The following is a 68,296-nucleotide window of genomic DNA, read 5'->3' as shown; positions in this document are numbered from 1 at the left end:
CTGAAGTGCTGTCTGGTGTCCCAAGTGCAGGGAATTGTGATGTGCCTTACGGAGAAGACATATGTTAGAGGCTGTACGTTTTCCACGAATCAATAATATACATCAAATAAGATGTCTTTAAGCAAAAATGTACATAAAACAAGATGTGTATTGATTGGTTGAAGCAAATGTTGTAACCAGAGGCTCTCAGAAAACTAACTGTATTTTCCCTGGGAACAGTAGCTCAGTATTCACTAATTCAGTGTTTGTTGTGACATTATAGAAAATAACTATGGTAGATAACTAAAATAGACTGCACTTTGTCCATGTTTCTGTTAGGATATGTGTTTTTCGGCCGGGTGCAGTGGCTCATGCCTGTAATACCAACACTTTGGGAGGCCAAGGCGGGTGGATCACCTGAGGTCAAGAGTTCGAGACCAGCCTGGCCAACATCGTGAAACCCCGTCTCTACTAAAAATATAAAAATTAGCTGGGCATGGTGGCACATGCCTGTAATTCCAGCTACTTGGGAGGTGGAGACAGGAGAATTGCTTGAACCTGGGAGGCGGAGGTTGCAGTGAGCCAAGATCATGCCACTTCACTCCAGCCTGGGCGACAGAGCAATACTTAGTCTCGAAAAAAAGAAAGAATATATGTTTTTCTTGCTTTATAAGAGTTTCAAAATAATTTCTAGATACATGCCTTTACATAGTTATTACTCCATCTAGAATTTATTTTTTGCTGGTATAAGCTAGTATTCTACTATAATGTTTTTCTCTATAGATGACCTGGAGTCTTGGCATCATCTAATGAATTACCTAATCTGTAATCATTAAATTTAATATCACCCCTGTCCTGTGTGAAATTTCTATAGATGTGAGTCTGCTTATAGGCTGTTTTGTCCCTACAGCTTCTGTTCATGGACTAATTCCACAGTATTCTAACAGTACAGCTTTGTAATATATCTTGCCATATGTAGGGGAAACATGCCCTCCTCTACTGCTATGGACTGAAGTGTGTTTCCCACCAAATTCATGTGGTGACAGAGCCTGTAGTGGAGACAGGACCTTTAAAAAGGTGATTAAGGTTAAATAAGGTCATAAGGGTGAAACCCTGATCCAAGAGAACTGGTGTCTTTATACAAGAGGAAGAGATACAGAGATCTCAGGTGCCATCTGGAAGGCAGGAGGAGAACCCCCACCAGGAGCCAAATTGGCCGGCACCTTGGTGTTGGACTTCCAGCTTCCAGAGTGTGAGAAAATACATTCTGTTGCTTAAGCCACCATCTATGGTATTAGTTATGGCAGCCTAAACTGATGACTGACCCACCTTATTACCATACGATTTTTCTAGATTATCTTTCCTGTTATTTGCCTTGTTCTTTTCCTTGTGAATTTTATGTCTTTGTATTAGAATTGAAGTTTGATTGATTAGGGGAGAACTGATGCTGCTGTTTCTCGTTTGTAGTTTGATATTTCTTTAAGTTGTCTGTGCGCTTTTTTTTCTTTTGTTTCTTTGGAGACGCAGTTTCGCTCTTGTTGCCCAGGCTGCAGTGCAGTGGCACGATATTGGCTCACTGCAGCCTCCGCCTCGCAGGTTCAAGTGATTCTCTGCCTCAGCCTCCTGAGTAGCTGGGATTACAGGCGCCTGCCACCACGCCTGGCTAATTTTTGTATTTTTAGTAGAGACAGGGTTCCACCATGTTGGTCAGGCTGGTCTCCTGACCTCAGGTGATCCACACGCCTCAGCCTCCCAAAGTGCTGGGATTGCAGGCGGGAGCCACCAGGCCCGGCCTCTGTCCCCTTTGCAATATAGTTTTATAATTTTCTCTATGACGACCCGGCACACCTTTCTTAAGTATGTTTCCAGGTGGTTCATTGATTCTACTAATGATACTGATATCTTTCTCTCCCAAATTTTATTTTTAAATTGTGTGCTAGTGGTGGTTGAGAAAGGCATTAAATTTTAAATATAAACCCTATACCCATAACTTTGTTGAACTTTTTCATTATTTTTTCCTGAAGTATCTTTTGGATTTTTTTCTATGGGGGAATTGAAGTTTTCTACAAATACTTTTTTCTATTCCCACCTTTATGTATTCAGTAAAAATTATCTATATTCCAGTGTACACCATGATGTTTTAATATATGTATACATTGTGGAATGGCTAAATCAAATTAATGGACATATGTCTCACTTGACATACTCATCATTTTCTTGTAGTGAAAACACTTAAAGTCTATTCTCTTTAGCAATTTTTTTTTTTTTTTTTTTTTGAGACAGTGTCTCACTTTTTCGCCCAGGCTGGAGTGCAGCAGTGGCACAATCTTGGCTCACTGAAGCCTCTGCCTCCCGGGTTCAAGCAATTCTTCTGCCTCAGTCTCCCGAGGAGCTGGGATTACAGGCGTGCACCGCCATGCCTGGCTAATTTTTTTGTTTGTTTGTTTTTTAGTAAAGACAGGGTTTCATCATATTGGCCAGGCTGGTCTCAAACTCCTGACCCCAGGTGATCTGCCAAATACATTGTTATTCACTATAGTCATGTTGTAAAACCGATCTCTTGACCTTAGTCCTCCTTTTAACTGTAATTTTGTATCCTTTGACTAACATCTCCCCAGTTCCATAGTCCCAGCCTCTGGTAACCACCACTGTGCTTTCTGGCAGAGGACATTCTTTGACTTTGTAGTGCGTAGTAGCAGCCCACTGGCTGTCATCTTTCTGCAGCCGTGAGTTTCTTTTCCCCAGTGACCCTGACTGTGTTTCAGTAGACTGACTCTTCCCCCGCACCACCATAATGATGTGCTTATGATATCTCTGGACCTTAACCAAATGAAGACAGAAGGAGAAAATCAGTGAGCTTAAAACCATAATCCACAGGTTCTCTGATTCTTTTGCTCGACAAGTTTATCAATCAGTGACACCTCTTTTGGGCCACTTCCATAGAAAATGCACAACAGTTCGCGTTCTTTCATTGTTGGTCAAGAGGTGTGTCCTGTCTGTATAAATGGAGAGTTGAACAGCAAACAGTAGTATCGCCTTGGCTTAGCCCTGCGTGCAGTGTGACAGCAAGACTCGGTACCATGGATTCTTAGCCATGAACTCTGATGGTTGCTAACTCAGGCCTTTGACTCATGGCTCTTCCTTGGGTGCTGCCGTGGCCCGTCCACACGCGTGGACGCTGTGGTGTGTGGGACTAAAGCTTGTGCATGTTGAGGGAGGTGGATATCCTTGAAGGTTAAAGGATTTACCACAGTAAGACATTGCTTTCCCTTCTATCCCTGTTTAATTGGGGGTGAGGAGGGTGTGTATATGGAGAACAAAGCTTGAAGAAAAGGCGGTGCCTCCACAGATGGAGCTTCCGAGGCCCAGGTTATCCAAGCTGACTCAGCAGCAGTGTTGGTCATGCTTGGAGATTAATGCTAGGCTGCCTGTCTCATATTTCATATGTGGGTTTTGTTTTTCCTGCTCTGCTGAAAAGTGGCACATTTAGATGAGTACAGGCCCATACACAGGTCCTGCTTGTAGGGGGAGGGAGGTGGTGGGGTGGGGTGTGCTGCCTTCCTGAAGCCAGTGCACCAGAGCCCTTGGCTGGCGTGTGTTGCTGTCCTGGACCCACCCCATGGCCCGCAAATGTGTGCATGCATATTGTGCTACCTACACACACACACACACACACACACACACACACACACCCCTGCTCAAGGAAAGTGTGTTATTCTTTTGAATAATGAAAAGTTATGTTAATTATTGGCCTCTGGGAAATCACCTTCCTGGGGCCATGGCCCTGTTATTTTCTTATGGGAACAAGAATCAGTTAATTCCAAGACTTCAGCCGTTCTCCATCCAGATGCTTGTGACCCGGGACTCCTTGTTTCCAAGTCTGACTTATCTCCCCAGCTCCAGCCCCATATGTTTCACCCACATAATGAGCCTCTCCAAGCGGATGATTCGAAGGCACCTCTCGCCGAGTGTGTCTACATGGAATTCGGCCAGCTGCCAGCCCAGACTCCTTCCATTGCTATTTTGGGGGAGTTTTCATAAGTCTAGTTCAGGGTTTATCCTAATTACAGGAAAACAGCACTATAAAACAAAGTGCCAAGTAAGAAGCCGGTAATTAGAAATGACGTGAGCAGAAACCAAGCCAGGCCAGGCATGGTGGCTCAGGCCTGTAATCCCAGCACTTTGGGAGGCCAAGGCGGGCTGATCACTTGAAGTCAGGAGATGGAGACCAGCCTGGCCAACTTGGTGAAACCCCCTTGCTACTAAAAATACAAACATTAGCTAGGAGTGGTGGTGCGTGCCTGTAATCCCAGGTACTAGGGAGGCTGATGCCCGAGAATTGCTTGAACCTGGGAGGTGGAGGTTACCGTGAGCCGAGATCACACCACTGCACTCCAGCCTGGGCAACAGAGCGAGACTCCATGTTTTAAAAAATAAATAAATAAATAAATAAACAAACAAAAAACCCAAGCCACCTTATTGCTGACAAACTCAGGCAAAAGGCTGACATTTGGCATTTGATATTAAAGCCCTCAGACCACCAACCTAATCAAGTTCATCTTAATTCAGACAGAACTTGAAGGAAGGAAGCCAGTCTAATTTTTTTCTCAGTGACATATTTTTATGGTAAGTTCTGTTTTCTAGAAAATGCAACTTTCCTTAAATCCCATAGTACAGAACCAGAATAAAAGCTAGAAACTGAATTTGTTTTAAGGTTATGTGATACGAGCAGTAGGTGACTAAATAGACAATCATCAGTAAGGTAATTCGAGAATAGATACACACATCTAAATGCAGACTATAGGCTGGGCACAGTGGCTCAACGCCTGTAATCCCAACACTTTGGGAGGCCGAGGTGGGCAGATCACCTGAGGTCAGGAGTTCAAGACCAGTCTGGCCAACATGGTGAAACCCCATCTCTACTAAAAATACAAAAATTAGCCGGGTGTGGTGGCACACATCTGTAATCCCAGCTACTTGGGAGTCTGAGGCAGGAGAACTGCTTGAACCAGGGAGGTGGAGGTTGCAGTGAGCCGAGAGCACGCCATTGCACTCCAGCCTGGGCAACGAGTGAAATTCCATCTCAAAAAAAAAAAAAAAAAAAAGTAGGCTGGGCACGGTGGCTCATGCCTGTAATCCCATCATCTGAGGTCGGGAGTTTGAGACCAGCCTGACCAACATGGAGAAACCCCGTCTCTACTAAAAATACAAAATTAGTCCGGTATGGTGGCAGATGTCTGTGATCCCAGCTACTCGGGAAACTGAGGCAGGAGAATTGCTTGAACCCAGGAGGTGGAGGTTGCAGTGAGCTGAGATCACGCCACAGCATTCTAGCCTGGGCAAAAAGAGCGAGACTTCGTCTCAAAATATATATATATATATAATATAATTAATAAATAATAAATGAGACCGTATGGTGACACAGGATATTTGCATTTCAGCAATAATGAAAATGCACACACTTGATGTGCACTCATACATGGAATGCGGCTTTAGGTCGTTTTGTTTCCACCCGAGCCCCTGCCATATTATGCACAGTGAGAGCCTTTTACCAACTGACTTCAGGGTTTTTCAAGGATATAGCAACCTTCCAAGGGGGAAAGTGTTTGGCTTACCTGGGAGGGACTAGCCACCTGAACAGTGTAGGGGAAAATAACATTTACTTCCCAGGGAACTGGCACCCTCAGAGCCATTGTCTTCTCTGCCTCTGGCCACCTTATGTGATCCTGGCCTTAGAGGTGGCCATTGCAAAAGCCAGTATTTCCAAGGTTCTGCTGACTTGGATTTTTATGATATCAAACATTGGTGTTGGGCATGTTCAGTTGGATCAAGTGGACGTTTTTGCCACATCCAATATGTTAACAGTATAGTCAGATATTCAGAGTATTTCATTTTGGAAGCAGAGAGTAATAAATATACAGTGTCTAATTCTAAAGGAAATCATTCATTCAGTTAACAAATTTCAGCTTCACCCGGGTGTGGTGGCTTACACCTGTAATCCCAGCACTTTGGGAGGCTGAGGTGGGCTTATCACCTGAGGTCCGGAGTTTGAGACCAGCCTGGCCAACATATAATGAAACCCCATCTCTACTAAAAAATACAAAAATTAGCTGGGTGTGGTGGTGAATGCCTGTAGTCCCAGCTACTTGGGAAGCGGGGCAAGAGAATCAACCTCCAGGAGGTGGAGGTTGCAGTGAGCCAAGATCGTGATACTGCACTCCAGCCTGGGCGAGCGACAGCAATACTCCGTCTCTCAAAAAAAAAAAAAAAAAAATTAACAAATTTCTATGGGGGGTCAACTATGCTCCAGGTCCTGTTCAAGACATTGAGGATACAACAATGAATGCAACAGATAAAAACTAAAAATTCCTGCCTTGTGCTGTTGACATTTTGTTTGGAGACTCTTATGTCTGGCCTCTTTCATTAAATGTAATGTCTGAAAGATTTATTCTGGTTACATATACAGCACTTCATTCCTGTTTACTGATGAGAAGTATTCTGTTGTATGAATGTACTACAATGTGTTTATTCACCTATTGCTGAGCATTTGGGGGCAATTATAAATAAAGCCATGAACATTCGTGTTCACATATTTTTGTAAACATCTTTTCATTTCAACATTGTGATTTTTGAAGTTTGAAGTGTGGAGGCCTTGGACATCTTTTGTTAGGTTTATTCCCAAGTATTTTAACCATTTTCAAATATAGAGTGCAGTGGCATTAAATTAACCCCAGTTGGTCCATGGGCCTCTTTAGTATTGTCTGTGTTTATTTTGCTGGATTCAGTTTGCTAACGTTTTGAGGAGGACATTGCCCCTTTTGATGGTAGGCATTTTGGTTTGTAATGCTCTTGTGGTGTCCTTGTTAGATACTCTTGTGATGTCCTTATTGTATTTTTCTTTTCTTTTCTTTTTCTTTTTTTTTTTTTGAGACAGAATCCTACTCTGTCGCGCAGACTGTAGTGCAATGGCATGATCTTGGCTCACGGCAACTTCTACCTTCCAGGTTCAAGCGATTGTCCTGCCTCAGCCTCCTGAGTAACTGGGATTACAGGCACGCATCACCACTCCTGGCTAATTTTGTATTTTTAGTAGAGATGACATTTCACCATGTTGGCCAGGCTGGTCTTGAACTCCTGACCTCAAATGATTCACCTGCCTCGGCCTCCCAAAATGCTGGGATTACAGATGTGAGCCACTGCACCGGCCCTTATCATATTTTTTCTGAAGTCCTTGTTAGATATTTGTATCAAGAGTTGTCAATCTTTTTGTCTCTTTGCTTCAGTTTGGAAATCTCCTGTTGACCTGTCTTCAGGTTCGTAGGTTTTTTTCTTCTGCTGTATCCACTGTGTTATACAGTCATGCATCATGTAACAATGGAGATATGTTGTGAGAAATGCATTAGTGATTTTCTCCTTGTAGGGACATCATAGAGTGTACTCACACAAACCTAGATGATTTCCCCTACTGCACAACTAGGCTATATGGTACAGCCTGTTGCTCCTAGACTACAGACTTGTACAGCATATGACTATACTGAATACTGTAGACAACTGTAACATAATGGTATCTGTATATCTAAACACAGCAAAGGTACAGTAAAAATATGGTATAAAAATTAAGAAATGGTACACTTATATAGGGCACTTACCATGAATGGAGCTTGCAGGACTGGAAGCTGTTCTAGGTGAGTCGGTGAGTGAGTGGTGAGTGAATGTGAAGGTGAGTCGGTGAGTGAGTGGTGAGTGAATGTGTACATTAGGTGAATGTGAAGAAGCACCTAATGTACACATTACTGTACACTACTGTAGACTGTATACACGCTGTACATTTAGGCTACAGTGAGTTTATTAAAAATCGAGTAATTGCACTACAGTGTTATGACAGCTCTGACGTCACTAGGCAATGAGGATTTTTCAGCTCCATTATAATCTTAGGGGACCACCATTGTGTATGCGGTCTGCTGTTAACCAAAAACATTGTTAGGTAGTGCGTGGCTGCACCATCCAATGAATCTTTTATTGTAGACTTTTATGTTTCAGTTCTAGGCTTCCTGTTTAGTTCTTCTTTTACAGTTTCCATCCCTCCTGAAATACCCCACATCTTCACTACACCTTCTTCTGTTCTGTGTTTCCCACATCTATTACTTTAAAGCCCTGTGATATGGTTTGGCTGTGTCCCCACCCAAATCTCAACTTGAATTGTATCTCCCAGAATTCCCACATGTTGCGGGAAGGATCCAGGGGGAGGTAATTGAATCACCCACATGTTGAGGGAGGGACCCATGGGGAGGTAATTGAATCATGGGGGTCGGTCTTTCCTGTGCTATTCTCATCACAGTAAGTCTCATGAGATCTGATGGGTTTATCAGGGGTTTCCACTTTTGCTTCTTCCTCATTTTTCTCTTGCCGCTGCCATGTAAGAAGTGTCTTTTGCCTCCCATCATGATTCTGAGGCCTCCACAGCCATGTGGAACTGTAAGTCCAATTAAACTCCTTTTTGTTCACAGTCACAGGTATGTCTTTATCAGCGGTGTGAAAATGGCCTAATCCACCTGCTCTGCTGATTCTAACATCTGGGTTATCTTCGTGTTTGTTTCTCTTGATCACGGGTTATATTTTCCTGTTTCTTTGCATGTCTGGTAATTTTATTGTACAGTGGACATCATGGTTTGTACACTAGGTTTTGCATTCAAAGTAAAGAGTATTGAGTTTTGATACGGCTGCACATTAGATTACTGTCAGAGCACCTAATGCTTAGGGAGTTTTCGCTTTGTGAATGTGGCTGGTCTGCTCTGTCTCCTGGTGAGTCACAGATTGGGCTTCTTCTGCTTCACCTAGGCAGGCAGCCCATTTAGGACAGTCAGCCTCTCTCATAATAAGATAAACAATTATGAGAATGGGTTACTACTTTGTAACAAAACAATTAGGGAAAAATGTTAACTTCCTATGCAATATGTAGCTACATTTGAATTTTGACATGGATTCCTTTTCAACCTTAAAAAAGCCTTAGTTTCCTTTAAATTTCCTTCATTATTAATACCCATGAATTTTTATTCTCAGCATGTGTCATCTAGGGGAAGGCTGTGGATCCCCACCATCTTGCCAGTCTTGGTGGAGAAGCACCTGCCATCACAGTCTGCTGGCTCCTGCCTCTGTTTCTCCCCGATCTCCTACCCCTCTCCTGTTGCTTTTCTTACCCAGGGTTGTCATTATTTTATTATTATTATTATTATTATTATTATTATTATTATTATTATTATTATTATTTGAGACAGAGTCTCGCTCTGTCACCAGGCTGGAGTGCAGTGGCACAATCTCTGTTCACTGCAACCTCTGCCTTCTGGGTTCAAGCGATTCCCCTGCCTCAGCCTCCCGAGTAGCTGGGACTACAGGCATGCACCACCACACCCGGCTAATTGTTTGTATTTTAGTAGAGATGGAGTTTCATCATGTTGGCCAGGATGGTCTCGATCGCCTGACCTTATGATCCACCCACCTCGGCTTCCCAAAGTTCTGGGATTACAGGTGTGAGCCACCGCGCCCGGCCGGGTTGTCATTATTTAGCACCCTCTCTCCTCCTTGACAATCACTTCTTGGTGTAGAAGTTTCTTCTTCATCCATGTCCCGTCAGGCCTTGGATCAGTGCCTGGCAGCATGAGGGGCAGGGGAATTCCACACTTCATTTCTGCAACGTGGATGCTCCACCAGCTGGTGAGCGTGTTTACTGCACTTATGTTGCTGAAGGAATTTTATAGCTGCCAAATTCCATCTCAGTCCTTTCCTTGCTTTCCCGGGGATCCACTTAACAGACTTCTCTCCAGCTCTGTTCCTCTTCCAAGGCCCCAAATGTGCCAGATAAAGATAAAATATGATTGTTTGAAAATAGAAAGCATTTCCCACTAGTTTTCTCAGACAATTCAAAAGCAAAGATGCCATTTTCCAAGCACTTCTATCTGGCTTTTTGGAGATACGTATATATATATATATATATATATTTTTTTTTTTTTTTTTCTCCCCCCCGAGACAGAGTCTTGCTCTGTCGCCCAGGCTGGAGTGCAGTGGCGTATTCTCGGCTCACTGCAAGCTCCACCTCCTGGGTTCACGCCATTCTCCTGCCTCAGCCTCCCGAGTAGTTGGGACTACAGGTGCCCACCGGTACGCCTGGCTAATTTTGTTTTTGTATTTTTAGTAAAGATGGGGTTTCATCGTGTTAGCCAGGATGGTCTCGATCTTCTGACCTTGTGACCCTCCTGCCTTGGCCTCCCAAAGTGCTGGAATTACAGGTTTGAGCCACCACGCCCAGCCTGGACATTGTCTATTCAGATTGAAAGCCTGCTTCGGTGAGGGAAGTGTGAGCGGGATGTGATGGCGGGAGCACCCTCCACCCCAGCACCCCCTTGTCATCTTCCTTACATCGCTTGCTCTCTCCATCCTGTGGGCACCTGACCAGCGGCCAGGGAGAAGCCTGCAACTGGGGGAACAACCTTCTCTTCCTTGACTCTTGCAAGGTAGAAAAGAAATTGCTCACACTTGTGGGGGCATCCCAAGGGACTGGTCTGAATCTCATAGCTTAGGCATAGCTGACATTAATCTGATCAGGCAGGTCTTAATGATTTTTCTAGCAGAGTGGACAAAGCACCCTGAGCCCGCTTCCAGACAGGGACATGTCCAGCACATACCTGGGCAGAGGTGACCTCCATTTATGTTGGTAGTGTGGCCAGTGTCTAATCAGCAGTTAACTCCAGCGCAAAAAGAGTGAAAGCTGGGCAGGCAGGCTCGCATTGTTAACACATTTGCTGCCTATTTAAACTACCTTTAAAGAACCCTTAAACCAAGGAAACAGTGGCTGGTGAGCTGGAGTGAACACCAAAATCTCTTTCTTGAATTACTTATGGCTCCAGGTTCTGTTCTTTGAGAAAAGGGTTTTCTGCAGAAGCTTGAGAAGGTCTTCACTGTTGCAAGGGTTCAGCCTCTGCCTTAGCAAGAGAGTTCAGATAGGGATTTTAAATCCATTTGGTTAAACTGAACACATTCTTTTTTTTTTTTTTTTTTTAAAGACAGCGTCTTGCTCTTGTCACCCAGGCTGGAGTCCAGTAGTTTGATCTCGGCTCGCTGCAGCCTCTGTCTCCCAGTTCAAGTGATCCTCCCACTTCAGCCTCCTGAGTAGCTGAGACTACAGACACACGACACCACGCCCAGCTAGTTTTTGTATTTTTTGCAGAGATGGGGTTTCACCATGTTGCCCAGACTGGTCTCGATCTCCTGGGCTCAAGTGATTCACCAGCCTTGGCCTCCCAAAGTGCTGGGATTACAGGCACGAGCCACTGTGCCTGGCCTTAAATTGAACAGAATTCAGATTTCATTTGGGGATGGTCTACTCTAAATGGATGTAGAATGGAAAGCCGAGTGCTCTCAGGCTTATGGAGTAGGTTCCAGATTTTCTGGAAAACAAGCTACAGGCTTGAGGTGCTCATGCGAGGCTTGTCCTGGCATCTTCAGTCCCCTCTTCTTCCAGCAGTGGCAGCCCCCTGATGTGTCTGCTGTGGCTCATTGGCGTCACTGGACCTTTGGAGGGTCCTGAGCACCACTTTAAAATCCTCTAGGATACTTATCATGATGGCTTTCATTGGCTGAAGCCAGACCAACAGTTTCTGCAGAAAATAATTCAGCACAAACTCCAACCTGGGGACCTGGGAAAGGATTACACCATCTTCCCATCCATGCAGGCTGTCCCTGTGGGGACCAGGAGGAGCAGGAGGGACAACAGCCTGCCCGTGTCTCCCCCTCTTCTGACCTCCTGCGCCTGTGACATGCAGTCTGTGCTGTCCATGCAGCAGTGGCCAGGTCGCACTTCTGTGTAGAGTAGGCATGCGTGTATGTCATTCTGTGAGTTCTTTGAGGCTTGAACTGTTGGAGTCCCTACCATCACCTTTGAACATAGTAGAGAATACATTTGTGTATTGCTTTTCTCCTTTTCAAATATTTCTGCTGTTTACCTTCTGCATTGTCATCGTTATCATAAAAGCCTTGTTTGCAAACAAGGGAAGTTTGCAGGGGCATTGCCATAATGTCCCTGATGTATTAAATAGTTCAAGGGTAAGGTGAAACATGTGCCTGATGTTCTGGGTGTGTGGACGTATACACAAACACGTACCCATCCCCATGTACCCTTCACCTCAAGAACCATCCTCACCCTTAACCAGTCCTCCCATTCTTGTTCCATACTCCCTTAAAGATGTGGAATTTTTTGAAATTAATAGGCATTTTTTAGAACAGTTTTAGGTTTACAGAAAAATTGAACAGAAAATCCAGAGTCTTCCCGCCCTCCTTCTCATAGTTTCCCTTATTTTAATGTCTTGCATTCATGTGATACATTTATTGCCGCTGAGCCAATATTGATACATTATTATTAACTAAAATCAGTAGTTTACATTAGGGCTTATTCTTTATGCTTTACCTTTTATGGGTTTTGCCCAATGTATAGTGACGTGTGCTCACCATTACAGTATCATACAGAATATTTCACTGCCCTAAAACTCCAGTGTGTCTCTTGGAATCCATCCCTCCCTCCTTCATAACCCCTGGCATCCACTGACATTTCTCCATAATCAGTCTCTATAGTTTTGCTGTCCATGGTTTTGCACTTTCTAGAATGTCATATGGTTGGAATCATACAGTATGTAGCCTTCAGATTGGCTCATTTCACCTAGTAATATGCATTTAAGTTTCCTCTCTGTCTTTTTGTGGTTTGATAGCTCATTTTTTTTAGCACTAAATAATACCAGTGTCTGGATGTACCACAGTTTGTTTATCCATTCACCTACAGAAAGACATCTTATTGCTTCCAAGTTTTGACAATTATGAATAAAGCTGCCATAAACATTTATGTATAGGTTTTTGTGTGACTTATGTGTTTTACTTATTTGGATAAATACCAAGTAACAAAATTGCTGGATCGCAAGATGCTGGATCATAAAATAAGTCATTGGCGGGATCTGGCACCTCCCAGAGCTCTAACAGACTTTGTGTGTTTTTTACCAGGGATGATTACCACGAGGATGGGTTCTGCCAGCCTTACCGGGGAATTGCCTGTGCACGCTTCATTGGCAACCGGACCATTTATGTGGACTCGCTCCAGATGCAGGGGGAGATTGAAAACCGAATCACAGGTAGGAGCTGCAGACCTTTCTCACAGGATGATAAGCATGCACACAGCCACCTGTCGCACAGATGGTGGCCACTGTGTTTCATCAGTTAATGGCGTGGTCAGTGGGTGCCTCTTCCATCTCATTTGTGGTAGAAACCAGAGATCTTTTTTAGACGTAGTTGCAATTGCTAACATGATTTGCCCTAAAAATGTTCCTGGCCTGTATGTTTAAATTAGCAAGGGTGGGTTGCTTGGAATATGCTTCTGCACTTTTAACTCAGCCAAACTGTGTGGGTCCAAAGCACTGTCCTCACTGCATCGCCAGGGCCTCCTGCCCCGGGCCTGCCACACTGGTGCAGATAGCCTCAGCGCCCCCACACTCACTCTGCTTGACTTCTCATTCTGTACTTCCTGACTCTTCTATCCTCTCTGAGCCACGTTTGGTCCAAAGGCACCCAGGCCTGATTGCAGCTGTTTGGGGGAAAGAGTCGCGGGTCATCAGTGGTAGGGATGCTGCAGTGAACACACACTTTGTCAGTCCTGGGTTTCCAGAGAACAAAGCCACGTCTTTGGGTACCTGGTTCAGGGTCTGAGAAAGTGGCAGGTCAATTAGGAACTGCAGCTGCTCATCCTTGGTCTCATTAGGACCTAACTTCTCTGATTGGCTGTCCCAGTTCCCAGCATACAACTCGAACACATTGATGGGGTCCAGGGTCCTTCTTAGGGGAAAGGCCTTGGAAAGCAAGAAAATTAATTAGACAAAAGTCCTACAGAGCCCTCCTCCTGCTGTGCCTACTCTCCCCACAAACACATACACATTTTCTCTCCAGACCCCATAAGGAGCAAGACACATCCTGTGCAGATGGCAGGTGCCCCAGCACCTCAGTTTAGTTGGATCCTCTCCATGGGAGCGGGAGGCTCTGCTGCAGATTAGAATCAGTGGGTGATCTCTGATGCCTGCGCTCCTGGGAGAGTGTGGTGGGGCAAAGGGGATACAGGGCACTGACCTGGTAAGGGGTGACAATGAGGATCCAAGGCAGAAACTCACCTCATGTCACTGACAAGCCCTTCTAAGTTCAGGTCACCCTCAGACTAGAGAGTTGAACATCACATTCACGGTCACAGAAGAGACTGCCTGCCCATGTGCTGGTACAGAGACCTCTGAGGTCAGGGCCAGGGGGTCCTGTGCAAAGTGAAAGAGCCATCATGAGACAGAGAGGAACCTGGAGATGCCATCCTGTTCCAGCGGGAGATGGTTTTGAAAATATGGCTACCTCTCACTGCAAAAGCTTTCTTTGCCCTTAAAGTAGGACTTCTCAAAGGTTTTTACCAAAACACACAGTGGAAAATAGAGAATATACTTTACGCCATGACTTAGTATACACATACGTGTATTTCACACAACTGACATAGGTTATAGGGAATAACTTTCACCCTTCGTAAAAGCGGTGCACTTGGATTTTTCTCTTCGGTTTTACTTCATTAAAGACAAAAGTGGCTAGGCGCGGTGGCTCACGCCTGTAATCCTAGCACTTTGGGAGGCTGAGGCGGGCAAATCACAAGGTCAGGAGTTCAAGACCAGCCTGACCAACATGGGGAAACCCCGTCTCTACTAAAAACACAAAAAATTAGCTGGGCGTGGTGGCGGGTGCCTGTAATCCCAGCTACTCGGGAGGCTGAGGCAGAAGAATCACTTAAACCCGAGAGGTGGAAGTTGCAGATTGCGCCACTGCACTCCAGCCCCAGCGACAGAGCGAGACTCTGTCTCAAAAAAAAAAAAAAAAAAAAAAAAAAAGAGCCCTTATTAGGAACCATGCATTCTGACGTCCTCTAGTCTGTTCTTATCATCTTTTAAAATCCTAGCTGCAGACTCTCAGAATTAATTAGACAACCCACTAATTGGCAAGCACTGATCCAGGGCACAAGATTGTCTCTCAGTTATCTCTTCAGGAGTTGTTTAAGGAATCAGCTTGCATCCAAGCAGCCTGGTTTTACAGCAGCTTTTAGAGAAGAGTTTAGAATGAAGATTTTCTAGGTGGGTGGCTTTTCGAAAACAGTAAATTTGAAGTTGCTCTCAACAGACTTGTGGTTTTGAAATAAGCATAGTAATGACTGCGTTGTGTGCAGTGTTGTGTTGGAAAGTGTTGTGTGACATTCGGGGTGTGGACAGATAACAGGATGTGAGTTGTTGGATCTCTTTGTGCCTAGAATTGCACTTTCAGAAATAAGCAGTGCATTCTCAGGGTGAGGAGAAGGAAAAAGAGAAATCCTATAAAGATCAGCAGAGACATCGTATCAATGGATTAGCCCAAGAGAAGTGACAGCTTTGGCATTCTTAGACAATCCTTCCCTGCCTGGAGGTCAAGGGCTACCTACATTTTTGACAGCCGTCCATATAATCCCAAATCCGTAATGATGGGATTGAACAGGGTTGAAGCCTCAGTTCTCCCTCCAAATCCAAGACATCCTGTACTGTAACTGCTTGCCCTCTCTGTTCCTCCATTTAAATATCGGCCACAGGAGCCCGGAGGAGGGGAGGTGATGTGATGAGCACAGTGGTGCCTGCACACAATCAGGACAATGCGGCTGCTCCCGCCCACTGACGCCGCCTTTTACCAGACCCCTGGGCCCATTCACGCTGAGGGCCACTTTATAGGCTCTGTGTGCACTCTCATTCCCCAGTGTGGGGTCTCAAATCACTCCTCAGGTACAGAAACAGGCCCGGAAAGGCGTGAGTGATACCACAAAGTGATCACGCACAAGGCTGTTCCCACACAGCTGCCCATCCCATCCCGTTCCTGGGTGGGTTCCCAGGGAATGACTGACAGCGGCACTGCCACCTGCTGGCCAAACCTGGCACAGCATGCATACGCTTTCCTTGCCTGGAGGTCAAGGCCAGCATTCTTGACAGCCCTCTGTATAATCACCAAATAATCGCCGAATCTGGAATGATGGGATTGAACTGCATTCATGGGTGGAGCTAGGGCTCCTCAGGGACTAAATGCCATCTTCTGGGTTTTCTCCCACGCTGGAGGACACAGCCTCAGCTGGGTGTGCAGGCAAAGGGGCCTGTCTGCCTCCACTGTCCCCAAGCTCAATTGTTGTAAGCCAGCCTTTCACAGGTGAAAGTGGGATAGTGAGCCCAGGGCAGGCTGATGCATTCCTTAGAGTCCTGCCTTGGCCAGCTTCTTCACCCTTACCAGTGTCCAGCCATGCACCCCAGGTGCAGCAGATCTCTCCCCAACGCCCCCACTTTGTTCCTGAACTCACCCCATCTTCTCACCAGCAACCTACATCCTCTGACATCTTGCCCTTAAAAAACAAACCGCCCTACCAAAGGGGGCTCTGGATCTTTGGGTTTTTCTGCTCCCCCTTATCACAGAACCTTCCAGAGTTGTAACGCGGCTCTCCTCCCACTTTGCTGCTCCCACCCTCTTGGCTTTCCGCATTTTACCAACTGCCTCCTCCAGCTGCAGTTCACGGAGCTGAGCTGACTCCCTCTTCCGGGACAGCCTTCTCCCCAGACAGAGCTGGGACATTGGGAAGCCTGGGGCTCGGTACTGCACCTCTTGGCCTGCGCTCTCCTTAGGATCTGCTTTTGCATCTGAAGTCTGAACCCTCTTGTCCTGGAAGAAGCACCTAGCGGAGTGAGCTAGGGGGCCGAGTTTTCCTTCTGTCTTGTTCTGCTTCTGATGTTTCTAAGTGAGGCCCTGGGACCAGGGACTTTTCTGTGTCTGCTGCAAATCAGAGCAGGTGATGGGCAGGCTGGCCTGCTGGTGGGGAGCCTCTCTAGGGTGGTGTGCGGGGCTCGGGGTTGGGGAGTCTGGGGCGGGGCGGGGCATCAGGGGGCTGAGTGGGCAATCTGGGATGCCGGGCTGGGGGTGGGGACTGGATGAATGTCAGGGGCGCGAGGTGGGTCCACCGCTAACGCGAGTCTCGCGGGCTCTGCAGCGGCCTTCACCATGATCGGCACCTCTACGCACCTGTCGGACCAGTGCTCACAGTTCGCCATCCCATCCTTCTGCCACTTCGTGTTTCCTCTGTGCGACGCGCGCTCCCGGGCACCCAAGCCGCGTGAGCTGTGCCGCGACGAGTGCGAGGTGCTGGAGAGCGACCTGTGCCGCCAGGAGTACACCATCGCCCGCTCCAACCCGCTCATCCTCATGCGGCTTCAGCTGCCCAAGTGTGAGGCGCTGCCCATGCCCGAGAGCCCCGACGCTGCCAACTGCATGCGCATTGGCATCCCAGCCGAGAGGCTGGGCCGCTGTGAGTGCCCGAGGGCCCGGGGCGGGACCGGCGGGCGCAGGGAGTGTAGGGCCCTTGAAATGTGTATGGGGTGTTGGTGAAGCCCAGGGAGCCCCATCTGCCCGGGCCCCGCAGAAGCCCGTTAGCAGCCGAGGGCCCCACAGCCTAGGCCTCCATTCCAGCAGGGCAGCAGGTGGGGCCTCGGATCAGGGGCTTTGGAGCCATTCAGCCCCAGGCTCGCATCTGGGTTTGCACCGTGTCCAGCTGTGGGACTCAGGTGAAGTCCCTCCACCTGCTTGAGCCTGGGATTTCCCTTCTCTGAAATGGGAGTGATCTCACTTCCTGTGGAAATGGCTGTTGCGGGCATGAGAGGAGACAGGGCCAGCTTTCTAACTTGCCCAACGGTCAGCACTCACTCGGGCACCGGGGGAAAATGCAGACTCTCAACTCCTGCCCCAACCTCCTGAAACCTGGAGGATCAGTCCCCAGAAACCTGTAGGATCCTTAGCCTTGGACGAATGTGAGGCCCACGGAGATGCTGCAGGACTGGCCTAGGGGGGCACCTGAGAAGAACCTGTGATGATCAGGCATCACTAGGGAAGGAAATACGGGGAAGCACCCTGCACCTTTGCAGGCATCTTTCTACGGGTCCCTGCATCGTGGGGCCTAAGGGATGAGCGTGGCGGAGGGGAACAGTTCTGAGCCCGGAGCCTGGGTGTGGCCTGTTTGGGGTCTGCACAGGAAGAGGAGCATGGTCCCCACTGCCCCTCTTGCTGGCAGCAGAGCAGCCCCTGCCCTCTGGAGGCTTAGTAAACCCCAAGTTGTGAGCCCCAGCAGGGTGGCCATGGCCAGTCAGGATGGCAGACACAGGACAGGGAGCGCTGCTTATGTCCCCGAGGAAAACCATTGCCTCACATCGCTGCATCCATAAGGGTTGTTGCCTCCCTGAGGAGTGAGACCCAGGGAACGGGCCACCTCCGCCACAGCTCCAGGGCTGTATTTAGCATCGTTGGCTAATCTGGGGGTCCAGGAATGGCCAGGACTCTTTACCAGGACAGCCAGGGCCTGGTCCCTGGGCCCGTTGCCTGCATTCAGACCCTCACTGTGACTCTGGGCAAGTTGCTAAGCTCTCATATCCTTATATTCCGTGGGGATGACACCAGTACTAACCCGTGGGGCTGGAATGAAGGTCAAATGAGGCAATATTTAGGAAGGTGGTTTTTTGTTTGTTTTTTTGAGACAGTGTCTCACTCTGTCACCCAGGCTGGAGTGCAGTGGCATAATCTCGGCTCACTGCAAGCTCCACCTCTCAGGTTCAAGCGATTCCCCTGCCTCAGCCTCCTGAGTAGCTGGGACTACAGGCGTGCGTTACCACACCTGGCTAATTTTTGTATTTTTAGCAGAGATGGGGTTTCACCATGTTGGCCAGGTTGGTCTTGAACTCCTGACCTCAAGTGATCCACCCGCCTTGTTAGTCATGGTGCCCCAGCCAGGAGGGTTTAGAGCAGTGCCCCACACATGGTAAACACTACAGAAATGTTCACCAAATGCACACCCCAACCCCAGGGTGCCTCCATGGAGGTGGTGTGGCCTGCACTGTTCTCACCCATGGCTGAGCAGGGTGTCCTGAGATGGAGGGGCCAGGCCCTTCTTGCCTGCACAGTTGGCTTTCTTCGTAGAGCAAGTTGATCCTGAGGCTGGGGAGACATCCGCATTCTGGTGGGGTGGTGGTGTGCAGGTGCCTCGTGGGTCCTAAGAGATGGTTTTGGGGCTGTGGAATAACTTCAGACAAGTTTCCTTCCCCATATCTATCCCTGATGTGCCCTGCATTTAATTTGTGGACTTGGGACTTCATTAAGCCATTACTTTTAATGCCTCTTTTCTGGTAAGTTATGTAAAATCCTTGGATCTTTTGGAAATTCTAGTTTGGGCATGTGTAGGCAGAATGGTTTTGTTGTACCCCGGAGGTTTTCCTAACGTGTTTTCCTTGTTCAGACCATCAGTGCTATAACGGCTCAGGCATGGATTACAGAGGAACGGCAAGCACCACCAAGTCAGGCCACCAGTGCCAGCCGTGGGCCCTGCAGCACCCCCACAGCCACCACCTGTCCAGCGCAGACTTCCCTGAGCTTGGAGGGGGGCACGCCTACTGCCGGAACCCCGGAGGCCAGATGGAAGGCCCCTGGTGCTTTACGCAGAATAAAAACGTACGCATGGAACTGTGTGACGTACCCTCGTGTAGTATGTATTCTCTCTCTCTTTTTTTAATGTGTTGATTGTTGAGTGAACCTTGTGATGAGGGAGTTCTGTCCTGACCTGGGTTGGGGTGTGCCTCTGTACAGTGGCGACCAGAGACCCCTGATCTTACCACAGTGACCATTTTAAATAACGCTGTTGGGCCAAGCACAGTGGCTGATGCCTGTAATCCCAGCACTTTGGGAGGCCGAGGTGGGCAGATCACTTGAGGTCAGGAGTTCAAGACCAGCCTGGTCAACATGGTGAAACCCCATAAAAATACAAAAATTAGCCGGGTGCGGTGGCATATGCCTATAATCCCAGCTACTCAAGAGACAGAGGCAGGAGAATCACTTGAGCCCGGGAAGCAGAGGTTGCAGTGAGCCAAGATTGTGACACTGCACTCCAGCATGGGCAACAGAGTGAGACCCTGTCTCAAAAATAAATAAATAAATAAATAAATAAATAAATAAATAAATAAATAAACAAACACAATTTATTGGTTGTTATAAAAGTAACATCTGACCATTACAAGACATTTTAAAATATAGAAAAGTCTGAAGAGTAATGTGCAGATCACCCCTAATGTTACCACCCAGTAGTGACTTGTTTGCATTTTGGCCCACCCCCTTCCATCAGCCCTTTTCCCATGTATGGATGGTCCTGGGATATTCACTTTGACATTTTGTTTCTCCATTAACATTATCTCCCAGTGCGGTGGCTCACAACCTGTAATCCCAGTACTTTGGGAGGCCAAGACGGGTGGATCTCTTGAACCCAGGAGTTTGAAACCAGCCTGAGCAACATGGCAAAAACCCGTCTCTACAAAAAATACAAAAATTGCCCAGGCGTGGTGGCATGCCTACTTGGGTGGTGGAGGTGGGAGGATTGCTTGAGCCCAGTAGTTCAAGGCTGCAGTGAGCCATGATGGTGCCACTACACTCCAGTCTGGGCAACAAAACAAGACCTTTTCTCAAAAACAAAAAACACCATTATTGCTCAGTATTTCCTAATATTCGTAAAAATATTTCCCTCCCACCCACCAGCTTTTGAGCTTTTCACTGCTTCTCAGATTTTACATTTAGGTTTGGTGGAGTGAGGCGAAAACGGAATTCATTGCTTGTCCTCATTCCTTGCAACTGTGTCTGTAATGTCATGAATATGGAAGCGCATGTAGTTGACGGTTGACAGCTTCACCAGTTCTCACCTCTGTCTTAGTCGTGCCCAGTTCACCAGTTCCAGGCAGCAGGGTGACCGAGGCTGGGCTAGGAGCTGCAAGCAGCAGTTGGTGAATGAGTGGGCACCCGCGGATAAAGAGAGAGCAGCTGGTGAAGCAGGGCTGGGTTCACCATGCACCTGGAGACCTCCTTTTGGGGCGCAGGCCTGCATGTCTCTACCCCGAAGTGCAGGAAGTAAACACTGGCACTAATGACCTTCCTGATGTGTGATTCAGCAGCTCCAGATTTGGCATTGCCTCTGGCTGAGCAGATCAGACACGAATCTTCAAGAATGTGTTCATTATGGGAGAACAAATTTTAAGAATGAAATTATCAGTCATTCAAATTGCAGTCTAGGCACTCTGGAGCACTCCAGACCTTAAAGGTTTCCTGCAGTGAAGGATGGCCCTGTGCCCTGTAAGGAACAAAAGCAGGTTGTAGGACAGAGCTGTGTTAGAGGTGCTTTTTTGCTCATTGTTTTGTTTCTGGCAAAAAGAAAAGGAGTGGGAGTTTGTGTGTGAGCACACACAGACTCCTGACTTTTACGAGGTTTTGGAAAGATGGATATCAAACTTTTAGCAGTGATTTCCCCAGACCTACAAAAGTGTTCAAATATAAAACTTTTTTTTTTTTACAGTGAGTAGGAATTACTTTTGTAATTAAAAAGAAATTAAAACATGAAAAAAATGTATGATTTTGGACCAGTCAATTCTTAGAATCTTGTATTGCATGTTTGTACTTACAGGGCATAAATGGAAGGATATTTATTGCAGAATCACTTGTGAGAGCTAAACACAAAATAGACTGTTTATCAGTAGGGCTGGATGGGGCAGTTGGAGACGCCTGTGCCGTGGAGTGGCATGCAGCTGTGGGAGAACACGTATCTCTATCTGCTCCAACATGAGCTGCTGTCCAAGAGATTTTATTCTGCCAAAAAACCAGGAGCAGGAAAATATGGATGACATGATTCTATTTAAAATCAAGTTCATTTAGGCTGGGAGTGGTGGCTTACGCCTGTAATCCCAGCACTTTGGGAGGCCAAGGCAGGCGGATCACCTGAGGTCAGGAGTTCAAGACCAGGCTGGCCAACGGTGCAAAACCCTGTCCATACTAAACATACAAAAATTAGCCAGGCATGGTGGCGGGCGCCTGTAATCCCAGCTAGTCGGGAGGCTGAGGCAGGAGAATCACTTGAACCCGGGGGGCAGAGGTTGCAGTGAGCTGAGATCCCACCACTGCCCTCCAGCCTAGGAGATAGAGCGAGACTCCGCCTCAAAAGTAAATAAATAAACACTCTGTCTCAAATAAAATAAAGTTCATTCAACACTCGAATTAAGAAAACCATATAAAACTACTGTGTCTATATGTCAGGATAGTTGAATATCGGTTGTTCCATGTGGTTCAACCTAAAATATACATAAAGTTAGAACACGAAACTTAACCATTTATAGCCTTTGGGAAAAGGACTGTTAGAAATATTATCTTTTGAAAGGCCACATTTCTATAATACTACAGTTTTTCCCAGTAAGCATGAGTCATGTTGGTAATGTTAAGTAGACAATAAAAGTAGGTGATGGTGTCAGTGTGAGCTCACACCTCTGGTCTTGGCGTGAGAGTGGCCTGGACTCTCCTGCTAACCTTAATATGAAAAATGAACGAAACCCTAGTAAGAAAGAATGAATCGGCATCCCCAGTGCCCCGAAGATTTCTGGGACACCTGCCTTGGAACCCTTTCAGAGGGGAAGCTGCTAGGTGGGGCCAGAAGAAAGTTTTGTTTGTGGTTTTACTTGATTTCATCTTATTTGGGGGAGCAGGGGTGGGGCAAGGCTGGGTTTGGGACAAGGTGCTTTTTTCCTAAGGTGGCAACAGCATGTTCACTTTTAGAACTGAGTTAGCTCTTTTAGGCCTCACACTGACCAGGAATCACTTGTTTGCTTCCAGATGAGGAGCGCTTTGCCCCCTGGCCATGGGGCCTTCTAAGTCTGATACAGTTATTTGCAGGGTTAAGGAGAAAACAGAACACCGTGGTTTCCTGGGGATGTGGGAAAGTGGCTCTCTAGAGAACTTACCTTCCACCAGGCTTAGGGTCAGCGTCCTGAAACGGCACCACTTTGTCTTACATTCAATTGCTTTGATGTGTGGGGTGCTTGGGGGCCACGCAGCCTGGGAGGAGCCAGCCCTGCCTGGAGGCCTGCTCAGAGTCTGAGGTCACCTCAGCCTGCCTGGTGTGCCCTCTGTACCTTTCTGTAAATCCTGTAGAGGGAGACAAAGAGTTACTTTTCCCTGTGATTTAAAAAAAAAAAAAAAAAATGCAGGGAAGGTAGCTGGTGGCCTTGACTCTTGGTACTCCGTGCTTTCCAAGAATTCTTGTGCCCCTGTTGCATATTGTATTGGGTCAAGTGCATGGACTACCAGTGCTCTTTTAAATCTAGTGCATGTTTAATTGTTATCCTAAAAGAATCTGTCACCATGAGTTAAAAATGTGAAGAAAACATTAAAATGTTGAATGAGGAAAAGGACCGTGTCGAATCCCAGTACCAAGTTTCACTCACCTTGGACAAGGGTCTCCAGTGCATTTCATGAACTTGTCAGTAGCTAGGGAGACCTTGATAAAAGTGCAATTGGGCAGAGCACCTATCTCTGATGGTATTCAAACATCAGGAACAGAAAGCGGATGTGGTCGTTATTAATATTAAGATCATTAGAATTCATTTACTTTTTACTCTGCGTATTCCCACTTGTTTCCAGGTTGGGCAGTTTTGGGTTTTGTTTCCCCAGGATGCAGCCGGGTGTGCATTTTTTGGTGCATCACGTTTTTTAAGGTGCGGTGTGCCCTTTAACCCCGTTGTGTAACTTAGGTGATGACACATGTGCACATGAAGATTTTGGCTGGAGGCGGAGAGTGGGTTGGTAGAGAACTTAGAGTTAAAAAGGGATGTTTTCTGAAGAATCACGAAAGCCTTATTGTTCACAGGTCCCCGAGACAGCAGCAAGATGGGGATTCTGTACATCTTGGTCCCCAGCATCGCAATTCCACTGGTCATCGCTTGCCTTTTCTTCTTGGTTTGCATGTGCCGGAATAAGCAGAAGGCATCTGCGTCCACACCGCAGCGGCGACAGCTGATGGCCTCGCCCAGCCAAGACATGGAAATGCCCCTCATTAACCAGCACAAACAGGTCTCCGTGCGTACATATTCTACCCGGGTGGCTCTTCAAGGTTTAATCCTCAGGGGTTGTTTCCCCCGACATTAAATGTCTTAATTTACTTGATACGTAACACATAATTATTTTAAACTCCGCTTCATTTTGCAATTTTTTCCTGTAAACTAGATCAGGACATGTGTGCTTTAGAAAATAAATGGCAGGCGTGTTGGGAATTCACTGCCCCAGAGTCCATGGGCCTCCCTCTGCCTGGACTTTGCTGCCCCTGTGGGCCCCAGGGAGTGTCCTCATTGTCCAGGTGCCTCAGCTCTGCCCAGAAGACACACAAGATCAAGAGGGCTCCAATGCCCCCCATAATTTTTCTTGTCACTTTTGGGTTGGGTTGGGTTGGTTTTGCTTTATTTTGTTTACAGGGAAGGATAGAAGAATAGCTCTTAAATGGGAGTAGGCGGACAGGCTACCATTAAAAAGCCACCCCTCATCCCAGAGCAGCCTTAGATGGGGGTGGGGCACTGAAATACAACAGATGAGAACATGTGCTGCAGCCTCTCCAGGTTGTGTTGTAAAAGGGCATTCAAACTCATTGCAAGCCGTAGGGAACATCATCTCAGCCAGCTTTGCAGGGGCTCTTCAAGGTGGCCAGGAGGGAGCTGATGCACTTGGCTCTTCAGCCCCAGAGTCAGTGAGGGTTTGCTGTGGGCAGGGGCCGGCCAGCAAGGAGGGCACAGAGCCCCCGGGCTTGCACAGAGGCCCAGGAACCTCCGGGGAGGATGAGGGCTGGCCACACAGGAGGAGCTGGTGTCATAGAGGCCGAGAGAGATGCAGGGTTCTCAGGGCTCCTATCACTTGTGGAGTACTCCTTCCAGGAACATGTTTAACGGAGACCCTAGTCAAGAGGCCCATAGACAGGCCCATTGAGGGAACCTCTGTAGAACAACTGGCCTGGACTCTGATAAGTGACAAAATTGCCAAGACAAAAATGTCGTGGGAAAGCCTTTGTGGGGTCCATGAGAAAAAGACATCTCATCTCACATGATGTGTTGGCACACATGGGGGTTGGAGGCGACCTGGCGGGGTATGTCCGGGGAAGCCCCGGGACAGCTGGTGCCTGGGCCTGGCTGTAGGGTGTGTGTGTGTCCACACATGCACAAGTGGGAAGGAAGTCTGCAGTGTGTCCCAGCTGGATTTTGGAGGGACCTTATTTGTAGCCTGGTTGGGATCTGCTGAAGATTGCAGACGGGAAGCAACCTTGGCATCAGAGCCTTATTTAGGTTAACCAGAGAGCTGTGGGTGAGCAGGCCAAGGCTGGGTGGGCAAAACCAGCGGGTCTACTGCAAGGCCCCCTTAGTCGTGGCCGCACGGGGACTCCACTCCTCCCAGCTGCTCTGCACCTTCCTCCAGGGCTGCGGTGACAAGTGATGTTTCACGTGGGGCTTTTCTTCCTGACAGGCCAAACTCAAAGAGATCAGCCTGTCTGCAGTGAGGTTCATGGAGGAGCTGGGAGAGGACCGGTTTGGGAAAGTCTACAAAGGCCACCTGTTCGGCCCTGCCCCAGGGGAGCAGACCCAGGCCGTGGCCATCAAAACACTGAAGGACAAAGCAGAGGGGTCCCTGCGGGAGGAGTTCCGGCACGAGGCTATGCTGCGAGCACGGCTGCAACACCCCAACATCGTCTGCCTGCTGGGCGTGGTGACCAAGGACCAGCCCCTGAGCATGATCTTCAGCTACTGTTCGCATGGCGACCTCCACGAATTCCTGGTCATGCGCTCGCCGCACTCGGACGTGGGCAGCACCGATGACGACCGCACGGTGAAGTCTGCCCTGGAGCCCCCCGACTTCGTGCACCTCGTGGCACAGATCGCGGCGGGGATGGAGTACCTATCCAGCCACCACGTGGTTCACAAGGACCTGGCCACCCGCAACGTGCTGGTGTACGACAAGCTGAACGTGAAGATCTCAGACTTGGGCCTCTTCCGAGAGGTGTATGCCGCCGATTACTACAAGCTGCTGGGGAACTCGCTGCTGCCCATCCGCTGGATGGCCCCGGAGGCCATCATGTACGGCAAGTTCTCCATCGACTCGGACATCTGGTCCTACGGTGTGGTCCTGTGGGAGGTCTTCAGCTACGGCCTGCAGCCCTACTGCGGGTACTCCAACCAGGACGTGGTGGAGATGATCCGGAACCGGCAGGTGCTGCCTTGCCCCGATGACTGTCCTGCCTGGGTGTACGCCCTCATGATCGAGTGCTGGAACGAGTTCCCCAGCCGACGGCCCCGCTTCAAGGACATCCACAGCCGGCTCCGAGCCTGGGGCAACCTTTCCAACTACAACAGCTCGGCGCAGACCTCGGGGGCCAGCAACACCACGCAGACCAGCTCCCTGAGCACCAGCCCAGTGAGCAATGTGAGCAACGCCCGCTACGTGGGGCCCAAGCAGAAGGCCCCGCCCTTCCCACAGCCCCAGTTCATCCCCATGAAGGGTCAGATCAGACCCATGGTGCCCCCACCGCAGCTGTACATCCCCGTCAACGGCTACCAGCCGGTTCCAGCCTATGGGGCCTACCTGCCCAACTTCTACCCCGTGCAGATCCCAATGCAGATGGCCCCGCAGCAGGTGCCTCCTCAGATGGTCCCCAAGCCCAGTTCACACCACAGCGGCAGCGGCTCCACCAGCACAGGCTACGTCACCACGGCCCCCTCCAACACATCTGTGGCAGACAGGGCAGCTCTGCTCTCAGAGGGCGCCGAGGACGCACAGAATACCCCAGAAGATGGGGCCCAGAGCCCCGTGCAGGAAGCAGAGGAGGAGGAGGAAGGCTCTGTCCCAGAGACTGAGCTGCTGGGGGACTGTGACACTCTGCAGGTGGACGAGGCCCAAGTCCAGCTGGAAGCTTGAGTGGCACCAGGGCCCAGGGTTCGGGGACGGAAGCCCCGCCGAGACCCCACAGGGACCTCAGTCGCCTTTGAGAAGACACCATACCCAGCAATCATGAGAGCCCGCCGGCCAGTGGGCTTGTTTGCAGACTGGGTGAGGTGGAGCCCTGCTCCTCTCTGTCCTCTGACACAGCTGCCCTGCCTAGGAGCACCCGAGCCAGGCAGGGGGCTTGGCAGCATGGCATCCTGGTGAGCAGGACACATGGTCACCCCCAGGGCTGCCTATATTGATTCTGGTGGTAGACTGGTAGTGAGCAGCAAATGCCTTTCAAGAAAATAGGTGGCAACTTCACTCCATGTCATATATGGAGGGAATATTTCGAAATGTTGGGAATAAGGGCCTGCAAAAGGCAGCGAGGAGGCACCTAGGGTCTTGAGGTTCCCGACAACCGGTCTGGTCTGTTGGTTTGAGGATGAAGGGGCTCCATTTCTGCTGCCTCCCTGCTGAGAATATTCTCCCTTTAGCAGCCAAAGATTCGCTGGAACAGAGGCTGCCCTCTGCTGCCTGTTGGGGTCGGAAGAAAAGGGGCTCCTGAAATGGGAGTTCCTGACTGAGATAGAACAAAATGTGTGCCTTCAAAGAAACTGACAGCTTTGTATTTGGTGAAATGGTTTTAATTATACTGCATGTGTATTTTGCCCACTTTTTGGGAATTCAAGGGAAAGTGTTTCTTGGGTTTGGAATGTTCAGAGGAAGCAATATTGTACAGAACACAGTATTGTTATTTTTGTTAAGAATCATGTACAGACCTTAAATGTAATTTATATGTTTTTAATATGCCATTTTCATTGAAGTATTTTGGTCTTAAGATCATGACTTTAGTAATTTAACTGTTTACGTTACCCACGTTGGGATCCAGTTGGCCTTGGTTTGCTTGTCTCTGTACCACGTGCAAATGAGGTCCGTTCATTTTAGAGCCCCTGTTACACACAGACCCACAGGCAGCCGTCTGTGCCCCACACACATTGTTGGTCCTATTTGTAAATCCCACACCTGGTGTATCCAATAAAGTGAAACAAAGCATTTGGTTGGCTCTCTTGCAGGCTGTAAGGATGCGAGGCAGCGGGAGGCAGTGCTGGATGGCGGAGATGCCGAATGGTGATGATTTGGGCTGAGCCCTTTCTGTGGGTTTGGGAGGTTTGCCCCGAGCCAGGAGCCCCATGCTAATGGGGATATCCCTTGGCAGATAAATGATGGAACTAGCTCCATGGCTTCTCTCTGTTAAGGTCTCAAATGCAGATTAGTTAATTGCAGATGGTGTGAAAGATGGTGTTTGGTTTTAAACTCATCCCCTCCTGAGGTCCCAGAGCCCCTGACACTTTTAAACCTGGAGCCTGGCACTTCTGGGGGCCCTGGGGCAGCAGGGCTGAGTTCAAGGGAGGGGGTGAAAGATAATGGGCCTCTTTCACAGGCTGCCTGCACCCCCTGCTCCATCTGTGGTGCAGTTGGCTGGTCCAAGGTACACCTGGGTCAGAGCACAGCTGTTACAGGTGTGTGGGAGCAGTGGCTTCAGAGCTTCCAGTATAACTGGTGTGGAGAGAGATTACGCAGAGACTCAGGTGTAGCAAGTTCCCTCACTTGGAGTAGATCCCACATAGTAGGTCATCAAACTGACCATGTCCACCTGAACCTTATCTTGTCATGGGGAGAAATCTTTTTCTTTTCTTTTTCTTTTTTTTTTTAAGACAGAGTCTTGCTCTGTCGCCAGGCTGGAGTGCAGTGGCATGATCTTAGCTCACCGCAACCTCCACCTCCCAGGTTCAAGTGATTCTCCTGCCTCAGCCTCCTGAGTAGCTGGGACTACTGCCATGCGCCACCACACCCAGCTAATTTTTGTGTTTTTAGTAGAGACGAGGTTTCACCATGTTGGCCAGGATGGTCTTGATCTCCTGACCTCGTGATCCACCCGCCTCGGCCTCCCAAAGTGCTGGGATTACAGGTATGAGCCACCGTGGTAACATCTTTTTCTAACCCACTGCAAAGCTCATGGCTGAGGCCCCTATAACAAAAGACAGCTTAACGAGAAAAGCCTCAAGCGACCCAAAGAAGCAGGGAAGCCTGTGTATTTCCATACTAACTTTGGTGGAGTGGACAGGCACGCAGAAGTGTGATTGGACAAAGGGATGTGACCAATGGCAATAGACCAGGGTGGGGCCGGGTGGGGGCTTGTTTGCAGGCTTGTTTGTTCAGATTCTTTTCTTTGTCCCTGTATTTTCAGAGATAAGGAGTTTCCCTTCCTCTGGGTAGAGGGAGGGCACCTCTGGAATAAGGGTTTTATGGCTCGTCTGGGAGGAGAAGGGCGGGAGGTCAGAGAGACCTTCCTGATTTTGTGGCTTCCTCAAATGCCAGGTGCCATGTTTTGGGGGATCATGTCCTGACCCCATCACTGTCCTCCCCTGGCTTCTGCATAGCGCTGCTCACAGATAGATTCACCCACACACAAATAAACACAGTTCTAATGTGCATCCTAAAAAGTCAGGATGGACCCTCCCTTCTCAGCAGAAGGGAGAAATGTGATTAGAGTAAGGATTCGGAGCACCTCTCCCGGTCAGTGCGGTCTGGATTGAATAGTAAAGAAGCTCGCGGTGAAATGGAGTTACTTCTCATTTCCACTGAGCTGAAAGAGGAACTTACTTTTATCTCGAATTTGGTACACCTGATGGCTTAACTGTTCTATTGAGACGTGAGAGTGAAAAATGGGAAATAGCCCAGCCCCCTGTGGCTGCTTTCTCCACAAGCAGTCAGTTGACCATCACCCTGCCCTGCCAGAATTAACCTCTAGGCAACTGACAGTGCCGCAGAGGTACAGTGGCAGAGATTCTGCAGAAAAACGCTGGGAGGTTTATTTTTACAGAGTGGGGGAGATTTGGGCTTGGGGGATTTTGAACATTTCTGTGTGTTACCATCATTTGTTTGTCTGTCGCCAGGTGAGTGCAGTGGGCATTTCGGTCATGAAGTCCGCCTCCCGTTCAGGCCATCTCCTGCCTCAGCCCAGGCGCCCACCACCACGCCCGGTTTATTTATTTTTTTTGTATTTTTAGTAGAGACAGGGTTTCACCTTGGTCTTGATCTCCTGACCTCGTGATCCGCCCGCCTCGGCCTCCCAAAGTGCTGGGATTACAAGCGTGAGCCACCGCGCCCGGCCTTAAACATGATTTTTAATCCAGCCATATGAACTCACAAATGCCTTTGCACTCCTTATATTTTTTGATCATCATTGTTGCAACAGTCTGTCAAAGCACTGGATACATTTTTCTCTACTGATTTAGGGTGGATGACTAACTACTCCAGTATACAAGAGCTTCCAACTGACTCAGGAAAATCCCTTGGTTCTCCCAACATGGAAACACTGTTTAAATACTCAATTCAGGTTTAGTTTGACCTCACAATTCCACACTGATGGCTATTTTTGGACAGTTTGTGATCTGATGTTTGAAACAAATCTTGCACAGGCATTGGTTTTATGTGTCTCCTACGGGAACATCTAAAATCCTTTTTGAGATGAACTTTGAAAAGGGCATTGTGTCAAAGTCAGTGTGCTTCAAAGTGAGATCTCTGACCCTCTCCTTGCCACAGGCAGTCCACATGAACTTCCTAAGATCAATTCTTCTCCCACCCCGCACACTTTCCTCCCCCATCATTCCCCAAAGTAGTAGAGATTGCAAGTATTTCTTGGCCTGGCTCTTAGTGGGTGCCCAATAATTGGCTCTTGAAATAAAAGAGTAATGCTCTATTTAGGGAGAGAAGGCCTGGGTGTAGGTTTACCTGATACCAGCTGCAAAGAAGGACATAGCCTTGTTGTCTTTACAGTGTCGCGTTCCTTTTTCATTTAACTTATTAATTATTGAGTAGCTGATGTAGTCCCATAGTTTAAAGATACCAAGGAAAGTTCCATCCCTCATTTGCCCAGATTTCCCTCCACCCTCCCCCTACAAGTAATTGCTGTTACCTGTTTCTGAGGGATCTTCCCAGAGTTCCTTTATACATACGTAAGTCAGTATACACGTATGTTCTTCTAGTTCTTCCTTTGACTTTTTTACACAACTGGTAACCTTCTCTACAACTTGTTTTCTGCCTTGCTCTTTTCACTGGACAGTGTGTTTTGGTGACCTCAGCTTGTTAGTGGTAGGGAGCTCTGGTTCATTAGTATTCTGTGGTAGGGGTGGAGGGAACTTGGTTGAACCCATTGCTCACTGCCGCTGTGGAGTCTGCGAGTGTGTCTGCTGGAGACATCCCCAGAGTGGCTTTACTGGGAAATGAGCTGCCAGTCATCAGTGCCACAGTGCCCTCCGTGGGGCTCGGCCAGTGCACCCAGCCACCAAGACACCTGAGAGTGCTGGCTTCCTCAGCCCTGGAATGCTGTTCACATCTCCGCCCAGGGCAGCTGCCCACGAAGGGCCTGGGGACACATGGCTCAGCTCTCATGCAGGCTTTTAGAAAGACAGGGCAAGTTGGCATCTTAAGCTCATTCTTTTTTACACTAATTTGTCCTGTTCATGCTCCTTCTCCGTCAGCTTTTTAGTGAAAATGTTGCCCAGAGGCAGAGAGGTGTATCGAACCATCCACAGGGGATTGGAAGGCCCTTGGGCATCTGCAAGTACCCAGGGGAGGCACCAGTAGAAAGGGACTATATCTCTGGAACTTCAGAAGCCAACTGTCACACCCCTCTAGGATGGCAGCTACAAGCCCCGCCCTACACCCCAGATGGCAGCTACAGCCCCCCACAGGATGGCAACTTTAACCCCTCCCAGGCAGCTACAACCCCCCCAGGATGGCAGCTACAACCTCCCCAGGATGGCAGCTACAACCTCCCCAGGATGGCAGCTATAACCTATCCCAGGATGGCAGCTATAACCTCCCCAGGATGGCAGCTATAACCTCTCCCAGGGTGGCAGCTACAACCCTCCCAGGATGGCAGCTATAAACTACCCCCAGGATGGCAGCTACAATCCCCCCAGAACGGCAGCTGCAACCTCCTCGCCGGGGTGGCAGCTACAACCCCCTTGAGGATGGCAGCTACAACCCCCTCGAGGATGGCAGCTACAAGTCCCCCAGCAGGGCAGCTACAACTCCCACAGGACAGCAGCTACAACCCCCCCAAGGATGGCAGCTACAACCGCCCCAGGATGGCATCTATAACCCCCCAGGATGGCAGCTATAACCCCCCAGATGGTAGCTACAACCCCCGCCAGGATGGGCAACATTTCACTAAAAAGCTGACGGAGAAAGAGCATGAACAGGACAAATTAGTGTAAAAAAGAATGAGCTACAACATCCCCCCCCACCCAGGGTGGCAGCTACAACTCCCCCAGGATGGCACCTACAACCCAGCCAGGATGGCAGCTATATCCCCCCCCCGGATGGCAGCTACATTCCCCCCAGGATGGCAGCTACAAGCCCCCCAGGATGGCAGCTACAACCCCCGCAGGACGGCAGAAACAACCTCCGCCCACAGGGCAACTATCACTCCCTGCAAGATGTCCCGACCCTGCCCTTTCATTGCTGCAGTGCACCAGGGGCTAACTCCAGATGGACTGGGGTGCCTACGTGAACGATACTTGATGAGTCAAAGTGGAGGCTGTGTCTGGGAAGGGAGAGGGGTCCAGACTGGTGGAGGGAATCCAGGAGGCAGGGAGGCAGTGGCTTCTCCAGCTCCTCCTGCCCATTGGTGCCAGCTCTGTGTTCTCTCCATGGCCCTGCCTGCTCCTGTACGGTATCTGACAAGGCCGCCTTTCCATCCTTATTGACTTATCCGCACAAGCATTTTTCTGCATTTCACTAGCTGTCTAATATGGCTCTTCTTTTCCTGGTTTTGAAAAAACCATCTTTTTGTCTCTTCTTTTTTTAACTGCATTTTGATTGTCCCCTCACCACGGTGGTGTCTTTACAGGAAAACTGCACTAAAGCCACCTCTTTTGGGGGAAAGCCAGTGTAAACTAATAAGAATGTGGAACCATAGCATTTTGTTCAGAAAATTCACCATTACTTTCAGATACACAAAATAATTCAAATTAGGCTACAGGAGCCAAAGACTAACATGCGGATTGCCTGGAATATTATTAGTGTTCCCGAAACATCCTCCTGCTTCTATTATTTCTATTCTCAACTTGCTTGGCAAAGCTTTTCCCATAAATAATGCAAAGGGATACTGCAGCAACAGCACGGAAGTAACATGGGCCAGTGTCCGATGGACTGACAGGGTGGGAACAGATGGGTGCACGGATCAGCGGTGCTCTTGAAGTCTGGCTGTTGCCTCGTTTGACTTTTCTTATGTGCTGCGACCTCACACTTCTTACCCTGGGAGACCCACAGCATTTTTTAACAATCAGTTCCAGGCCCCATGGCAGGCTCTTCTGGTCCCTTCAGGTAGAAATCTTGGGCTCAGTTAGTGTCCACTGGTTGTGTTACAGAAGACTGAGTCCCCACTTCATATTTTAACAGCTTTGTTGCGGTATAATGTGTCTGGATTTGGTTCCTGCTGGTGGATTCGTGGTCTCGCTGACTTCAAGGATGAAGCCACGAACTTTCGCGGTGAGTTTTTCCAGCTCTTAAAGATGGTACGGACCCAAAGAGTGAGCAGCGGCAAGGTTTATGGTGAACAAATAAAGAACAAAGCTTCCACAGTGTAGAAGGGGACCCGAGCGAGTTGCCGCTGCTGGCTGTGGGGTGACCAGCTTTTACTCCCTTATTTGTCCCCTCTCATGTTCTGTTTCTGTCCTATCAGATTGCCCTTTTTTCAGTCCTCCCCCCAACGATTGGCTACTTTTAGAATCCTGCCGATTGGTGCATTTTACAGAGCACTGATCGGTGCATTTCACAGAGCGCTGATTGGTGCGTTTTACAGAGCCCTGATTGGTGCATTTTACAATCTTCTTGCTAGCTAGAGTGCTGATTGGTGCGATTTTACAGAGTGCTGATTGGTGCATCATTTTACAATCCCCTTGCTAGGTACAGAGCACTGATTGGTGCGTTTTTACAGAGCGCTGATTGGTGCATGTTACAATTCTCTTGTAAGACAGAAAAGTTCTCCAAGTCCCCATGCAACTCAGGAAGTCCAGCTGGCTTCACCTCTCAATAATTTACTTGCATAAAATTCACTCATTCTAGGTGTTAATTCAGTGATTTTTAGTCCATTCGCAGAGTGTGCAGCCCAGTCTAATTTCAGAGCATTTCCATTATCCTACAAGGGTCCCTCATGCTTGTCAGACCCAGGCAACATGTTCTGCTTCCTGTCTCTGTGGATTTGCCTTTTCTGGACATTTCATGTTAATGGAACCATAGAATATGTGGTATTTGCTTCTGGCTTCTTTCACTGAGCAGAAAGTTTTCAAATTTCATCCATGGTGTACAAAGCGAGACTCCATCTAAAAAAAAAAAGTCCTTTTTTTTTGCCACATAGTATTCCATTGTAAAGATATACCACACTGTTCATCCATTCATCCATCCATGGACATTTGAATTTTTCTGGTTTGGGGCTATTGTGAATAATGTTCCTGTGAACATTTGCATACATTCATGTGTGGACATATGTTTTCACTTCTCTTGGGTAGATTTCTAGGAGTGAAATCGCTGAGTCATATAGTAAATCATTGATTTTTGTATTTGATGCAGAGTCTCACTCTCTCACCCATGCTGGAGTGGAGTGGTGCAAACACAGCTCTCTGCACCCTCAACCTCCTGTGCTCAAGGGATCTTCCTGCTTCAGCCTCCTGAGTAGCTGGCACTACAGGCCCATGCCACCATGCCCAGCTAATTTTTTTTTTTTTTTGTAGAGACAGGATTTCACCATGTTGCCCAGGTTCGTCTCAAATTGCTAAGCTCAAGGAATTCTCCCACCTCTGCCTCCCAAATTGCTGGGATTACAGGCATGGGCCACCACACCCGGCATTTGTTATCTTTTTAAGAAACTTCCAAACTATTTTCCATAGTGGCTGCACCATTTCACCTTCCCACTAGCAATGAATGAGGCCTCTAGTTTCTTCACATACTCATCATCACTGGTTATTATCTGCCTTATGTACTGTATATATAGCCATCTCAGTGGATGCGGAATGACAGCCATGTACTTTTAAGAATATCTGAAGAAAACATTACTTAGATGAAAGGATTGCAGTCACAGAGAAAGCTCTATGAATAGTTTATGAATTCTCACCAAATGCCCTTCATTTATGTATTTGTCCATACAGCCATTCGACAAATGCTTCTTGGGCACAGGCTGGGTTCAGTGGTGAAACAAGCTGGGGAACACCATCCCTACTCTCTGGAGGCAGGTTATTAAACAGGAAATACTGTAAAAAAAAAAACAAACAAAAACCAGAATAGATCTTCCTGAGAAAGCAGTATTTGCTGAGTGATGCCTCAGCCAGAGCGCAGCTGTGGCAGCTGATGAGGCCCATGCTCATAGCATTAGATAAAGGGCGAAAGCCTGCTGCCTCCATTGTGGGCACACCAGGACATCTGCTACCTGCGTTCCTCTGCAGCTTGTGATTTCCAGCGGCTGCAGTCTTTCTTTGGAGGCAGAGCTCTTCCTTCACCTGAAGACTCTATCTTTCCTCAGTTGCAGAGCCTAAGAGCCCCACGGTTCTGCCAAGACCCCCATGGTTCTGCCTGGGAACTTGGGTTGGGAAAAAAAAAATCACTAACCTACATTTCATTTAGAACTGCGATGTAGTATTTCCTCTTATTATACATGTAGGAAAAAACCCAGAGGCGTATTGCTATTATGGGTGGCTGGTCGCCACTAAACACTGGCTATTTTCATGTCACTTTGCAGTTGTGGCCGATACTAGAAATTCTATTTCGCTCATCACTGCTTGACAATAACACACATTATTGGGCCCGCTGCAAAATATTGTTATTAATACAGAAGCACACATATGATAACACATCCCAGTATTATTTTTTAAATATTTTGATAATTTTAATATTAGATGTTATCTTTGAAGTTTGTGTTTTATTTTTTGTGTTATGAAATTATACCCTGAGAAGAGACCCAAGTCCAAATGGGTCCAAGGTGCAGAAAAGGTTAGGGGCCCTGGAGTGACCTGTCTTCTTCTGGGACCACTGCCCCGCATGCTGGAACCCCCAGGCGGGCGCGGGTCCTTAGCTCAGGCCCTCCCTTCATCCGCTCCGCTCCGGCTCCGCCTCCTCCCGGGCCCAGGCGTGCTCCAGGCCTCCCCGCAGGCGCCTCCCCGCCCACCCCGGGCTCCTCGCCCTGCCCAGTTGGGTCCAGGAATTTGTTCGTGCTTTCTCGTTGGAGTGGTCCTGTCTGTGTGTCGGTTTTTAATTTTAAAATTAAAATTTAAATTGAAGTTGTTTAATTTTTTAAAAAATTTATTAATTTCAAACATTTAATTTTTTTAAAATTTAGGTAAATTTTCTTCAAGTTTTAATAATGCAGTAAGAGTAAACTTCTAGTTACCTAAAATAGTTTTCAATGTGAACTGCGTTCGCTTAACATAAATGTTACGTTTCTTTTCTACAAAGTACAATTGACCATGTCCACAAGGGTTCTCTCTCTCTCTCTTTTCCCTAAGAGTAATTTTAGTTCACAGCCAGAAAAAGGTCCTTCAGTTTAAGAAGGGGGGGGGTGGGTAGCATAAATACCAGTCCCTGGACAAATGTGTGTGTCGAGGTACGTGAAAGCCACAGATGGAGAAAGTCAGTCCCCACCTGCGAAGGTGGCATCGTGGGAGGTGAGGTCCCTAAGACAGGGTTTCTCCCTCTTGTGTTCACTGCTGGTCCCCAGCACAGAGAGGCGCTCCGTAAATAATTGTCCCCACACACAGATACATACTCATATACACATATACTACACACACACCACATTCCACACACATACTACACATATTCATACATAAGAGCTGCTCTCTACTGGCACGCAGGTCCCTGGACGGGTCGGGAGGAGACTCGCGTGTTGTGGGGGCTCCCTAAGGCCAGTGGTCCCATAAGAGAGAGCAACGCCTTTCTTTTCTTTTTAAATTTCAGGTAAATTTTCTTCAAGTTGTAGTTATTATGCAGTAAGAGTAAACTTCTAGTTACCTAAAATAGTTTTCAATGTGAACTTCATTAGCTTAACATAACTGTTGCATTTCTTTCCTACAAGACACAGTTGACCATGTTTATTTACAAAGGAAAGTGATCTGGTAAAAGCTGGCTTTATTATGTGGGTTCTGTAAATACGCAAACTCATTGCACAGGTAGTGTTCTCTTTTAACAAATTGTATTAACTTGATTATACCTTCGGGATTTTTTTTTTTTTTTTCTGAAATAACCTAGTCTATATAAAAACCCAACCTTTTCCTTGTATGTGCAAGAAAACTTAAGTGCTTATTAGGAAAGCCCCGTGTTTAATATACTGTGGCCAACACTATTATTTGGAACAGCATTTTTTGGTTAAATTGTGGGTGAAATGCTCTATCCCAAATGCAAACATGTGGTATTAGAGACTAGACCACAGAAATCCCGATCGTCAAACTGATCCGATGTGAGATTATTAGATTAACCTGGACCACAGATGGAGCTGTCAGTCTGTTGGAGGCCTGGTGCTATTCTGGGCACAGGGATGGAGCAGAGAACCAAACAGACACATGAAGGGAAGGGAAGTACGTTCTACAGGGTTGGGAAGCTCAGTTCCCTGAGGAAAACGTAGGTGGTGAGGGGGATTCCTTGGCCTGAGTGGGTAGTTGAAATAGTCTGGTCGGAAGGCCTTTCCACTAGTCATCAATTGTGCCTCTAAAGATCACTGTAACTAAGAATCATCTAAAAAGGTGTCTGCACCTGAACCCCGTGATGGCTTCTTCGCCCTCTTTAACTGCAAACAAAAATGTGCAGGCTACAGCAGCACAGGCAGCTTATTTGCACAAGAGAGTGTAATATAAAACTGAGAAAGTCACTCTCATTATTTAAAAAAAAAAAAAAATGCATCCCTGAAAACTGTAACTTCCCAGTTAGTGAGGTTAGAATCTCAGGATCATAGAAAGTGGGGAAAAATGACTGGTGATGAGTCATTTGGATTTGTATGGGAGACAAGAAACCACTCTTAATCCACATGATTAGCCACACCGGAACCCTTAATTGTCCTTCAAGCAGAAATGAAGGAACTGGGAGAAATGCCACTAGAAAATGAATTCTAATTAATTCATTCATCCAGATCCTTCTCTCTTTCCCCTAAAAATAATTCTAGTCACAGCCAGAAAAAAGGGCAGGAGAGCAGTTTAAAGTGGGGGGTGTAAATACCAATTGGTGGAGAAACATGCGTGTTGAGGCACCCTCAGAGTGAAAGCCACAAATGGAGGAAGTTGGTCCCCAAATGCGAAGGTGGCATCATGGGAGGTGAGGTCCCCAGGGCAGGGTTTCCCCCTCTCTTGTGTTCACTGCTGGTGAACAGGGTAAGTGCTCCATAAATAATTGTCCCCACACACATACACATACACAGATACTCTGGGAGGCAGAGCTTGCAGTGAGCCAAGATCGTACCACTGCACTCCAGCCTGGGCGACAGAGTGAGACTCCGTCTCAAAAAAAAAAAAAAAGAATTCAGTGAGCCGAGATCGTACCACTGCACTCCAGCCTGGGTGACAGAGTGAGACTCCGTCTCAAAAAAAAAAAAAGAATTTCTTTATGGCCAACTCCAAGACAGACAAGTGGGAGAAGAATCCTGCCTGGAAGAGAAAAAGGAGCAGGTGGAAGGAGGGTAGGAGAAGGTCAAGAGAGAGACTGTTTTGTGAGGGCTAAAGCACTCCAACATTATAATAAGGGTTATGAGAGTTATGAGTCAGGAGTGAACTGTGCTCGACAACCAACATATATATAGCATAATGTCACAATTACTAACTCCATTTTTTTTTTTTTTTTTTGAGACGGAGTCTCGCTCTGTCACCCAGGCTGGAGTGCAGTGGTGCGAACTCGGCTGACTGCAAGCTCCGCCTCCTGGGTTCACGCCATTCTCCTGCCTCATCCTCCCGAGTAGCTGGGACTACAGGCGCCCGCCACCACGCCCAGCTAATTCTTTGTATTTTTTAGTAGAGACAGGGTTTCACCGTGGTCTCGATCTCCTGACCACGTGATCCACCCACCTCGGCCTCCCAAAATGCTGGGATTACAAGTGTGAGCCACCACGCCCGGTCACTAACTCCACTTTTTACTTTTATAGGTTATTCAAATTTACTATCTCTTTTTGAGTCAGTTTTGGTCATTTGTGGCTTTCATCTAAGTTGTGTAATTTGTAGTACAAAGTAGCCTTTACTCCTGATTTTTCTAAGGTCTAAAACTAACTACCGACAAATTACTACTGACAGATTACCATAAACTCAGCAGCTTAATAAGAGGGATGATTGACAACTGTGTAGAAATGTGATTGGAAAAAAGACCATGATCTAATAATGACAGACTGGGAGGGAAACCCAGGCAAGGCCTGTGTGTTCAGATTCTTCTTGGCCTCTCTATGTGGCACTCCTTCCCCCAGGGTAGGGGGCAGGACTCTTCTGAAATGGGGGCTATGTGAACCACAGTCAGACAAGGTAGGGCAGATAATTTCTTTATGGAAAGGCAGGGAACGATTAGGGTCCTAAGCGGGTGAAAGGAGAGCAGGAGGTCATAGAGAGAGAGACTCTGTTTGCTGAGGCTTGCTTTTGAGGCCTAAAGTGCTTTAACACTACAGCAAGAGCTAGGGATGTTATGAGCCAGGAATTACGCAGTAAACATGGGATGAATTTGTGGAGATAAACACAAGACATTCTAGAATTACACAATCCAACCTCAACCTCCCGAAAATCCTGACAGGGAAGAGGTACTGTTCCTACTCTTCACTTGGGGAAACAGGCTCAGGGGAATCAAGCAACCCAAAGCATCCTTTAGCAAAAAGCAGGCATTTAGACCAGGGCCATGACAGTGTCTGGGTGTGGGAAGATGAGTGCCAGGTGGCAGACTGGAGGTGCCACACCTGGGGTGACAGCCCACCTGTGTGCAATCCCACTGGCCCTTTGCACTTGGAGGTGCTAGGAGGGTCTCAGCCCTGTAGTGTGGGGTGCAGTGCAGGGGTTCTGTGGAGCATAGGGACGACTCCTTGCAGTAGAGAGGGAGGGTGTGGGGGAAGAGGAGGCTCCTCCGGCAGGTTGCGCCCCCTCCCCACCCACCTCCCCCAGCCCTTCCTGCTGCAGCACCTTTGAGCTGCCTGTGGGCCCCCAGCCACAGTGCCCTCCAGGACAGGTCCTGGTATGATGGGTGTGACGCCACTGGGCCAAAGGGGCCCTGGGCTGCAGGTCCTCTGGGGCTCCAAGAAAGATCCCTGTGACCTGAAGGGCTGGCAGGGGTCTGTGCAGTGGGGGTCCCCAAGAATGAGCCTCAGCCCGGAGTAACTGTGGCGGATGAACCCAGCTGGTTTTATTTTGTCTTTATGGACATGTGGGCCCATTTATTCTTTTATCATCAATTACTTAATGTTAATTTAACTGTAAAACCACACACCAGCCAAAAATGAAATTTTATAATTTTGTTACCCTCAAAGTGGGGAAGCTTGTTTTCTACTTCTTAAAATGCTGTGAAATCACTTTTTAAATGCCAAGATGGAAAGCTTATGTTATTAAAATGGCATATATTACATATCATTTGTTTTATTATGTAATTTATTATTATTCTTTGTAATTTTATATTCATAGCCCCAAATAATAGAGATCTCATTAGGCAGAACATTCTGGAGTGGGAGGATCTTTTAGAAAGTTAGTTTTAGAGGCCGGGCATGGTGGCTCACACCTGTAATCCCAACACTTTGGGAGGCTGAGGCAGGTGGATCACGACATCAGGAGTTCAAGACCATCCTGGCTAAAATGGTGAAACCCCGTATCTACTAAAAATACAAAAAATTAGCTGGGTGTGGTGGTAGGCACCTGTAATCCCAGCTACTCGGGAGGCTGAGGCAGGAGAATCGCTTGAACCCGGGAGGCGGAGGTAGCAGTGAGTCAAGATTGCGCCACTGCACTCCAGCCTGGGCAACAGAGCAAGACTCCGTCTCAAAAAAAAAAAAAAAAAAGGAAAAAAAAAAAAAAGAAAGTTAGTTTTAGAAGAAAGAACTGTCAAAGCACAATAAATAGAGAGGCAAAGGAACATAAGAAAGAATCAAATTGCTCACTAGAAGCTTATTGAAAATCTTAGGCAAAATTCTCCCAAATATCATAAACATTAGGCACTAAGAACAAATGCCTCTTGCCCCCTTGCACAAAGATTTGATTTTTTTAATGCTCAGGTTTTTGAAATCTAGTTTTTAAAGTTTAACTTCTTCAATTTTTAAAAGTTATCTCTGGGGAGAAATTCTTCAAAAGTTAGTATTGCCAGAGCAGGGAAACCAGAGAAGTGTATAAAATGAAAGTAATAAAGGAAGAAGTCAGCAGTAGCCTCCCTTGCTGAAGAATCAGTTAATATCTGCACATTCTATTTTCCAAAAGGAGTTGAAGCAATTGAATAAGTCAGTAGGCACTCGCTGTGCACCTTGGGTACCAGAGCTGGGCTGGAGGAATCGTCGGATTTTAGGAACGTTGTTGAGGGTTCTTGATGCTGGAGGCTGGGCTGGTGCGCAGAGGGACCTGGGGACATAGACATAGAGACCGTCCTGTCCTAGCCTACTCAGAAGGAGGGGAGAGAATCACACCAACCCCCTTAAAGGACAGTTAGGTCAGGACTTTGTGCAGGCAAATGAGAGATGGGACATTCACATCCTGCTGGCGCTGCAATCACTGTTTGGCAGTTTCTTATAAAATTTAAAGTATTTTATGACCTGAAAGTTCCACTACTAGGTGTTTGCCCAAGAGAAATGGAAACATCTACACAAAGAGTTGTACATGAATGTTCACAGCAGGCTCATTCCTAGTGTCCAAACATGAGAAACAAACGAAATGTCCATCAACAGGTGAATGTATATCCAGTCAATGGACTGGAATACTCCTCAGCAGTTGGAATGAAACACACACACACCACACACATCACACACACACACACCACACACACACAAGCACATCACACACACACCACATACACACACACCACACACATCACACACTCACACACCACACACACATACACCACACACATCACACACACAAACCACACACACACACCACACACACACACCACAAACACACACACACCACACACACATCACACACACACCACACACACATCACACACACCACACGTCACACAGACACTACACACACTACACACATCACACACACACACCACACACACATCACACACCACACGCACACTACACACACCACATACATCACACACATACCACACACACACATCACACACCACACACACACTACAGACACACACCACACACATCACACACACATCACACACACACCACACATACACACCACACACATCACACACCACACTCACACCACACATACACTACACACACACACCACACGCACAGCACACACACACACCACACACCACACACACACCACACATCGCACATGCACACCACACACACCACACACACATCACACACACACACCACACACACATCACATCACACACACATCATACACACAATGCACACACACATCTCATACCACACACACACATCACAACACATGGGTCTCAAAAACAGAAAACAGTGCATATGGTATGATTCCATGTGGAGTTCCGGAAGAGGAAATACTGGTCTATAGTGATTAGGCAGCTGTTCAGGGGGTGTCTGGAGCCAGGGGTGCAAACGCAGGTGGGAATTTTAGGTGTAATGGAAATGTCTGTAGCTTGAATGTGGTGTTGGCTACACAGATATATACATGTGTCAAAATTTACCAAATGATAACCTTAAATTGATACAGATTATACGCTTTAAAGCAGCGGTCCTCAACCTTTTTGGCACCAGGGACTAGTTTTGTGGAAGACAATTTTTCCATGGACGAGGGAAGGGGGATTTTTTTCAGGATGATTCAAGCACATTACATTTATTGTGCACTTTCTTTCTATTATTATTCCATTGTAATATATAATGAAATCATTACACAACTCACCATAATGTAGAATCAGTGGGAGCCGTGGGCTTGTTTTCATGCAACTAGATGGTCCTATCTGGGGGTGATGGAAGACGGTGACAGATCATCAGGTATTAGATTCTCATAAAAAGTGTGCAACCTAGATCTCTCATGTGCGCAGTTCACAATAGGGTTCACACTCCTATGAGAATCTAATGCTGCCACTGATCTGACAGGAGGCGGAGCTCAGGTAGTAATGCGGGTAATGGGAGTGACTGTAAATACAGATGGAGCTTCACTGGTTCTCACCTCCTGCTGTGTGACCCAGTTTCTAACAGGCTGGGGGTTGGGGACCCCTGCTTTAAAGTATACTTCAATATTTACTTATGTAAAAAACCTGCACATCCTGCACATTTACCCCAGATCTTAAAATAAAAGTTGAAAAAAAAAGTAGCGTTTTTAAAAAAAATACAAAGAACCCTTCTAATGTTCTTAAATGTGGATGCTAATACTTGCCCATCACAAAAGTGCAGACACTGAGTGGACAGTGTTTGCATTCAAATGAAATTTTTTTTTAAATCTATGCAGTTACGTGGATGGAAAGACGTTTCTTTTTCAAGCTCAGAGGTATGAGGGGGAAGTGAGGGATCAGATCAGTGGCTGGACACGCCACGGGACCCCAGACTGCACTGCCATGTGACTTCAACCACATGAGACACCCTGGGCCCAAAGCACCCAGACTCATGAGCAAAATAGGTGAATGTGGTTGTTTCAAACCACTGTTTTGGAGTGGGTTATGGGACAGCAGGAGATAACCGAGACAATCCGATGAGATGTTTGGTTTCAGCAAGGACGGGTTCCTGTTGACAGAGATAGGGAGGATCAAAAGGCTCGGGCTTGAGTCTCTGTTACACCTTATGCACCCATTCTTTTCTCTGGGTGTGTCCAGGGCCCTGGACCACTTCCTCAGCTGTGATCAGAGGACCCTCTGGGTGAGGTCTGCCCAGCTGCAGAACCAGGTCCAGCTAAGAGTCTGTCATTTCATGGCCAGACCAGGGTCCAGGAGCCCATTCAAGGAGCCTCCTTGTTGCTGTAGGTATGAAGGCTCTTGGACTTGTTAGTGAATGCACAGGTGCAGCCCTATGTGCAGGGGTGCTAACACCTGGTGTGACCTGCAAGAGACTGGAACTGAATCTTTATTCTCCCCTGCAGACAGACTCTCCTGAGGTACTGCTGTGCACACATCTCTGACAATGGTCCCAACCGAATGTGCACGGATCCACGCGGTGCAGGTCAGTAACTCCTTCCCTCAGGCTTGCTCTCCCTCCGTCCCTGCCTCATTCCTGGTTCCCTCAACTTTCCAGTTGCCTCCCGCGTTGTATTCCTGGGAACCCAGGCTTAGAGAGTTGTCTGTTGGATATTTAACTGGAAATGTCAATTCCACGGCTTGGAATTCATAGTAGAAGTTTGGGCTAGAAGTACCCACTTGGGAGTCTTTGGCGTATGGATGGTATTCCAGCCATAACACTGGATGAGATGCCACTGAGGGTCTGAGTGTAGATTTAAAAATAGAAGAGGCCTGAGAACTGAGCCATGGGGCACTCCATTGTTTAGGGGCCCTGGAGGTAAGGAGGCGTGCCCAGGGAGGTAGTAGGAGAACTGAGAGCATTACTTAAGTGAAAAGGTGTCATGGGGAGGAGGCAGTAATTGGCTGTGCCCACGCTGTGGATGACACCTGACCTTTCAATGTGTGGACATAGCCAAGTGGCAGCCTCACAGGTTTCAACAGTTTGGGTGGAGAGGCCAAGGGGTCACGAGCAAATTGGAAGAGAGCAAAGAAAAACAACGAGGATGGGATTTTCTTTAAAAAGTTTTGCTGCATGGGGAGACAAGAAGATCTGTGCCAGTCTGACTCTCTTTTTTCTTTAAATGATCCATTTTTCCAATCTGTATGTTTCTAAGGTTTTAAGGTTTTTCTCTTTACTCCTCCAATTCAGGAATTTCATCAGCCTGTAGCGAAGTGTTGGTTTGTTCAGGCTGTTGTAACAAAATGCCACAGACTGGGTGGCTTAACCAATGGACGTCTATTCTCTCGGTTCTAAAGGCTGGAAGTTTGAAGGTTCAGGGAGCAAGTTTCCTTCCCAGGACAACAACCCATCCTATGTCTCGCAGAGTGGCCTCCTTGGGCAGTGCCTCTCCACAAGGCAGTGTGAGGATGAGAAACCAGCTTCTCATCTCGTCTCTTTCTGATCCTTCATTTGTGGACTCCCACAATGAAACCTGTTTCTTTTTCTTTCTTTCTTTTTTTCTTTTTCTTTTCTTTTCTTTCTTTTTTTTTGAGACGGAGTCTCGCTCTGTTGCCCAGGCAGGTGTGCAGTGGTGTGATCTTTGCTCACTGCAACTTCCACCTCCCGGGCTCAAGTGATTCCCCTGCTTCAGCCTCTGAGTAGCTGGGATTACAGATGTGCGCCACCATGCCCAGCTAATTTTTGTATTTTTAGTAGAGAAGGGGTTTCAGCATGTTGGCCAGGCTGGTCTCCAACTCCTGACCTCAGGTGATCCATCCACCTCGGCCTCCCAAAGTGCTGGGATTACAGGTGTGAGCCACCGCGCCCGGCCCTATTTCTTAACTCATACCCCATGACGACCCTGACAGGAAGAAGACTTTAAGAGCAGAATGTTATGTTTCAGGTTTTCACTTTCGGTTGCTAGCTTAGTTATATGGCTATTACTGTTTTCTTTCAGTCCAAATTGTTGTCTTTGAAGGTTCTTAAGAACTGAAGCATAAGACTTCCCACAGGACTCTGAGAAGTGGTGTTGCCACAGACAAAGTGTCTATGTCCAACAAACCCCAACTCTGGGAACTCCTTCAAGCCTTTGCTCAAAGATGCCTTCTCAGTGGTGTCTGCCCTGACCCCTATCCCCACCTGAAATGGGAGCCTGTTTCCCCCTGCATATACCCACACCACACCATCCAGACCCCTCTTTTTCTGCTGTTGTTTTTTTTTTTTTTTTTGCCTATAAGACTTAGCAGCTTCTAACACACTACAAATGTATTCACTTATGTTTATTATGTGTGTCCTCCTCAACCTCTGTATTAGTCCATTTTCACACTGCTATGAAGAACTGCCTGAGACTGGGTAATTTATACAGAAAAAAAGGTTTAATGGACTCACAACTCTGCATGGCTGGGGAGGCTTCAGGAAACTTATGGTCATGATGGAAGGTGGAGAGGAAGCAAAACACATCTTACATGGTGGCAGGAGAGACAGCATGTGGGCAAAATTGCCACTTTTCAACCATTAGATCTCGTGAGAACTCACTATCATGAGACTAGCATGGGGGAAACTGCCCCTGTGATCCAATCACCTCCCACCAGTTCCCTCCCACGACATGTGGGGATTACAATTCAAGGTGAGATTTGGGTGGGGACACAGATCCAAACCGTATCATCCCCACCTGAAGTAGAACATAAACTATAAATGTACAAATGGATAATGGTCAGACCATGTATGAAAACAGAATTCTGAGCTGGGTGTGGTGGTGTACACCTAGCTACTCAGGAGGCTGAGGCAGGGGGGATAACTTGAACCCAGGAGTTAGAGGCTGTAGTGAGCTATGACCATGACTGTGAAGTGCCACTGCACTCCAGCCTGGGCAACATAGCAAGACCCTGAGTCTAAATTAATTAATTAATTTTTAAAAACTAAAAATAGCACTCTGACTCACAGCCTGCAGCAACCTGCCCAGAAAACTAACCTCTTACCCCCAGTAAACAACCCAGGAAGGCAGCCGTGCTGTCAGTCAGCCTGGCAGGAAGTCACATTGCCCTCCCTGGCGGCAATCCAGGAAGCTAAACAATAACCTCTGTAATAATCAGGCCCAAATGGCCAGGACATGATTAATAATTGACAGCTTCTGTAATTTTTGTCCCAATTTCCAACTTAGGACCAAGCAGAGAAAGCCAAATGTGTCCCCCTAACCAATCTCATTGGATCCCTGCTTCTAGTTAGCCACCTCCAGCTTCCTGAGGCCCACAGCCTCCACCAGGGCCCACTGAAACCTTCCCGTTCCTCCACTGTGAAGCTGTCCTGTGCCTCTGCCTGCCTTTGATCTCTGCCAAATGCCAGTGATGGTGTTGACTTCCTTGCTAGAGCAAGCTCTGTATAAATAGCCTTTGCCTGCTCTCACTTGGTTGTCCTTGGTTTATTTCCACACTACACAAGGGCAGAGGTTTCTGTCTGATGTTTTTCCCCACTGGCATAATCCCTAGAACATTGCCCGGTACCTAACAGGAGCTCAGCGATGATGAATGCATGACTAACAAAAAAACCAGAATTTCAATGTCTAACTTTAGGAGAATGGATGGATGGATAATTTATGGTTTATTCATTCTGTGGCAATTGCTACATACTACAGCCATTAAAATGAATGAACTACATCTCAAAAAATTAAAATGAATGAATCTCAAAACTGTAATGTGGCAAACATTAGCCTAGGCCTCCACAGGGTCGGGATCATCAATATCACTGTCTTCAACCTCCACATCTTGTCGCTCTGGAAGGTCTTCAGGGGCAGTAACACACTTGGAACTGCCATCATCTCCTGTGATGACAACGCCTTCTGGAATGCCTCCTGAAGCACCTGCCTGAAGCTGTTTTACAGTTAACATTTTTTTTTTAAGATGTAGAAAGAGTACAACCTAAAATAACAATAAAAATCAAAGTAGAGTAAGTATATAAATCAGTAACAAAGTCTAAATTAGTAATTTAAAAATTTAAGCAATTTATAGAGGACGCATGCAATATAATACCATTTATACAGATGTTAAAATCCCAACATGTCATGGAAACCTACATATACAGTGAAAGTGAAGTCCATGCCCAGGACTGACCCCCACCAACTTTGTCGGGATGGTTGCTTCTAGAGGCTGAGGAAGGAAATGTCAGGGGTGGGGCAGCTGGAGAAGGAAATTTGTATCTACATATATATTTTTCTTTATAAGAAATAAAATAGGCTGGCCATGGTGGCTCATGCCTGTAATCCCAGCACTTTGGGAGGCTGACGCCGGCAGATCACCTGAGGTCAGGAGTTTGAGACCAGCCTGGCCAACATGGCGAAAACCCATCTCTACTAAAAATACAATAATCAGCTGGACGTAGTGGCTGGTGCCCGTAATCCCAGCTACTCAGGAGGCTGAGGCAGGAGAATCACTTGAACCCAGGAGGCAGAGGTTACAGTGAGCTGAGATTGTGACAGTGTACTCCAGCCTGGGTGACAGAGCAAGACTCCGTCCATCTCAAAAAAAAAAAAAAAAAAAGTAACAACAAATTATTAAGATTTGTTAAATCTGGTGATGAGTACCTGTGATGATATTTATTGTACTTTTCAGTATATTTGACATATTTTGCAATTAAAAAATAACATAATAATGAGGTAATTATTCAAAACTCAGATTAAAATGTGGATGCCGTGTAGTGATGGCAAGGGGTTGGTGGTGTCAGGGATGATGCTGCAGGGCTGAGAGGGTGCCCCGTTAATATCCCCCTGTCTGCCTCCTCCTACCTCCCCACCTCTAGCCCCAGTAACTCAAATTTGTTTCTGACAAAACCACTCTGAATGGTTTTGCTGGCAGAATTCCCAAGCAATTCCTTCTCTTTCCACTGCGGCCACCTTCCTAACCAGGCCCTTGGACCTTGCAGAGAGTGTGAAAACCTGGAAAGAGCTCAGAGAAGAGCGAGACTTCATAGGGCTGGAGGTGGGCCTGGCTGGTTGGGGCCTCCAGGAGGCATTTTCCACCCTGCGCAGGGCTGGCCTGGACTCAGGTCTGATATTGGCCTTGGGGAGATTGATGGGCACGTGCCCAGTGACTCAAGAGGTCCAAACCAGCCCACAGGACTGAAGCGTGTTGTGGAACATGCACACACACACATACACACACACACTCTTGCACACATACATGAGTGCACATTTGCTGCAGTAAACATGTCCACTCATATGTGCATACTCACACATACACCACGTGATTCCACTTATGCCATTCTGGAAGAGGTGGAACTGTAAGGTCCCAGAACAGATGAGAGATTGCTGACGGCTGGGTTGGGGGAGGGCTTGGCTTTGTGGGTAGGGGTGGACACGAAGGAAATTTCCGAGGTGATAGAAATGTTCTAGATCTCTGCATACTGTGGTGGTAGCTACATGATCAGATGCACTTCCTCAGGACTCATCCAACTGTACACCTGCAAGGAGTGAATTGTATGATATGCAAATTATCCATCAATAAGTCTCATTTAAACAAACCAATTTTTCTAATTGTGAAAAGGTGCACTCTGTGCTCTCCTGTGAAACCCACCCAGTTATCTGCATTTCCACCTCCAGGGTTTCTAGTGGGCACGAGCATTTTTGCCTATGTTTATTACAGTCACATGCTGCGTACATAACGATGTTGGAGCCAGTGGTGGAGCGCTGTACTACAGCGGTCGCATAAGATTGTAATGGAGCTGAAAAATTCCTATCTCCTAGTGACGTCATGGTCATCGTAGTGTCTGAGCGCAACATGTTACTCACGTGTTTGTGGTGATGCTGTAAAGAAAGGTGTTGCGCTGGCAGTTGTGTAAAAGTTTAGCATACACAATTGTGTGCAATACATAATACTTGGTAATGATAATAAATGGCTTTGTTACTGATTTCTATACTTACTCTACTCTGATTTTTTTGTTTGTTTGTTTTTTGAGACGGAGTCTTGCTCTGTCGCTCAGGCTGGAGTGCAGTGGCACGATCTCAGCTCACTGCAAGCTCCACCTCCCTGGTTCACGCCATTCTCCTGCCTCAGCCTCCCGAGTAGCTGGGACTACAGGTGCCTGCCACCAGGCCTGGCTAATTTTTTGTATTTTTAGTAGAGACGGGGTTTCACTGTGTTAGCCAGGATGGTCTTGATCTCCTGACCTTGTGATCCACCCACCTCAGCCTCCCAAAGTGCTGGGATTACAGGCATGAGCCACTGCGCCCGGTCTACTCTGATTTTTATTGTTATTTTAGATTGTACTTCTTCTACATCTTAAAAAAAATGTTAACCATAAAACAGCTTCAGGCAGGTGCTTCAGGAGGCATTTCAGAAGGCATTGTCATCACAGGAGATGACGGCAGTTCCAAGAGTGTTATTGCCCCTGAAGATCTTCCAGAGGGACAAGATGTGGAGGTTGAAGACAGTGATATTGATGATCCCGACCCTGTGGAGGCCTCGGCTAATGTGTGTGTGTCTTAGCTTTTAACAAAAAGTTTAAAAAGTAAAAAAAAAAAAAAAAAAAAAAAAATTTATAAATAGACAAAAGCTTATAGAAAAAGGATATAAACAAAATATTTTTGTGCAGCTGTACCATGTGTTTTGTTTTAAGCTGTGGTATTACAAAAGAGTCAAAAAGTTTAAAAAAATTAAAGCATATAAGGTAAATAAGTGACAGTAAGTGAAGGTTAATTAATTAATTAATTTTTGAGAACGGAGACTCGCTCTGTTGCCCAGGCTGAAGTGTAGTGGTGCGATCTCAGCTTACTTCAACCTCCGCCTCCTGGTTCAAGCGATTCTCCTGCCTCAGCCTCCCGAGTAGCTGGGATTACAGGTGTATACCACCATGCCTGGCTAATTTTTTGTATTTTTAGTATAAACGGGGTTTCACCATGTTGGCCAGGCTGGTCTCGAACTCCTGACCTCAGGTGATCCACCTGCCTCAGCCTCCCAAAGTGCTGGGATTACAGGCATGAGCCACCACACCAGGCCTAATTTTTTATTATTGAAGAAAGAAAAATATCTTTATAAATTTAGCATTGCCTATGTTTCTAGTGTTTATAACATCTACAGTAGTGTACAGTAATGTCCTACACCTTCACATTTGCTCACTGACTCACCCAGGGCAACTTCCAGTCCTGCAAGCTCCGTTCATTCTAAGTTCCCTATACAGCTGTACAGTTTTTCATCTTTTACACTGTATTTTTACTGTACCTTTTCTATGTTTACACAGGTTTAGATACACAAGTACTTGCCATTGTGTTCCAATGGCCTACAGCATTCAGGACAGTCACATGCTGTGCAGGTTTGTAGACTGGGAGCAATAGGCCACGCCATACAGCCTAAGTGTGCAGCAGATTGTACCAGCTAAGTCTTTATGATGTTCACACGATGACAAAATCACCTAACAACACATTTCTCAGAATGTGTTTCCATTGCTAAGTAATGCCTGACTAGACTTGTTTGAAACATCTGTGGTCACTGATGGGGGTAGGTGGAGAGTAGGAGGGCATGAAGGCAAACAGAAGCAGGTGGTGGGGAACAAGAGGAGGGGAGCAAGACAGGGGAAGCTTCCTCCTTGGAGCTGACCACGTCCTATTTCATCCATTCTTTCTTTCCAATCCAGTCTCCTAGAGCCTGCTTCTGCTCCCCTAGGCTATCTTTTTCCCCAAGATGTTCTTTTGCAGTTATCATCCCCGGTGAAACTTAAGGACAAAATGCAGAGGGACATCAGTCCTGGGCATGGGTCTTCTCTGAGATCTGTGGTTCCATGGTGGTAACCACAAGTTGTGCTTTACAGAAGTTCTTTTTTTTTTTTGAGACAGCCCAGGCTGGAGTGCAGTGGCGTGATCTCTGCTCACTGCAACCTCCACCTCCCAGATTCAAGTGATTCTCCTGCCTCAGCCTCCTGAGTAGCTGGGACTATAGGTGCCTCCTGAGTAGCTGGGACTATAGGTGCCTGCTACCACGCCCGGCTAATTTTTGTATTTTTAGTAGAGATGGGGTTTCACTATATTGGCCAGGCTGGTCTCGAACTCCTGACCTTGTGATCCATCCGCCTTGGCCTCCCAAAGTGCTGGGATTACAGGCGTGAGCCACCGCACTTGGCCCCAGAAGTTCTTTACTGTACTATTTCAGCATCAAGTGAAATAAATTCTGTAACACTGGTGTGTTAGTCAAGGCCCTCCAGAGAGATAGAACCAACAGAATATAGACAGATAGGTAGATAGATAGATAGATAGATAGATAGATAGATAGATAGATAGATGGATGAGAGGGCGGTTTATTCAGGAAATTGGCTCACATGATTATGGAGGCTAAGAAGTCCCACCATAGGTTGTCCGCAAGGTCAAGACCCTGGGATCCTGGTACCGTGGCTTAGCCCAAGTCCCAAGGCCTAAGAATGAGGGAAGCCAAGGGTGTAACTCTCAATCCGAAGCCAAAAGCCTCAGAACCCAGGGGGCCATTACTGTTAAGTCCTGGAGTCCAAAGGCTGGGGATCCTGGAGTTGTTGTCCAAGGACAGGAGAGGAGAGTGTGTCCCAACGCCAGCAGCTAGGTGGACACATTCCCCATTTCTCTGTTTTTCTTCTTTCTGAGGCCCCAGCAGATTGCACGGTGCACCTTCCACACTGAAGGCAGAGTTTGCCCACCCAGTCCACACAGAGACACACTCTAACCTCCTCTGGAAACACCCTCACAGACACACCCAAAAACAACGTGCCACCAGGCTTCTAGATATTCTTAATCCAGTCAGCTGACGCCTAATATTAACTGTCGTGACTGGTATTGTCCTTTTGTTCTGCTACTTAACTTTTGCTGACTGGATATGTATGAAATGGCACCTCATTTAGATTTTTAAATGGACATTTTTAATTTGGTGTTCATTTTTTTTTCCCTGATTACTGGAGAGGTCAAACACCTTTTCACAGTTTCTGGTCATTTGGGTGTTTTCCCATCAATTGAGTCTTCATGTTTTCTGGCCATTTCTGCTGAGTAGTTTGTCCTTTTCTTATTGTTCCACATGAGCTCTTTACATCTTCTGGATACTAATCATTAGCTGGCCAGATGAATTGAAAATATCTTTTCTAGTATATTGCTCAAATTATATCTTTCTTTATAATATCTGTCTCACAAAATCTTTTTTTTTTTTTTTTCCTCTGTCACTCAGGCTGGAGTGCAGTGGTGCGATCTCGGCTCACTGCAACCTCCACCTCCCAGGTTCAAGCGATTCTCCTGCCTTAGCCTCCTGAGTAGCTGGGACTACAGGCACATACCACTACACCCGGCTAATTTTTTGTATTTTTAGTAGAGAAGGGGTTTCACCATGTTAGCCAGGATGGTCTCCATCTCCTGACCTCGTGATCTGCCCACCTCGGCCTCCCAAACTGCTGGGATTACAGGCGTGAGCCACTGTGCCTGGCCCACAAAATCTTTTACATTTAACATAATGGAGTTAACCAGCTGTTACATGATGTCTTGTGTCTTATTCAACAATTCTTTCCCCATCCAGATGTCTCATAAATACCAGACAATATTTTCTTACAAAAAATTTAAACTTTGCTTTTCATATTTAGGTATTTAATCTAGAATATATTATTTTAGTGCGTGATATGAGGTAGGAAAATAAAATGTACCTATTTTTCTGCAGGATAGGCAATTGTCCAGCACCATTTATTAAAAGTTGATGTTTCTCTATGAGTGTAACGCACTTCCGTGACACACCATCACAGTATGCATAACACAGGCAGAAGTCTATTTGCAGACTGTTTTCTCCACTCGTTGATTCTTCTAAACACATTTTAAAAACAAATGCTTCTTGGCTGGGCGCAGTGGCTCACGCCTGTAGTCCCAGCACTTTGGGAGGCCAAGACAGGTGGATCACTTGAAGCCAGGAGTTGGAGACCAGCCTGGCCAACATGGTGAAACCCTGTGTCTACTAAAAATACAAAAATCAGCCTGGCGTGGTGGCACACATCTGTAATCCCAGCTACTCAGGAGGTTGAGGCAGGAGAATCACTTGAACCTGGGAGGCAGAGGTTGCAGTGAGCTGAGATCACGCCACTGCATTCCAGCCCAGGTGGCAGATTGAGACCCTGTCTCAAAACAAACAAACAAAACCACCAAAAACCACAAAAAAAGCCACAAATGCTTCTTTAAAACAAATATATTCTATTTTTAATATTTTATGCTTTATGCTTTATGCTGTCATGTGTGCAGATACATTAAGTCAGGTTGAGAAATTACATTCTTATATCACAATAAATGAGTCCTAATCTACTAACCTTATCATCTGGGTGGTAGAGCTGTATGCAGAAGAATGCCATCTTTTTGTTGTGCCTCTGAATTGCTTGTAAGGCCACATGACCAGTGCTGTTTTCTCTCACTTCTGATAATGGGGAGGAACTGGGATACTTGAGGGTCACCCTCTTACGAAACCAGTCAGTAAATATTTGATTAATAGGCAATTTCCATTTATCTACAAAGTGAGATTACTCTTCATATGTGAGACATGGTTCTGCAAGTCCTAAGAGAGTTCATCATGCATCCTGTTGTTTATTTTTCTTTTGGGACTCCCTAGATTTTCTTGACCAGGCAACCCATCATGAAATTTAGCATTGCAAAAATTCTGAATTGTTGGGTAATGAACCCAGTCTTCAAAATTTACATGGGGGAATCATTGTGGTGAGGTGCAGGGCACATCTTGGAATAGCTCTATTTTGTGAAAGAAGATGTACTTGAGAAATAATCACTATTTTTTTCCTTTTTCTATTTTATATGTTTTGGGAATTCGTTGTGACAGGTCTGTGTTGGGCAGGACCTTAGGTGAGCTCCCCCAGGGTCCCCACATCCGGATGTTGTGTGACCCCTGCCTTGACTGTGCGTGAGACCTATGGCTTGCTTAGGCAGGCACAATACGGCAAAGGTGATGGGCACCACCACTCCGGTGGTGAGGGTATGTTATATTAGACTCTGTTGCCAGCTCACTCACTCTGATCCCTCTCTCCCTGGCTGGCTTTGAAAAAGCAAGTTGCCGTGAGTCAGTCCCAGACACGCAATGACACAAACTTTGTCTAACACACCACCCCGGGGAGCTTTCACAACCAAGCCCTGGGTACATCATGATTTCAGCCTGAGAGACCCAGAGCAGAGGCCCGGTTGAGCAATGCCTGGACTCTGACCCCCAGAACCTGAGAGATGATACATGTGTGTTGTTTTAAGCAGCAATAATGTTTGAAGTAATTGTTATGTAGCAATAGAAAACTAATATATTGACTTACAGATGATTTCTGAAAGTCATTTTCCTGGCTAATGCATAAGATGGTTGGAATGTTCCAACCAATTCCACCGGGTTTGTTTTATCCAGATAAGAGATATGAGAATGTTTATATTAACTCTTTCCCAGAGCCTATTACATTAACTTGTAGTTGAATGCTCACCCGCGGTTCTAAAACATGCGCTAGTTCCTACTTTCCCCTGCCTGATTTATTTGTTCTCAAAGTCAGATGACTTGAGCTTGCAGCTCCAGCAGGGAAGGGTCCTTGTCTTTCCAGGTCACTGCCGTATCCCCCAATAACCAGCAAGGGCTGGGTACACAGCAGGTTCAAGAGATATTGGTTAAATAACTAAGTACCTGAACAAATAGTTGTCATCATATTCTTAATAGTGTTATAATTCTCTGTCTCAGACTCTGGGGTAAGCGTTTTATGTACATTATCTCTCTCAATCACTACAACAGCCGTGCTGGATAAGTGGGACCAGTCTCATCGGACAAGTGGAGAACTCGGGTTCCCAGAGTTTAGCGATCACCAGAGATCAAACGGAGATTCAGTGGCAGCAATGGAGAGCAGACCGATTCTATTTAAAACACTTGTCTATTTAAGTATATTTAAGAACACACACACACACAAATATATATATACACGCATATACATGCACGCAATATATATATAGCATATATTTCTGTATAAATACATATATTTGTACTATACATTTATAAATAAAATTTTATTTTAGTAAATAAAATTATATATAAATTTAGCAAAAGGATTGAAATTCTTCTCCGTCTACACTGATCTCTCTCTGAGGGAGTGCAGTTTGGCAGCCCGGCTGCCCGAGGCTGTTTCCTGCCTGTGGGGTCCGCGCGGCGCCTCCGCGGGCTGTAGATGGCGCTCGAGTCCTGGCAGCGCCCGCTCCTCTGCGGCTTGGCCGCGCCTGTGTTGACTCCCCGGCGCCCTTGGCTGGTGGGAGAGCGTATTTTCTCACAATTAATACAGATGGGTGGTCCCATTATGCGCGCTTCTTCATCTGTGAATTATTTCGTGTGAAGAGAAGTGCTTGCGCATGCTTAATTTCTAACCGCAATTCGGGGCCTCTGTGCCAGCCACCGGGAGGGAAGTGGGAAAAGCTGGGGGGCTTCTAGGGGTCCTGCTCGTGCCTGGAGAGCGAGGCGCCGGGGAAGGAGCGCGTGTGCGGAAGCCTCCTCTGAGCCTCTAAAGGACCCATATTACCTCGGTAATCTCACAACATCCTTATGAAGGAGGCACGGTTATTAGACCCTTCGAAAAGAGAAAATGGCCTAGAAAAACTATTCTAAAGAATAGAACTGGAATAAAACTATTCTAAAGAAAGGGAATGGCTTGAGGCTGCTCCCGCCAGGGTCCGAGGCTAGCCCATCTCCACCTCAGGCACTAAAGGAGCGAAGAGAGCAGAGATCTCAGTGCATTTCTTCAGCAGCTAGTGCTTGTTCCTTTTTATCGTCAACAAGAAGGACCAGCAAAGCCATGGCGACATGCTGGCATCTCGTTTTGGAGGGTGTGACCCGAGGAACTGCGTGCTGTGGCCGTGGCACAGACGCCCCCAGTCCCCAGCCCCGCCAGGTCCCCTCCTGCTGGGGTAAGGTGGGGCGGCAAGCAGTGGGGGCGGCCCATCCATAGCCTCCCAGGGAGTGCTGGTGCCTTGGAGGGGGCCACGTGATGTGTTGAGTGGGTGTCGGGGGGAAGGTGGGGGAAATGGTGTCACAGAGGTCTTTGATGTTGTAAATAATTTTATGCCATCTTAAAGAGCCAACTCTGGAAAAATATTAGTCGAAACGGGATCCAACTAAACATGATAAGCCAACAAGGTGTGAAATGTGAGCTGTTGTATTTTACGTCGAGGCCAGCGTGAACAGATTTTAAGTCTGGTTTCTGTAGGGCTCCATGGCAAGGGGGCTGGGGGGAACACCAAGGACAGACGCTTCCTACAAGGCTGAGGGCACCGGCCTGCCTTTCCCAGTGCTTCCAGTTCACTGCAGTTTGGCTGCCAGGAAGGCTAATGTCTGACACACCCTCTTTTGGCATCAAATAACCAAAATTAGTCAGTTCTAGTAAATTTAGAAATTTACCAAGAGCTGGAGTCCCCTTTTCATTAAATCCATATGCTTACTGGAAGCTAACGGGGGTCATAATAAAATATATTGAATGAAACAAACACTATGAAATGAATTACACCAATTTTTGTTGTAGTAAAACTACAAACTTTCATTTGCATGATGAAAAAATACATATTGAGGCAGAACTCTACGACTGGCATGTTAGGTATGAAATTAAAGGCCTGGGACCACGAAATCGTCCTTTAGTATTTGGGGCTGATAAGATTTTTAATCACTTTTATATGAGACTACAGATTATTTATAATCAACTCACTTAAATAGTCTAACTGATATGGTTGAGGTAACTTTAAAACCTTTTTTGCTGAATGACTCACCCAGGACGCTTTGAATCTGGAAGATTCTGCCTCTAACAGACTTCCAACCACTTCTCCAGAACCGGTGGCTTACCATTCCCTTCCCCCAGAGCCTATCCAGATGTTAACACACGACGACGAAGAAACCAGCACCCATTTATCCAGCATACTGAAGGTAAGGACTGTGTTACCAGGATTCAGTTCAGACTTAGAAAGTGCTCAGTCTGGCTGGGGGCGGTGGCTCATGCCTGTAATCCCAGCACTTTGGGAGGCTGAGGCAGGCAGATCACAAGGTCAAGAGATCGAGACCATCCTGGCTAACGTGATGAAACCCTGTCTTACTAAAAATATAAAAAAATTAGCTGGGTGTGGTGGTGCACGCCTGTAGTCCCAGCTACTCGGGAGGTTGTTTTGGGAGGTGGAGGTTGCAGTGAGTCGGGATCGTGCCACTGCACTCTAGCCTGGCGACAGAGTGAGACTCCGTCTAAAAAAAAAAAATTGACTTGGCGATGCAGGCTCTTTTTTGGTTCCATATGAACTTTAAAGTAGTTTTTTCCAATTCTGTGAAGAAAGTCATTGGTAGCTAGATGGGGATGGCATTGAATCTATAAATTACCTTGGGCAGTATGGCCATTTTCACGATATTGATTCTTCCAACCCATGAGCATGGAATGTTCTTCCATTTGTTTGTATCTTCTTTTATTTCATTGAGCAGTGGTTTGTAGTTCTCCTCGAAGAGGTCCTTCACATCCCTTGTAAGTTGGATTCCTAGGTATTTTATTCTCTTTGAAGCAATTGTTTGTCTGTGATTGCTGTACAAGAATGCTTGGGATTTCTGTACATTGATTTTGTATCCTGAGACTTTGCTGAAGTTGCTAATCAACTTAAGGAGATTTTGGGCTGAGACGATGGGGTTTTCTAGATATACAATCATGTCATCTGCAAACACGGACAATTTGACTTCCTCTTTTCCTAATTGAATACCCTTTATTTCCTTCTCCTGCCTGATTGCTCTGGCCAGAACTTCCAGCACTATGTTGAATAGGAGTGGTGAGAGAGGGCATCCCTGTCTTGTGCCAGTTTTCAAAGGGAATGCTTCCAGTTTTTGCCCATTCAGTATGATATTGGCTGTGGGTTTGTCATAGATAGCTCTTATTATTTTGAGATATGTCCCATCAATACCTAATTTATTGGGAGTTTTTAGCATGAAGTGTTGTTGAATTTTGTCAAAGGCCTTTTCTGCATCTATTGAGATAATCATGTGGTTTTTGTCTTTGGTTCTGTTTATATGCTGGATTACATTTATTGATTTGCGTATGTTGAACCAGCCTTGCATCCCAGGGATGAAGCCCACTTGATCATGGTGGATAAGCTTTTTGATGTGCTGCTGGATTCGGTTTGCCAGTATTTTATTGAGGATTTTTGCATCAATGTTCATCAAGGATATTGGTCCAAAATTCTCTTTTTTGGTTATGTCTCTGCCAGGCTTTGGTATCAGGACGATGCTGGCTTCATAAAATGTGTTAGGGAGGATTCCCTCTTTTTCTATCGATTGGAATAGTTTCAGAAGGAATGGTACCAGTTCCTCCTTGTACCTCTGGTAGAATTCGGCTGTGAATCCATCAAAAAGAGCCCACATCGCCAAGTCAATCCTAAGCCAAAAGAACAAAGCTGGAGGCATCACGCTACCTGACTTCAAACTATACTACAAGACTACAGTAACCTAAACAGCATGGTACTGGTACCACAACAGAGACTTAGATCAATGGAACAGAACAGAGCCCTCAGAAATGATGCCACATATCTACAACTATCTGATCTTTGACAAACCTGACAAAAACAAGAAATGGGGAAAGGATTCCCTATTTAATAAATGGTGCTGGGAAAACTGGCTAGCCATATGTAGAAAGCTGAAACTGGATCCCTTCCTTACACCTTATACAAAAATTAATTCAAGATGGATTAAAGACTTAAATGTTAGACCTAAAACCATTAAAATCCTACAAGAAAACCTAGGCAATACCATTCAGGACGTAGGCGTGGGCAAGGACTTCATGTCTAAAACACCAAAAGCAATGGCAACAAAAGCCAAAATTGACAAATGGGATCTAATTAAACTAAAGAGCTTTTGCACAGCAAAAGAAACTACCATCAGAGTGAACAGGCAACCTACAGAATGGGAGAAAATTTTTGCAACCTACTCATCTGACAAAGGGCTAATATCCAGAATCTACAATGAACTCAAACAAATTTACAAGAAAAAAACAACCCCATCAAAAAGTGGGTGAAGGACATGAACAAACACTTCTCAAAAGAAGACATTTATGCAGCCAAAAAACACATGAAAAAATGCTCATCATCACTGGCCATCAGAGAAATGCAAATCAAAACCACAGTGAGATACCATCTCACACCAGTTAGAATGGCCATCATTAAAAAGTCAGGAAACAACAGGTGTTGGAGAGGATGTGGAGAAATAGGAACACTTTGACACTGTTGGTGGGACTGTAAACTAGTTCAACCATTGTGGAAGTCAGTGTGGCGATTCCTCAGAGATCTAGAACTAGAAATACCATTTGACCCAGCCATCCCATTACTCGGTATATACCCAAAGGACTATAAATCATGTTGCTATAAAGACACATGCACACATATGTTTATTGCGGCACTATTCACAATAGCAAAGAGTTGGAACCAACCCAAATGTCCAACAATGATAGACTGGATTAAGAAAATGTGGCACATATACACCATGGAATACTCTGCAGCCATAAAAAATGATGAGTTCATGTCCTTTGTAGGGACATGGATGAAACTGGAAAACATCATTCTCAGTAAACTATCGCAAGGACAAAAAAGCAAACACTGCATGTTCTCACTCATAGGTGGGAATTGAACAATGAGAACTCATGGACACAGGAAGGGGAACATCACACTCCGGGGACTGTTGTGGGGTGGGGGGAGGGGGGAGGGACAGCATTAGGAGATATACCTAATGCTAAATGACGAGTTAATGGGTGCAGCAAAACAACATGGCACATGGATACATATGTAACAAACCTGCACATTGTGCACATGTACCCTAAAACCTAAAGTATAATAATAAAAAAAAGAAAAGAAAAGAAAAGAAAGTGCTCAGTCTGTGTGGATGGATTAAAATTGGAGATGAGTTTCATAAGGTAGCCTGAAGGATCAATCAACCTCATTTCCTCCTACTCCTATGCCTCAAGAGATCCTTCCTGCATGCTTATTAGGGTATGAGAAGAAATTACTTATTAAAACTCAAGAGTGGGACAGTAAAAAGATAGTAGAGTATTTAAAACCTTTTATTCCTTTGCTTTTCTGGAAGCAAACAGAGACATGTAGGCTATTGTTTTATTGTTTGTCAAATATTTTGTAGGTGTGAAATTAATGAGTCAGGCAACTGTGCGAGATGCTGAGGATACAGCAACCAAACGCAGGGACTGTATCTTCTGGAGCTTCCAGCCTCACAGGAGGACAGTCAATCAAACGAGCACAGAGAGGCGGAAATTTAGTGACAGAGGGTGCCTTCCCTAGACAGAGGTTTTTTGAGGAACAACATCCTTATTGCACAAATATTGCAGTGGTGTTGACGGAGTCCCTCCCTTTCTTGTCTCGGCCCTACCTTCTATTCAGGTGCGTGGAGAATCCTGGGAACCTGCACACAGGTGCTGGGCAACACCTGGACGAAGAAACTTTTTGGGGTCTAGGGAAGCACAGGAGGTAGACCAGTAGTCTGGAGTTAGAACCACGTTTCCTGAGAAGGAGCAGAAGTCATCCAGACAGAAAGTGGGAAGTGCCTGCTGCAGGACTGGAGCTGTCCCAGGAAAAGGTTCCTCCTCGGTGCAAGCAGGAAAGGCGTTGGAAGACCTGAAAGAAAATGAGTATGTCTGGAATGCAGTACCCAGAAAGGGGAGCCTGGGGAAAGAGGCAGGGAGACTGAGAAGGCCTTGATGAGAACCAGAGCCAGGAGGTGGACGTAATTTACCCTCAGCCAAGGGAAGAGTCATCAAAGGGGTTGAAGCACAAGAATGACACGGCCACACCTGTGTCAGGATGAATCAGGTGGGGTATGGAGAATACATTCTCTGTGAAAACATCCAGGAAAATGCCACTGTCATGTCTCAGGTCTGTCTTATCTTAGGTTACCCAAATGACTTGCTTTATATTTTTGCTTTGTCTTGTCTTTGTTTATAACTTAAATCCATTAAAAAAGTTGCAGCCGCTGCATCACTAGGTGGTATAACCACATGCAGTATCATGTCAGGGCCACGGTAACAGAGGCCCACAGGCCGAGTACCTTAAACGGCAGAAATCTAGTTTCTCACAGTCCTGGGGGCTGGAAGTCTGAGATCAAGCTATTGGCAAGGTTGGTTTCTTCTGGGGCCTCTCTCCTTGGCTTCTAGACGGCTGTCTTCTCCATGTCTTCATATTGCAGTCCCTCTTTACCAATTTGTGTCCTAATTTCTTCTTATAAGGACACCAGTTATATGGGATTAGGGCCAACCCAAATGGCCTCACTGAAGCTTAATTACCTCTTTGCGGACCCTCCCTCCTCATACAGTCACAGTCTGAGGTATTGGAGATTAGGACTTCAACATATGAATTTTGGGGTGTTGTGGGGAGATGCAGTTTATCCCATAACACTCTACTTAAGTAAAATGCTTTTTCCAAAATGTTGCAGCAGAAGAATTTTGAGGCAAAGGAGCCAACAAATTTTCTCTTGAAACTCTGGGAGCTCAAGCAGTCCAATTTAATTAAATTCATTTGCTACCAAGTAAATGCCTGTGCACACAATGTACTCCTCTAGAGAAAAGCCTATTGTCACTGCATCTATATAATTGAATCACAAAAGATGCCTCCCTTGCCTCCCCCCATGCCATCAAGTCCTTTCATCTGTTTCCAATAAGGGAAAAAAGAGAACTCTTCTGGGCATGTTTACATTTTATCTTTAAACAAAACTAAATGGAATTTGACATGGTAAAGCCAGGCCATGTTACATATCAATGTGAAATGAAATGTTTCTTGGGCCAGGTGTTGCCCAGCACCTGTGTGCAGGTTCCCAGTATTCTCCACACACTTGAATAGAATGTGGGGCCCAGAGAGGAAAGGGAGGGACTCAGTCAACACCACTGCAATATTTGTGCAAGAAGATGTTCCTTAAAAAACCTTTAGTGCCTTTTATTGACTTTAAAAGTCACAGTTTTCCTTAAATACTTCTTTTTCCCAATTTCACTGTAACTTACATAATATTCTCTTACATAAAAATTACTCTCCAGACTGAAATTCTTCATTCTGACATCTGTCCAAAAATGTTTCTTCTGCAACTTGCAGTCGTAACTACTTGTTTTAATACCACCACCTCCTTCTTCCTGCTGTCACGTTCTTGCAGAAAAGGCAAGTGGAAAGAAAACATTCCTCCTGGGATCCCAGGAAATGCAGTATAAATCTCTGTTGAGTGATTTGCCATATTTATGTAACCAGTAGAAAACAAACACAGACAAGTACTACAATCAGGAAGCTCCAGTTTGCTCTATTTTTAAAAACCTTGGTCTGCTTTCTTCAGAAAGAGATTCAGCTGAAGTCAGAGTTTATAGAGTCCTTATCAGCAAGGCCATCCCCTGCAATGATCAGCCTAAAGACCTCCCATTCAAAAAGTTAGGGGACAAAAACTAGACCATATGCCCAAGTTAGCATAGTCCATATTTTCGGGAGTCCATAGCCCTACCTATAGTGCAAAAGTGGGAATGACAGAATTTACTATGGTAGCTAGAGTAGCATGGTGTGACAGGAAAAAAAATCACTGACAAAGAATGACATTTTGAGGCAGAACTTTATAATGAACTTGTTATGTACGAAGTAGAAGGCCTCTGTCTTGAAATCTTCATTAAGTATCCAGGGCTGATGTTTCCTTGAGATTTTCAATCTCTCTGATATGAGACCAGAGATTATTTGCAATTTAGTTATTGAATATTCTAAATTACTGGGTCATAGAGTCACTTTACATTTACTGTAACCCCAATTGGAATTTTGAGAGAGATCAGCAATTTTATTCTAGACATTTTCTGAAAGAACAAAAAAATAGCTAATATATAATAGTTTAGAAAAATAAAGAAAAATGGAGATTTCTTTTCCTTACCAGAAGCAAAACATACTCTAGAGACTTCTATTTCTGGGGAAATGAAGTAGATGCACATTTACCTAGTCCCTCCAATAAGTATAACTAAAAACCCTAGAGATTGTATATAAGACAAACATCAGAATACTTCAATTGGCAGACAGAAGAAAGCAGACTGTTTAGGGGCTTTGGGACCCAAGGAAGACTTGGAGATGAGTTCTCTGGGCTTTCTTTTGCCCCTTATATCTTAGACTGGATACTGGAGAAGCCAGAGTCTGTAAACACCAATGTGCCCTGGACAAAAAAAGTTCCAAAAAAAGATCTGCTTCCCCTAGACAGAGAATCAGGAAAGGGGCAGCCTAGCAAGACAGAAAACTTTCAGACAATAACTACTGTATTCAAACCAAATGCCACAGAAAAAACTGTGGTGGGAATCCAGCGCTTACAGGTGGCTGAGTGGGGACGCTTGACTTTCCCTCCTGACAGGCCAATAGGGTGCCCCAGCTCTCCGCTGGGTGGCAGCAAGCCACCTTGTGTCTGGTGGCATCAGTGGATATCACATGGGGAGCCTGTGCTTCCAATCTGACTCACATATAACAAGGTTCCTTCTTCTTTCAAAGGTGGTGTCCCAAGAGGCTTAGTAGAAAGTCAAGACCTTCTCTATCCATCAGCAGGAGAAAGGCCCCACACCCAGCTGCCTGAAAGAATGGATAAATTCCAAGTTCAGAAACACTTGAAGCCTAAAGAGTATGCTCCCAAATAATCCATAGGTCAAAGAGAGGGTCTCAAGAGAAATAAAAAAATACTGAACTAAATGAAAAGGAAAACACATCTTATCAAAATGTGTGGGACACAGCCAAAATAATGCTGAGAGAGAAATTCATAGCAATAAATGTTTACATAAGAAAAAAGTAAAATTCTCAGCCAGGCGCAGTGGCTAATGCCTGTAATCCCAGCACTTTGGGAGGCTGAGGTGGGTGGATCACAACGTCAGGAGGTTGAGACCAGCCTGGCCAATATGGTGAAACCCCGTCTCTACTAAAAATACAAAAATTAGCCAGGCTTGGTGACATGCACCTGTAATCCCAGCTACTTGGGAGGCTGAGGCAGGAGAATTGCTTGAACCCAGGAGGTGGGGGTTGCAGTGAGCCGAGATCATGCCACTGCATTCCAGCCTGGGCGACAGAGCGAGACTCTGTCTCAGAAAAAAAAAAAAAGATAAAAAGTAAAATTCTCAAATGAGTAATATAAGCTCTCACTACAAGAGACTAGAGAAAGAAGAGCAAAATAAATCTATAGCAAGCAGAAGGAAAAAAGTAATAAAGATAAGAGCAGGAATCAGTAAAATCATGAGCAGAAAAACAGTAGAGAAAACCAATGAAATAAAAAGTCTGGTTCTTAGGAAAGATCAATAAAATTGACAAATCTCTAGTAAGACTAATAAAAAAGAGAGAAGACACAAATGGTTGATATCAGAAATGAAACAGAGGATATGATGACAGATCCTGTAAACATCAGAAGGACAATAAATGAATACTATGAACAACTGTACATACATACATTTGACAACTTAGGTGAAATGAACCAATTTCTCAAAAAGTACACTGCCACAATTAACCTAACATGAAATAGATAATTTAAATATCTGTTTAACAATTAAGACAGTTGAATTTGTAATTTAAAACTCCTCCACAAATAATCTCTAGGCCCAGATGATTTCACTGGAGAATTTTACCAACTGTTTAAAAAAGAATTATCATCAATTCTACAAAAATCTTCAAGAAAATAAAAGGGAAGGAAATATGTTCAACTCATTCTATGAAGCCAGTATTACCCTAATACCAAAATCAGACAAAGACAGAAAACAAACAAACAAACATAGACCAATATCCTCATGAAGATGCAAAAATTCTTAACAAAAAATTAGCAAATAGAATTCACTGCTGTATAAAAATAATTATATACCATGTTCAAGGTACGCAAGGCTGGTTCAATATTTTAAAAATCAATCAATGTAATCCACTATATTTATAAGCTAAAGAAGAAAAATCACACGATCATATCAATTCATGAAGAAAAGCATTTGAAAAGTTTAACACTCATTTATGATACAAAATTCTCAGAAAACTAGTAGAGGGGAATTTCAACTTGATAAAGAATATGTACAAAAAACCGTACAGCTAAAATCATACATAATGGAGAAAATTGGAATGGTTTTCTACTATGACTGGGAACAAGGCAAGAATATCCACACTGTCATTGCTCTATTCAGCAAAGTGCTGGAAGTTGTAGGCACTGTAAGAAGCAAGAAAAGGAAACACAAGTCATGTAGACACTAAAGAAAGATATAAAACTGCTTCTACTTGCAGGTGACATGATGACCTATGTAGAAAGTCCCACGGAAAATACAAAACCAAAAAACCCAAACTCTTGGAACTAATAAATGAGTTTAACAACTCATTTATAAGCAGGATATAAGGGCAACTGTAAAAAAAGTCAGTTTTATTTCTATATGCTAGCAAGGAACATGTGTAAAACAAAATTTAAAATACAATGCCAGTTATAATCACTCAGATAATAATGAAATACTTGGGCATAAATCAGAGAAAACATGTATGGGACATGTATGCTAAAAACTACAAAGTACTGGTTGAAAACCTAAATTAATGGAGACAGAATTTGGGTTCATGGATTGGAAGACTCAACATAGTGAGAATGTCAATTCTTTCCAAATTAGCAGACAGGGTTAGCACCATTCCTATCAAATCCTAGGAAGATTTTTAAAATAGATATAGACAAGACTATTCTAAAAATCTATATGAAAAACAAAGGAACTAGAATAACTAAAATAATTCTAGAAAAAAAGAAAAAAGTGGAAGCAATCACTTTACCCAATTTCAAGACTTACTATGTGGTTACAATAATCGGTACTGTGGTACTGGCAGAGGGATAGACATACAGGTCACCAGAACAGAATAGTGGACTTGCAGGTAGTTTCACAAGTATGGCCAATTGATTTTTGATGGAGTTGCAAAAATAATTTGATGGAGAAAGGATAGGCTTTTCAACAGATAGTGCTGGAGCCATTGGATATCCACACACAAGAATGGAATGGAATGGAATGGAATGGAATGGAATAGAATAGAATAGAATAGAATAGAATAGAATAGAATAGAATAGAATAGAATAGAATAGAATAGAACAGAATAGACTTAAACCTCACGCCTAATGCAGAGGTTTACTCGAAATGGATCATAGATTTAAAAATAAACCATAAAGCTTTTAGAAAAAAAAGAAGAAAACATTTGGGTCCTAGGGCTTGGTAAAGAGTTTTCAGTCATGCCATCAAAACACATTCCATATAACCAGCTTAGAGGAACATAAATGAGCTGAAAATCACAGCATGAGAACTTCGTGAAGCGTACACAAGTATCAATAGCCAAATCAACCAAGCAGAAGAAAGAATATCAGAGTTTGAAGACCATTTTGCTGAAATAAGGCAGGCAGACAAGATTAGAGAAAAAAAGAATGAAAAGGAATGAATGAAACCACTGACAATTATGGGACTATGTAAAAAGACTGAAGCTATGATTAATTGGAATACCTGAAAGAGACAGGGAGAATGGAACCAAGTTAGAAAACACACCTCAGGATATTATCCAGGAGAACCTCCCAACCTAGCAAGATAGGCCAACATTCAAATTCAGGAAATACAGAAAACATCACTAAGATACTCCACGAGAAGATCAACCCCAAGACACATAATTATCAGATTCTCCAAGGTCAAAATGAAGGAAAAAATTTAAGGGCAGCCAGAAAGAAAGGCCAGGCCACCTACAAAGGGAAGCCTATCAGACTAACAGTGGATCTTTCAATAGAAACCCTACAAGCCAGAAGAGAGTGGGGGCCAATATTCAACATTCTTAAAGAAAAAAATGTTCAACCTAGAACTTCATATCCAGCCAAACTAAGCTTCATAAGCAAAGGAGAAATAAAATCATTTTCAGAAAAGCAAATGCTGAGGGATTTCATCACCCCAGGCCTGCCTTGCAAGAGCTCCTGAAGGAAGCACTAAATATGGAAAGGAAAAACCAGTACCAGCCACTGCAAAAACACCAAAATATAAAGACCAATGACACTATGAAGAAACTGCATCAACTAGTGGGCAAAATAACCAGCTAGCATCATTGACGACAGGATCAAACTCACACGTAACAATATTAACTTTAAATGTAAATGGGCTAAAAGCCCCAATTAAAAGACACAGACTGGCAAATTGGATAAAGAGTCATGACCCACTGGTGTGCTGTATTCGGGAGACACATCTCACGTGCAAAGACACACATAGACTCAAAATAAAGAGATGGAGGAAAATTGACCAAGCAAATGGAAAGAAAAAAAAAAAAAAGGCAAGGGTTGCAATTTTAGTCTCTGACAAAACAGACTTTAAACCAACAAAGATCAAAAAAGACAAAGAAGGGCATTGCATAATGGTAAAAGGATCAATTCAACAAGAAGAGCTAACTATGCTAAATACATATGCACCCAATACAGGAGCACCCAGATTCATAAAACAAGTTCTTAGAGACCTACAAAGAGACTTAGACTCCCACACAATTATAGTGGGAGACTTTTAACACCCCACTGTCAATATCAGACAGACCAACAAGACAGAAAATTAACAAGGATATTCAGGACTTGAACTCAGCTCTGGATCAAGCAGACCTAATAGACATCTACA

The 68,296-nt window shown here is 45.8% G+C and overlaps 1 protein-coding gene and 1 long non-coding RNA gene across 2 annotated transcripts; one reads left to right on the top strand and one right to left on the bottom strand.

Moving 5' to 3' along the window:
* Positions 1 to 7,633: 7,633 nt before the first annotated feature.
* Positions 7,634 to 27,934, top strand: ROR2 (receptor tyrosine kinase like orphan receptor 2). Its single transcript, XM_058445913.1, has 6 exons — positions 7,634 to 7,683; positions 13,021 to 13,148; positions 17,078 to 17,392; positions 19,367 to 19,612; positions 23,798 to 24,000; positions 25,435 to 27,934. The coding sequence occupies exons 1-6, from the start codon at positions 7,634 to 7,636 to the stop codon at positions 26,878 to 26,880; spliced, it is 2,388 nt and encodes a 795-aa protein (XP_058301896.1). The 3' UTR covers positions 26,881 to 27,934.
* Positions 27,935 to 61,085: 33,151 nt separating this feature from the next.
* Positions 61,086 to 66,644, bottom strand: LOC131384524 (uncharacterized). Its single transcript, XR_009215451.1, has 3 exons — positions 66,464 to 66,644; positions 64,147 to 64,253; positions 61,086 to 61,307 (listed from the first exon to the last, which is right to left on the bottom strand). It is a non-coding gene; the product is annotated as an uncharacterized LOC131384524 (long non-coding RNA).
* Between the last annotated feature and the right edge of the window lie 1,652 nt (positions 66,645 to 68,296).

Source organism: Hylobates moloch, unplaced genomic scaffold (genome assembly GCF_009828535.3).
Source record: "Hylobates moloch isolate HMO894 unplaced genomic scaffold, HMol_V3 SCAFFOLD_10, whole genome shotgun sequence".
NCBI classification, from domain to species: domain Eukaryota; kingdom Metazoa; phylum Chordata; class Mammalia; order Primates; family Hylobatidae; genus Hylobates; species Hylobates moloch.
The sequence above is the reverse complement of the archived record's forward strand: the minus strand, read 5'-3'. Positions and strand labels throughout refer to the sequence as shown.

Bases quoted from the DNA above. Each gene is read 5' to 3' on its own strand.
- ROR2 (XM_058445913.1), top strand. From the start codon at position 7,634: ATGGAGCTTGCAGGACTGGAAGCTGTTCTAGGTGAGTCGGTGAGTGAG. The intron at 7,684-13,020 runs GTGAGTGAATGT...GTTTTTTACCAG, and splicing joins GGTGAGTCGGTGAGTGAGTG to GGATGATTACCACGAGGATG. The intron at 24,001-25,434 runs GTCTCCGTGCGT...TCTTCCTGACAG, and splicing joins TCATTAACCAGCACAAACAG to GCCAAACTCAAAGAGATCAG.